Source organism: Anas platyrhynchos, chromosome 3, assembly GCF_047663525.1.
Source record: "Anas platyrhynchos isolate ZD024472 breed Pekin duck chromosome 3, IASCAAS_PekinDuck_T2T, whole genome shotgun sequence".
Classification (NCBI taxonomy): Eukaryota; Metazoa; Chordata; class Aves; order Anseriformes; family Anatidae; genus Anas; species Anas platyrhynchos.
In genome coordinates, this window is record NC_092589.1 from 83049526 (window position 1) to 83121354 (window position 71829).

Genomic DNA, 71829 nt, shown 5'->3' on the forward strand with positions numbered 1-71829 from the left:
ATCTGCCTGGCGTCGCCTCTCCTCGACAGCCCCAGCCCCTCCAACCCGGGGATGGCGAGTCTATTTTTGTGGGATATGTTGTTGATGTGGACTTGTAGCTGCTTCCCACAGGAGCACGCCTTGGAGTAGGAAGCGTTCCAAAAAACATACGAGCTGCTATGTACATCCACCGCAGAGCAGGGAGAGAGAATAAATGAAGCACAAAGCTCGGTGCCCAGCACTCACAGTGCTTAACCCTAAATCCGCCGGTGACACACTGCAGGAGCAGGGATGAGTTATTCAGCTAACGCCTCTCCCCACTGCCTCCGGGGCTTATTATCAGGATGAATTATTTAATGTGTGTGCACAGCTTTGATGCTGTACGCACCATTTCATATGTACATAAGTGCTAAAGATTACTGGGCGGCTCTGTTGTCGCTAGAACACCAAACACACATTTCTGGGTTTAATTAGGTGTGTAAAAGCGGCTGTACAAGGCCACACTCGAAAATGTGAGTCCTGATGTATTAGTAATTATGGGGCTGAGGCAAAATGGATGTCAGCAAGAGGATTCATCCCATCTGGGTATAGCCCTGGCCAAAGCCTGCTCAAGTGCTTCTAATGGCCTCCAGGCTCTTAAGTCACCCAGAGAAGTTCCCATCACGGTCTGCCCAGTGTGGGTTTGAGCAGAACAGCGTGAGCCTTTCATTGTAAAAATGAAATCAAACAGAAACCTGGCCAGAAGTCACAAAAGGTCTGCTACAAGCCCAATTCTTGGGCAGGGGCTTATCAGAGGCATTGCAGAAGCTCCTGGGCACTCTGGGAGGAGGCTGGTGGGATGCAAGCTGCCTGCCTCACATTTGTGTCAAGCTGTCCCTTGTTTTAGATGATGTTTGGACGATGTACCCTGGTTTTTTGACATCCAAACACCTGTCTAGCAGCCCTGGAGAGATGCTTCACTTGCAGACCCATCATAGTGACACGGGGGAAACCCTTCCTGCAGGACAGCAAGGTGCAGCAAGCTGCAATTTGCATTTGTGAAATTTACTGATTCTTGGGGGCCTGGTAATCTCCACCAGCACAAATAGCAGCTTTGCCTCTATGCGCCTGGGGACAATGCAGACAAAGCCCCGTCGGTGCTGTCACCAGTGGATATAATATGGCCAAATCCCCAAACCAAACAAGACCTTAATTTCTCATTGAGTTTTGGGTTTCCTGAAATCTAAACTTGAAAGAGGTTTCATCCCTTGCTCAAGGGGTAAAATCCTCTGGCGAGGAAGAGCAAATAAAGGTTCACAATGCACAGGCTTTCTGCAAATAAATGGCTGAGGATCTCACCAATGGGACCACCGTGATCTTACAGCTACAGCATCTCACCCTCATCTGTGGTGCAGGAGCTTGGGAAATGCAAGTTCAGCTTCTTCTGCTGATCCTGTGCTAACATGGGAATGTTTTCAGAGTATATTCTTCATACATTAATAGTTTTGCACGTTGTTAAACTGAATATAATTATATTGGGTTTGCTATGAGCAGCAAATCATATTCACAATTGTGTTTTCATTAAAGAAATTATTCTATATAAAGGTTTCATTAAAATGTTAATTGCTACCGGAATTATATGCACATAAATAATAAACAAGAATATCTACTCATTATTGGAAAATAATTTCCACATCTCCCAAACCATTTGCTGTAATTTGTTTTAGGTTTTAGTGGGAAGTAGTGTGCTTGGCTAGAATTAATAAAAGACCCTCTGTTATGAAATGTGGCCTTATTTCTTTCTGTGTGGAGAGCAACTTGCTAGGCCATTCTTGGCCATACAACTTGCTAGGCCTTGCAACTTGCTAGGCCATAGGAGACGTGGCATTATCATGGCTAAAAAGAATAGCTCGTGTGAAAATACCAGGGATGGGAAACATTGAGCAGGTTTAAATCACTGAACGTGTCGACACAAAGACCAAGCATGGGCTAGTTCACACCATGTGAGGCAGCAGGCACTTCTCTGTCTGCAGGCCCTCTGTTTTCATCAGTCAAGGGCAAACTCTCAGCCTTCAAAGAGCCCCACATGCGGCATCCACATCCCTTGCTGGAATCCTTAATTTACTGGTCCTCATGTGTGGAGGATTCATGCTGAGATGGGAAGGGAGCTCCCTAGCCCATGGGTGACCACCAGACCCACACAGGGCAGCAAGGACAACAACAGAGGACAAAATCCTGGCCGTGCTTCCTCCTCCGCTGATGTGGTAGCTGCTGGAAATGACACCCGTGAGCTCAGTCACATCACACTGCAGGAAAGCATCTGTGTTTCTGCCGGTTGTCTCAAGGCATAATGATGCTTATTTCTGGCCTCCAGAAAGAGTATTTCTCACTCTTGCAGAGCATCTTGGACAGTGAGATCAAATATGCTGTATGTAAGCTCTGCAGACATGCCCTGTTGGGCAGCAGCCATCTTCAGTGGCACGGAGAGGAGAACGAAAAGGAAAATACAAAAGGCCTGGCAGTATCAACAAATTCTCCTTTCTGTGCCTTCCCTCTAGCTGACTCTGTGTGGGGGAACAGAGAGCTTTCACTCATGAGGAAGGTGGAAAGGAACAAGAGGAATGTAAATGCAGCGTGAATCAGAAGGCACGCACAGAATTACAAGAAGTCTCCGCTTCGAGAGGAGCCGCAATAGAAGCCTGAAAGCCTGAGCAATAGGAACTAGGAAATAGCAAAAGGAAATTAAATTTTTAAGACCCTGTATGTTTAGTTGGTGTTATCTTCAAGACAACAAACAGCAAGGGACCAGGAAATTCAAAATTAAATCCAACACTCTCCTTATTTCCTGATTTTCTCTTGTTAAGCATAAAAAGCACAGCCAGGATCAAGTTAGCATTATATTTCCTGCCATGTGATTCTGTTGGCATCATTTTTGTTGCTGTGTATATGTAGACTGACCCACACTGAAATTAAAATAAAAATACATTACATGCATTGACTTACAGAGAGACGTGAGCCAAGAATCTCAGAGCTGTAGTTCACGAGAAATGTAACAAGGCCAAGCAGTGGTCGTACAATGCTTCCTGTACATCCAAGGTGCCTGTCTTGTGAATCGAGTTCATATCTAATGATAGAGGCTGTTGTTATGGGATGGCATTTGTTGATTAGTATGAGCTGTCTGTCAAGAGTTTATCACACCGAAGTTAAGTCACATAGCTCTCTGGTGCTGCTCCAATACAGATGCCACCTTCTGGGTGGGTCTTCGAGCAACCTGGTCTGGTGGGAGGTGTCCCTACCCATGGCAGGGAATCATTAAGGTCCCTTCCAACCCTGGCATTCTTTAATTCTGTGATTCTATGTTTGATTCCACAGAGCATTAACTGCTGGGCTTTGTTCATTTTGGCAGGAGAACTTCATCAGCTCAATCAGGAAATCCTGGTGTGAGGAGGCAATACCCACAATCCCAGATAGCGATGCAAGGAAACCCGTGCCTTCCCCAGGCTCTACCTCAGCCTTCCAATAGCTTCACAATTATGAGGAAAAAAATTGGACTCCAATCTCATTAACAACAACATTTTGCTTCCATGAGCTCTAAGGCTCAGTGGCCTCAAGCTCAAGGGCTTGCTTTCTTCTGTGGTTCCCCCTGCTTTGATGGTGACTTTGATGTAAGCCTAAAAACATAAAATGACTTTTACTTTCTCAAGTGAAGTCTGTCACCTGCCCTGATGGCAAACTGCAGCCAGGAGGTGTTGCAGACCCCATGAGAAGAGCAGCTGCTGCCTGGTCACCCCACCTGTGCCCCAATTCCCCCCAAAATGCAGCCCAGGAGCTTGGCTATGGGCTTCAAAGGAAAGCGTTGGACTTTGATTATTACTTTGAAATTATTGTTACTGAGCAGTTTTAGTCATCATGACCTGACTTTTCACTGATTTCTGTGAGAGTTGACCCAGACTCCTGAGCTAATTCTGTGCTTTCAAAAACTATTTTTGGACAATCCTGGAATCCTGAGAATGGGGGATGAGAAGTGGCAGTACATTGTACTTTTCCCTGTGCCAATTTTAATTTTAAAAACTGTCTCCTTTTACCCAGAGTTGATAGTTTTTGAAAGGAAGGAGAGGGAGAGGGAGCACACAGGAAGGAGGAAAGTAGGGAAGGGGAAAGAGGAAGGAGGGAAAATACAGAGGGAGAAGAAAGGAAGGGAAAGATGGAAAGAAAAGAAGAGAAAATATCGAAAGAATGAGAGAAGGGGAAGGAAGGAAGGAAGGAAGGAAGGAAGGAAGGAAGGAAGGAAGGAAGGAAGGAAGGAAGGAAGGAAGGAAGGAAGGAAGGAAGGAAGGAAGGAAGGAAGGAATCTGCTCTGTAGCAAGAAAGATAAGGTGAATTATACTTGCATTTACAAGTGACACTTGAAAAGGATTCTACACTGCATTCTGATCCTTCCATTTTGCTTCCTAATTTAATGTGTTTTCATTCACATTTGAAAAGTCTAGCAATAGAGTTCATATGTCAAACACCACTGTGAATCAGTCTGCCAGAGACAGGCATCTCTTGTGAGAGGCAGTGATAGATACAATTCTTTATCTCAGGTCTGACTTGTCACTGCCTGATGAACCAATCTTGCCCAACACCAGCTGAAATGTTAAGACATCACTGAAGGGTATGGCAGGTCCTTTCCAGGATTTTCAAGGAAGTTTTATTGAAGAGTTAAAAGTTAGACATAAAACCCATCAGAGCTGTTGTTCTGGAGATGATATAAGTGATGCCTGGATACAGCTTAGCCATGACATGATTTATAGAAACCATGAGCAAGAAAATTTGTGAAAATGCAAGACTAAATTTGCCATTTTATCTTCTGAAACTTTAACGGTTTACAGACTTTCTTTTTTTACCACTCTGTCTGCTCTCTGGTTAAAAGAGCTTGAGCAAAAATCCTACAATAATGGAATAGTTTGTGTCAGAATAGACCTTAAAGGTCATCTAATTCCAACCCCCCTGACATGGGCAGGAAAGAAAGAAAAGAAAAGATGAGACCACAGTCATGGACCATTATTCACTTTATTGGTCCTGATGGAAAAAAAAAAAATAGAGAGAGAGAGAGAGTCTGAGAAATGGAACTACAACTTTTTAGAAAATTCTGGATTTTTCATTATTAAAGATGCTGAAACATGTATTTCATACCCAGAATGAAAGACAATGTGAAGAATCTATCCAGTCTACCCAAGACTAGCCCCAGGCAGAGGCAAGGAGAGCTTCACCAGATGCATGCCTCATGTGGCAATTTGTACAAGTCAGGAGGCAATGGAGCAAGAAAGGTCTCCTACAAAGAACAGAGGCAATGCCTGCCTGACAAAGTACCCAAAAGCACTTCTGAGTGCAGTTTTGTGGACTGTTCTCTTTATTACCTAACCTGCTGTGCTGCTCACTGGCACAGCGACCACAGAACCATTCTCTCAGCTGAAGAAAAGGGTTGTGTCTTCCAGGAAAATACATCAGCTACCAGCCTGGGGACTAACATGCAGGGTTTCTCCCTGCATCCCATGTCCTACCTGTCTATTCAAGTTGCACCAGTGTGTAGAAACATGAGAAATTCCTGGGGTATGGCAGGAGGGGAATCAGGGACCTGCCCTTATTCAGCCTTTCTGCTAAGAGGCTACGTGTGGTGAAATGGTGACCTGTGCTTTTCCTGTAATTTTAGTGTACAGCCTTGTAATGCAAAATACAGACACAGGCATACTGTGAGAAGTTGGTCCAGGAACACAGAATGTAGGGTGTATCAATGTAATGAGGAACTGTGTTTTATGAATATATGACTCTGCAAAGAGTTTAGGATGTGGATACAGCAAGCTGTTGAACATGGCTATCTGTGTCATAGGGCATATATTGTTCTTGGCAGAAGAGAGGATGCTGAAAAAAACAGAAGCTGTAAAAAATGGAGTCAGAAGAAATGCCTAAGTACATGATAGAAAGGCTTCTGAGATGACTTTTAAGAAGCTTCGTCATAAAAGGAGACCAAGAATTGATTGATTAGAGTGTGTTAGTGAAGAAAAAATTTCCCATGAAAAAAAAATGAAGCGCTAAACGACTGCTGAATTTAGCAGAACCAAAAACCAGTGGCTGTGAGATGAGACCAGATGTATTCATATTTTGAAAGTAGAGCGGTTCTTGTTTAGGATAGAAGACAATAAACCTCTGGAACAAATTGCCAAGTGCTGGGCTTCCAGTCTTTCTGTGTTCCCCAAGCAAGGCTGGGTGCTTTTCTGGCAGATACCACTTAAACACAAACTTCAGTTGAGCTACCAGGCTCAGCATGGGAGTAATGAGAGATGGGGAAGAGCCTCTTGCAGACATAAGGTCAGAGCAGATGATCCAGTGGGTCCTTCCAGACATGTGCTCTGTGAACACACAAAATCAAGGTCTTTTAAGCTTTTTGAGAAGATTGCAAACATTTTCTCCCAAGAGCAGCAAGTGCAGCACGTGAGCAGCCTGGATAAAATCCGTGCTGCAACAATAAAAATAAGAGATTCAATTATACATGACCTGCCTCTATGCTGTTCAAAGGGAGCTGTCATTTTGACTTCCACTGGCTGAGAACCTGCTGTGAATATCACTCGGACCAGGAAGACTGATGACATTTTGAAAGAACCACATCATTCACCCGCTGAACATTTTATGAGACAAAGAATTTACCTTTATCTATTTATCTATAAAGATAAAAATTTGCAGGCTTTAAAAGGTTAAAAGGTTTTTGTCTTTTTTTTTTTTTTTTAGGACCATTTACAGTGAGGTAAATAGCGCAGACAAATCTACCAGATTATGAGGTTTGTCTCTCGGTGTTCTACCACATTAAATGCTCCAGTGTCCTTTCTTATCCATTCAGTCCTGGTCTTCCCCTCCAACCTTGCTTTGTCCATCCCAGTGTCATCCCTCCACTCCCCATCCCTCCTGTCCTAGCCCTCAGACACGGTCTCCCCAGTGTCAATGTCTTCACCCTTTCTTCTCTGCATATTCTTGTTCAATGTGCCCAGCTCTCTCTCTCAATCTCTCTCTGCCACCCAGGATCTCACAATCCCAGCCTCCCTCCCCATATTCCTCATGATTCCCATCTGGCTTTCTAGCCAGTTCTTTCACTCCGTGAAGGTCCTGCTCACAGGAATCTCCTGTTTCAAAGCATCTGTCCCTTCTCCCCACTTCCATCAGGTTTCTAGGCACAGCCTCTTTGTATCACCAATTTTATGATGCTGTTCCTCCTAGTTTATTTTTATCTCAGCCCTCCTTCCACAGCCACTTCTCCAGCACTCCCTGTCTCTGTCACCTTCCCAGTTTGGGAACTAGGAAGGAAGCAGAAATGAGGAATGCTAGAGAAATGGCCAGGATGGGATTAGCAGCCTATTTTTGCATAAAGTGAGTACGCAGAAAAGTAAAACATTTGGCTGCACTTTCTGTGTTCCAAGAAAGAAAGATAGTAGCCTGAGGACCACAGATTCAGCATGGAAAATTTCTGCCTAAAGACTAAAATTTGGCAGTTCTAAGCAACGGAAAATTAGATCATTGCAAATATCAAGGGATTTAATTAACAATTTGCCATTATTCTAGGTGTAATACAACATAATGTTAGATGAAAATAGTAACTGATTCATCTGCAAGACAACTTCATACCATTATTTAATTCTTATGTCGTTATAATGTGATACCCTCAAAAAGGATCAAGACACCATGTTATAAGACTTTGTAGGCACATGTAACCCAAAATCATCTCTTTGGGTAAGGGTTTGCAGTCCAAAATGAAAATTTAAAAGGGTAAAATCTTCTCATCTTGCCCAGTAACTTTCTCATTGTAAGAACATGAGGACAGAGTGCAAAACACATGCAGGTTAAATAATTTTAAACAACCAATTATCCACAACCAGCCATGCTGGATTTGGGGCTTAATTGCTTCAGACATGCAAGCTTTTTCTCCAGTTATCTTTTCACAGCCCACAAACACAATTTCCTGCTAAAGTAGCGTTGTCCTGAAAATTTGCCATAATGAATTTTCCAGTCTGAGCACTCTGACCTAGTTCTAAGTAAAAAAAAGTTTTCTATACAGCTAAGTAAAAACTTAGGAAATCAAAAGTGAACAATATTGGCTTAATATAACGAGTTTCTCATAATAAAGTAGAAGCTGAATGCCCAGCTCTCCTGAAAAAACCATCTCTAGACTTTACAGAAACAACTGGAAACTGCAGAGCTCTATTTCCAAAACCAAATAAAGTGCTGTACGTTTGACTTGACAGTTAGCTGTGGCTTTCTGATTCACAGATCAAATTATTTGCTTATATATTACCTGTAATATCTGCACAATGCTTGAATTTTACCACACCAACCATGGAGCACTATATCTGTTTTGAACTACCATTTCTTTATTTTATGCTATAGAGCATCAGGTTAAAAATGACCCATATTTCTGCGTTGATTTCTGTCCTGTATGCTTAGCAGCAAAGAAAGAAAAAAAAATTAGTACTTATTATTTTGTGTGTTTTATTAAATTAAATTATAGAGAAATAATGAAAATCTCTGCGATTCACCATAAAAAAATTCATTTCCAAAAAGAGACAATAAAGCTGTCAAAGGAAAAAAAAGATCATTTCTGTGGCATATACTATTAGACCATACATAAATGAAACTGCACATACATCAAGACCTAAATAACTATACAAATGCATCCTAAATTTCCTGAGACAGATGGTGGATCATATACGGACAAGCTATGCATTCCAAAAAGATTTTTTCTTTAAGAAAAAAAATAAAAGGAAGATGAGAGAACAGTGGGGAAATGTTTAAAACACTACTAAACTAAAGCAAAACCCACAAGCTTATGCAGAGATATTAAACTATGCAAGGCAAGTGAAAACAAGGGTTGGCAGTTCATTTTGGCCCTGATTTAGGAAATCACTTAAACACATGTGCAAGGACATCTGAATTCAGGAAAGGACATGAGTACCAGCTTGAATGTAAGCATGATGAGATTTTCACCTTCATTCTGGCCCATGCGTGCTGGATCCAGCAGCTGGAGCAGCGGGGGCGATGCTGCAAGCCCTGGGTGCAGCTGAGGCAGGCGAGAAGGTCCCCTGGAAGATGTGTTGTAGCTGACAGCCCTCCAAGGGGTGCTGTGGGAGGATGTTAGAAGGAGGGCAAAGCTACGAGCTCCCAGCGCACTGGGATTTCTGTACGGACCACACTTTACAGAGCAGACTAGAGAGGCTGCCTACACTGCATCGACCAAAAGCTCTTGCAGGCAGCACAAACTGCCGGGATCATGCTGATATTTTTATGTGACCTCTGCCCCTTCTCCTTCTGGTTCCTCAGTGCCTCTCCCTTACAAGTGCAGCAGATCTCACTTCAAGTGCTGAAGTGACACCCGGGGCTTTAGCAGGAGCCGGGCACATGCTTCAGGCCTGAGAATAAGAAAACTTCATCGCTTGGGGTGAGCAGCAGACGTAAGGTTCCCAGTGCAGTCAGCAAGCTGGAGGAGGTGGAAATACTGTGCTTAAACCTATGGCAAAGGAGAAACTCTGGTCGGTTCTCTTAATTAATCCACTACCAGAAAATAATGAAAACAATCTTTGCATTTCTTAGGCATTGCAGATAAAAGGAGTTGCATTAAGAACAGTTATATATTGTAGATGGTGAATACTTTTTGTCAGAAGTGCTTGAGCAGATTGTAGCGTGTTCTTCATCTCTTTAAAAATACTTAAAGCATTCATTTCTGGATGTCCTTCATCTGTCATAGCTGTTCGCTCTGTTGCCAAACTATTAAGTCTATTTTTCAGATTACGGGATCAAAAGTCAGAGAAGGTTGATAGGGGTTACATTAAGACAATTATTTTGCACTTTCTGTGTGCTTTATAGTGCATGCGGTACAAAGAGCGACCCATTCAGGTTCACATTTAGGGCGAGAGAATGATAACACGATGGTTGTGTGATGACTGCTTGGCCAGAGTAACCTTCAGGAATTTCCTCACTTCTTGGAGTTTCTGATTGCAGCTTCGGCAGCAGAACAAGCAGCGTGTTTACCCTATCTGTTGAACAGCAAGTCATTCTTCCACGTTTTATGCTACAGTTTCTGCATCAACTATTCTAGAGATTTTTTTTTCTATTTTGTAGAAAGCTCTAAGGAGTTATGAGGGAGTGAAAAAAGGCAGAAGGTAATCATATTTTATAAAATACGAGCCAATAAAGAGCAAAAGCTGCTTGATCTACCCTGAGGCCCCCCACGCTCCAGCATGGATTAGTTCAGCCTTTCCTGAATTTCATTTTCTGAATGCTCAGGCTATGTATCTATTACTTTTCGGTGGACTTGCCAGCAAACCATGGAAATCTAAAACCTTCAAAATATCAACCCAAGTAAGTCTGGAGGCTCACTGCTAATGCCATTAAAATACAAAAGTTTGTATCCTTTGCGTCTTTATGAAAAAGAATAGTCTAGTTCCCTCTCTTTCAGTTACACCCCACCTAAATTACAGCATGAAAACAAGAGTTCAGAAGTCACAGAGCTGCTGGTAGGGCTTCATATTTCCCATAACTTCAGTGGGAACAATTCCCTGAGTAACAACCACTGGTTTGGGTCTATTTTTGAGATCTGCATTTGATACCTAATCTCAGACTCACCACAGTGGTCTGTCTTTGAGTGCATGGGATCAAAAACTCACCTGGAATGCATAATCTAGTTTTGCAAACTGCAAAATGGTTATTGTCTGCTCTTTCCTTCTCTACGCATTTTCTTCTCAACATTGCAAGACTTTTAGGTTTGTCTACCAAATGATATAAAATGACATAGCTAATGATAGTGTTACCAAAAATATCATTTCCCTTTAAACAAGATATTTTTATAGAATTAAGTGCACGTCATTTTTGAATATGATGTTTTATTGCAAAAATGTAAATGATCTTTTCACTAAACAGAAAACAAAATGATGTATCTCTGAAAAATATGATAATGCTTTTTAAGGATGTGCAGATGGTGCAGTTAAACATCTGCAGCAATAGAAGAACTGAAGAGAACAGGAATTCTTTGAGAGGATGCGTTACTACCTCCAATCTATTTTTTTTTTCAATGTTCTTTACTGTGAAGTATTCTTTAACCTGGAGTTCTCAATATTTGGCCTCTTTTCAGAGTTTCTACCAAAGAAAAAAATCAATCATAAAATCTATTAAATATTTTAATCACTCTGCAGTCCATTTTTCAATGTTATCTGCTCTTTTTTTTTTTTTTTTACTTGCATCAAACAATGTTTTACACAAATAGAAAGCACCTTCATAAACACAACAATCACATAATTGAGGATGGTTAAAGAAGGTCAGCAAGGATGGTCAGAAGTATGGTACAGCTTCAGGATGAAGGATCACTTAGAAAACTTACACTATTCAGCTAGAACGAAAATAACCAGGGAATATGTTAGAGACCTAGAGGACAGTCCCCTTCAGGGAGAGGATAGTACCAGTTGACAGTTCACTGCCCTTTCAAGAAGTCAGGAGCAACAAATGAAGCTATCAGGAAGTGGGTTCAAAATGGACAGAAGACGTTTCTGTGCTCTGGATCTCCTCATCAGAGGATGTTCGATGTGACAGAAGCTTACGTAAGTACAGGGGACACTGAAAAAAGTCATGGAAAAGAAGTCCACTCAAGATTTCTACCTGCTTACAAATTGAGTCTGACTTAGAAAAAATGTAAGTGGCTGGAGGCTGAAAGAATACATGGAGAAAACATCACACAACCTTGTCTTGTTTTTGTACTCTTCCCTTCACATCCCTTTTTGTCCATTGATTTGATTGAGGTAGACGAACTCTTGGTCTGAACCCAGGGGACTACTCTTCTGTTCACACACTTTGGTGCCCTTGATGGCAGAAATGGTTACATGTGCAAATGTGAAGGTAAAAAATTAATGAACCTTATGAAACACCTTTCATTGATCTTCCCTAACAATACACACTATCCTATTATGTCTAGAAGACACTGGATTACAGTGACTACATACTTGAGGAACATCAGGAGCATTTTACAAAAAAATAGCCTTTGCCTAGACTATGTGCCCCACTTCATACAGTGTAGATTAACATCACCACCAATTTAAGAGGTGTTAAATAAATTGTTTTCAATATCTGCACAAAAATTTGGGTTTGGTTTTCCAGTTCAGAGGTGCTCAGACTATTATATTACCTGGAAGTGATGTCCACCTTAAAATAGGAGTATTTTTGCACATTTTGTTTAAAGTTCAGTAATCCAAAACAGTGAATGAACTGTAAAAAGTATTTTATTTATTTATTATACTGGTTTTAAACCAATATTCCAAGCATATATTAATCTTTCTTATATCCTGTTCCTGTGTAATCTGATTGTTCTTTTTTCTCTAATTCTGTTCCTTATGCAATTGCTGGAAGGACTTCTGTACTTCATTCTCTATGGGTGATGGCTTTGGCACTTCTTGTATTTTGGCTAATGCAGATGGTGAGAACACTGTAGCTGCAGGTGCAGACCCCAATTCCTCCAAAAAGCAATACTGACCCTGAGTGGGATGCTACTTACTACATGTCACTCTGTGAACTTTTGTTGGTCAGCTTTTCAAACGTGTCATCTTGCCCATTTTTTGATCCCAAAACAGCTTTTACAATTGCCCTGAAATGGAAAAAAAGAATTAAACAAAACCGCACATTTAAGTAGGTTTACAAAAATTGCTCGAATCATTTCCCTCCCATTAACAGTCCCTGTAACTGCTTTGTAAAGTACTTCTGCCTGATCTCCAGAAGCTTGTTCATGTTTTCTTTACTGACAACACAAATATTAAACTATAGAGAAACTTAAATAGTTCACTGCAGGTCATGTTTGTCATCGGTAATACCGTATGTTGATCAAGTAGCACATAAATCATATTGCATGCTGTCCACCTACCAGTGAAGAATTACAAAGATGATGGCAAAGATCACGCCGAGGGTGAAAATGATTCCAGTTACCAGGCAAAACACCAGAATGGCGTCTGCCCTTTTTTTCCTTGATTGTCCTGCTTCTATTCTCTCTGATTGTTTTGTTTGGTGCTCTGAAGAAAAAAAAAAAAAAAAAGGTCATTATTATGTTCAAATTTTCAGATGAATCAGGCTTTTAATGTCATGAACAGAAATGAGAAGGAACAGGATTTTATTCTTTACCTTTCTGACATCTTTTACAGCCTTTATGCCTTTACGAAATCAGAAGTCAGAATAGTAACACTTATATCTTCTTTGCATCTCACCAAAGAAGATGGAAAGAAATGGACATCAAGGCATGTTGGGCGGAACACATCTCACTTAAGATAGTTCACTATGTAGATGCTTGTGATAGCTGTCTTAGGTTTTCTCTACAGACTTTGGAGAGGAACTGGCACTTCCAAGCTACCTTTCATTGACTTGATTTAGGCATCCAGCACAAGACAAAATACTTTATGATTCATCAGTAACATTCTACTAACTGTAAAGGAGTCTGGATACAGAGCTCAGATGCAAACATCTATATCTAGCTGGAAGAATTCCTCTCTTTCCACTCTTAACATCCAAGAAGACCTACTGTTTTACGTGACAGACCGAAAGATCAGACCTTGGAAAGCCGTATTTTGGCAGGAAATAACTAGCCAAAATATTGACAGTACGCAAGGGCTTTCACTACACACACATACACAAGCTAATCTCAGTGTTAGTCACAGTGGGACAGCTCTCAGAATACTACCGATAGCTGTGTAACACAAGGGACTGCAGTTCCTAAAGACCAACAAGGAAAAAAAATCAAGGAAAGGAAAATGTATCTATTTAGTACTTGTTAAGAATGACTGATACAACAATGCTTTTGCTTTGGGAGATGCTTTAATGTAAGATTTCAAGACATGTTCAAGTAAGATAAATGAATGACAGAGAGACAAGAATTACCACAGACCGTCTGCGGCCCAAGGCAGGCTGACTTCTTTGTTCTGCGCCGGGTACCAGGTGCTCTGTCATCCACAACTGAGGCACCAAGGCACCACCGTGGTACAGGAGAATGCTAACAACATTAATTGCTGCAATACTAACAATAATAATGAAGCAGAAAGAGAGTATGCTAACAAAGAACTGGATTCAATAACTTAAGCGCTGCTTTTCAGCTCCCTGTCTCTATCTAGGTCTGCGCTGCCTTTATTTAAAGCAAATAGCCACTGAGCACGGAAAGGAGTTGTTCTGCATGGCCCAGAAACACATAGCGAGGAGCAGCTGCATGAGGATGAGAAGTGAAAAATGTAGCAAGGATTTCAAGTAGAAATGCATTCTGCGACGCTACAACCTGTTAGACCTTGGAATATTTTGAAGGAAACCAATGGCCCTATCATTAGTTTAGCTGTTTACCTAAGACCAAAGATACCAGTTAGGAGATGACTCCAACAAATCCAGGAAGAGTGGAAAACGCTGACGACAGTCAACCAATTTCCCCCATCTGTTTTCTGACCCTGGATAAAGAAATGCCTGGAAACCAAACCCAGTCACCTTGGTCTGAGATTTAATTGAACTTGTTCAACAACCTTCAGCCAAAACAATGAACTATAGCGCATCTTTCCAGATCCGTCCAGGTTTGACAACTCTACACAGGCCAACCTTAATTTTCTTTCATTTTCCCTGATAGGAGTTTCTAGAACTATAATGTGGCATCTCATTGCTCCCTGGTACACTAAATTCTTCTTACACTGGTCGGTATTCTCTGTAGCAGAATGACTGCAGGAAAACCATTTCTATTTCCATTGCATTGCTATTCCTATAGAAGCTCTTGTGCCACTGTCCCTGTAGTATCTAAGCAACTCTTCCATCACACCATTTGAGTTTCGTTTCTCCTGCATCACAGAATTTGTTGACATTCTTAAACCGCAGCTTGCCGATAGGATTCCCCTGATCTTTCTGCAAGATACAAGACATATAAGAATGGTGAACTAGCTGAGAATATCATACATGGTAAGTCTAAATACTGGGGCTTTCACACAGGGCAGAGCTCATTGCTCTTAGGCTAATTTATTTCAATGACTGGATGCTCTTTTTAGAATTACATGCAGTTGTGTGGAATGGACATTAATGAAAACTATCTTTGATTTTGCAATTTCATTAATGTAATGTATTCTTCCCCTTGACAAAATGTGAATTTAGACCTCTAAGAATACCTCTTTTTACAGGCTGTAACAAGAGCCCACTGAAGAGGAAAACAAACTTCCTCTTATCCACTGCTGATCTCCTCGTTTTCTTCCTAGGCAGGAAATTCTTCCAGTAGTCAAGATCTAGAACTGCCCAAGAGACAAACTGATAATACAGAGGGAGTTCCTTCCAAGTAAACACACATTTAAAATGCAAACAGGAAACAGACCAAAAAGCAGCTTCCCGATAAGCTGTTTTACAATGAGCAAAAACTGATTCGCATCAGGAGCACTTTTAAGCCCTTGACTGCACTCCTAAAGTCCAGGCAACATTCCCAATTGGGCAGTGAGAATTTTGCTGCAGCCAGAATATGCCTTAGAAACATCTTCAGCTAACAGAAAAGGTTACGAAGACATATTTACATCAGCTTTCTTAAAAGAAAAACTCCTCTTGCTTAATACAAGTAGGAAGAACAACTATTTTTTAAACATGTGAGGTTTAGTTCAGTGACATTCAACTTGAAGTCTACAGCTCGCTGCAGGTCTGCGGACTACTTTGCCCTTAAGAATGATGAAGAAAAACACTATTATAAATTCCACAATTGCATTGTAAAGAGATTCATAAAGTTGTATGTACCTCCACTGGAAATTTTCTAGGGTTTTACAGAACAAGAAGAGATTGATAGCATACCTACTTGTTTCAAGCAGATTGTCTCCTGCTACAACGTCTCCTGCACCATTCCTATCAGAAGGAAACACCACTACCTCTGCCAGCAGCACCATTCCTCTTCATCCTTTTCTTCCCCCAGGTTTTTCAGTGAGCTGGGGTTCCTCCCAGATCATGATGTCAACTGTATAGCAGTGTTCCATCTATAAGCAGCTGCTCAACAAATTGTGTATATGGTCCAGCAGCCAACACGAGTTCTTTCCACCAGTTTTCAGATCCAGAAAGCATGTATCAGTTTGGCAGAGGGCAGTGAGATTCTGCCTCTGCAGACTATTTTTTCCCCTTAATACAATGATGATGCATAGCTTTTTCTGTTTCCCTTCCAGATTATCTCTAAGACTTCTCCTACATATTAAAAATGCATGGATACATGAGCAGAACTGCACACAGAAACACACAGAGAGGATCCACGCTGTTACACTCGGGCACTGGGATTCCCCATGTCATTTCTGTGCAAACGCAAGGACAACACAGTAATGCTGGTCATGCGTTTGTGCAGTAACCCATCACAGCAATGTGGCTTCTGCCTCTAAAGGAAGCTATTGAAGAGATTATCGGGAAACAAACAAAAGAAAAGTGAGGCCTGGAATGGCCTCTGAAACAGTTAACACCATTGCCTGCATCTTCTCCACAGAAGCAGCACACACACACAGACCGACTCGCTCCTCCGCCCATGGGAAGCGTGGAGCTGGGGGCACAGCTGGGATCGCAGAAGGCTGACACCCTTCACGCAGCGTGGTGACGAGGATCGTTCTCTGCTCTCACATTCCTCCCTTGCAAAATCCTTCCTCCCTCCTCACAGCACTATTATTAGTAAATACGAACAAACCACCTTCCAGCTCCAAAGTCTTCGCAAAACACCCAACAACGTAATGGGTGGGAGTGTGAAACAAGACCCTCTACTGTACTCCAGGGTCGTGATTTAGTGAGAAGGACGTAAAGAAATGTCAGTTATTAAAGATAGGATTTTCCTTGCACAGATCTCAATAGTTTTTGAAGATAAAGCACATCTTTGTTACCTTTCTCTTGGTGTAAAAGACAAAAAGGCATCAGTCTGAACAGTTTTGCAAACAAAGGGAAAAGGCAAATTACTAAAGACCACTCACTCACAGAAAAAGGTCACTACTGTTGTTCAACAAAAGGTCACTGAGAAGAGCAGTGATCATTGGTAAAGGACACATGGAAGTTCTCCGTGCATGGTATGAAAATCAATTCATAAGAAGTTTTGCCACGTGGCAAATAGACACATTCATTTAAGGCTTTGCCTGTCTTTTTGCAACACATCCTCCCCACTTCACATGCATCAAAATCTGAAGCAGAGTGTCATGCTATGTATTTTCAAGTGTTGTCTTTGGGGTCAGGTTCTCAGATGTTTTTCTCAATCTGACCACTGCTGTTCACACAAGTAAAACAACAGAGCATTAGAGAGAGCACGAAGGATGAGACCAAAGGAAATATATTTACTCCTTATCAGCTGTCTTGATTATTTTTAGCTCTGTTGACCACCTCAAGTCTTTCTCTCTAGCAAAGTGTCAAGAAGAAAAAACAGCCACTAAGCAAGTATACTTCCACTTCCTTGGCCCCATTCTGCAGTTCTGGCACTATCACAAAGAAATGTATCTGTGGGACAGAATAGGGAGAGTTTGAGGTGATGAGAAAGACAAAATACAAACTTAAGCTTATTCATTTGAGTGACCTTGAGAAGTGATCAGAATCATCTCGGTGGCAAAAAATTTTAAATAAAAAATTAGGAGATAAAAATATACAGGACACCAAGCTCAGGGAAGAAGGAGGTGAGGAGGTGCTCCAGGCAACAGAGTAGATTACCCTGCAGCCCATGGAAGACCATACTGTAGCAGATATCTACACAGTAGCCTGTGTAGCATCCCATGTCAGAGCAGGTGGAGATTCCCTGAAGGAAATACAACCCTTGAAGAGCCCATGCTGGGCCAGGTTTATCCTGAAGGACTGTGGCCTGTGGTAGACCCAGAGGGGAAAAGTGGGAGGAGGAAAGAGTAGCACAGAGGAACTGTTATGGACTGACCACAACCTCCCATTCCCCATCCTCCTGTGGTGCTCAGGGGGTACAAGAGCCAGGAATGAGCACTGAAATTGAGCTTGGGAAAAAAGAGGCAGGAGGTAAAGTGTCCTAGTTTTTGTCTTTGTTTCTTACCATCCAGCTCTATTCTAATTGGCAATACATTTAATTAATTTAGGGAGTATTCTGAACTCACTAGATGTCTGACCATCTACAGACAACAAAACTAGACCTACATGATGAAAATCTGAAGTACATTCTCAATCAAAACTTCTGCTGATAACTCTTTCCATGTACCTGATTAAGAGCTAATAACATCAGAAGTCCAAACAGGGGCACTCTTGGGGAAGTAAAGCCCAGAAACTCTTGGATATCTAAATACCTCTACAAACCTAAAGGAAGCTAATCTGTTACTAATCATGACAATCCACTCCTAAATTACTAAACATGCCTAAATTACTCCTAATAAACCTTAGATTTTGTCTTCTCCATATTTCTGTCTAGTCATAAATAGTTTCTGAACCAACAGCCTCAAACCTTGTAAGAAGTTCTCAGTAGATCATCTGTTGGATGGGTTTCATCTGACCACTTTTCACCAAAAGGACTTAATCACAGTTTTAATTCAAGAGCGTGAGTCGTCCTATTGATGACTCACCAACTCAAGTCAATGGGACTATTTGCATGTTTAAAACTAAAACAGATTATGTGCTCTGCTAATTCAGGTCTCAAAAAGGAAACTTCCTCTTTGTACAAAAAGAAATGTAGAAACTGAATAGTGGGAGAAGAAAATAATAAAAAGAAAGCAAATGGATATAATCAAAGATTTGGGTGTTTTGTGACTTACAGATGGATTTAGAAAATAAATTCCTCATTACTGTACAATGGCAGAAAGAACCTCAGGAGACACGCAGGAAATAAATAACCCATCGTACTGAAGAGAAAGGAAAAAAGCTTTCCTGATGGAGTCAGCAAATATCCCATTAGCAGAGGAGGGGAGAAAGATGTTACTGGGGAACTGTTTCACCAGGTATTCTTCTCAATGTTAAGCTTCCCGAAATATATTGTGCATAAGCAAATTCCAGATGGCAGCTAAAAGTGAAAACACAAAAGGTTGTTTTCCAGCTTCAGTACTGAAGTGGAAAGGAGACTTAACTGCAGAACTGCCCAGCGTGCTGCTGGTTCTACGTAGCTCAGTGAGACAAGAATAAGTCTGTGTTAACCAACTCGGTTGCCACAACAAACGAGTAGGTAATAGTAGAACCTCCTTATTTTAGCTTGAGATTTCACCAAGGTAAAGAAAATACTCATTTTTACCACAAACAACCTCTTCACTCCCAATCTGTCATTTCCTTTTTTATGTCTCTTTTATTGGCCTGCATTTCATGACAGTCATTACCACAGCACACAAGCTCCTGCCTATATGCTATCGGTGACGTGCAATCCTATGATGATTGAATGCCACATAACAAACACAAGGCCATAACACTACAAGTCTGTAAGTGTCTCTACGAGCTTACCAGTTGTTGCGTGCACTGTGTATTTTACGGAGGCAATTACACTTTCATTTCCTTGAGTTTCACACTGGTAAGTAATTGGATGCGTATCTCTGTGCACTTCCATAACAGCTGAATCATTGGGAAGAATGTGTGCTGTCTATCCATATGCAAAAGAAAATTAAAAAAAAATGGTTTGTCTTTTTTCAAATATAGTCACAGAAAAGTGCTCATTCTAATCCATCAGTTTTCAGCCTGTCAGGACCTCTCAGACCTGGGAAAATTCCTCCCACCTCTACAGCACCTCCTTGAACAACTGGGAAGTGCAATGTGGTTGTGACTTGCTAACGTGTAATCACTCACCAGTCACTGGGCCCAATTTCTCTAAAATATGAGTAAAGAAACAGTGTTCTCTAAAATTATTGTCTCCCTTACATAAAGAGGAAATTGACGCTGCATAAAGGTGCAAAGCCAATTAAGCCCTTGTATTACCAACTCGCCAGTGAGAAATCAGGGCTTATTTGCATTGTGACAGCAAAGGAAGTAATCAGCACAGGCATCTGGCCATTTCATATGGTGTATGTAATAAACACATCCAGCATGCCATTTTTCTGCACAAAGTGGGGTGCAATTACTCACCTTGTTTGGAGCTATGATCTTCCAAACATATTTAAATCGATTTTCAGGAGGTATATAAATACAAGTCATCACCACGCTTTTCGAGTTCTCAGAAATTGGTCTTCCCACTAGAGGAGGAATTTTAATAGGTATATTCAACTATACGAAACATCTCGGTATAGACCATCAAGCTCGTAATTCTTCAAACCACAAAATGTTACTTCGAAATTATCTTCTCCCTTAAAATTACTTCAAATACTGTTTTTGCTTGGTGAAATATCTGGAACTAAGCTAACAGCAGAAAAATGGTATTTTACAGGGGCTGGAAACCAAATGCACATCGGTTCAGAAATGAGATCTTAAACATTACCAGACTGCTTAGCAGGGTTAATTGGAGGGTGGGATACAATCAATTCATTCCACTTCCTCCACACTCACAAAGAATAAGGATGTTTCCTTTGAATCAACTTATTTGCTTTTGATTGCTGTATCACAGTGTTCTACTTACATCCACAGTCTACCGGCCCGTGGCATTCCTCCACACCAACAATACATTTTGTTTCACCCCCAGGGCATCCATTCATTAACAGAATTTCTCGAATGCCAATCCCTTTGGGGAAAAAAAAAATAAAGATAAATAAAAATCTTATTCTCTGCACTTCTTCATCTTCTCCATACAGTTTTTCCTTTCTCTTTCTTCATCCTGGATGTTAGTATGATGTATCTACCAAACACCAGGAAAAACAGATCTTCTCAGAGTGCCTGCTACAGCCATCCCATGTGGGTATCTAAGATTTTGAGACAACATCTACGTCTGTCAGGCTCTGCACCACAGGGAGCCAGATCCTTAGCATCATCACGTCCCTATGTGTCAGAAAAAGACTTCAATATGAATTCAGAACTTTCCTTACAGAAAAAGAATTTGAAAGGAAGCTAATGTATGTTCTGCAAAACAGTTAATTCGCTTTAAATATCAAAGCTTTCGGGCTCCTGGCCTTTACATGCTCAAATCAGATGGCACAGAGAACACTGTACAGGCTGCCAACTCAGTCTGCCTCCAGTCTTGTGACTGTCTGAGTGTCTTCAGCTCCCACCAAGGTCAACAGAAACCAATGGCTCTAAAACCTCCTGGGATTGGGACTGGGACTGGGGAGCCTTAATGGTAAGGGCCAGCCCGTGATACTGGAGTTCCTTCAAGAGACTCTGGAATTAAGCCTCCAAGAGCCCAGTGGTCCGTAACACAGGGCTTCGTATGAGGAATGAGGTGACAACAAGGGTTGACCAGGACTCCACCTGCAACGTGGAGGTTCCTGATGAAGACAAAGATCAGGAGACAACCCGTCACAAATGTGTATAGGAAAATTCCGACACCGTGTTCAGGTAGGCAGAAAATGTTCGGTCTCGTTATCAGGATTTCAATGGGAACATCCTCATTTCAACAATTACGAACAAATTCAAAACAAGTGCTCCAATTGTTTTTGCCAAACTGTGTGTACACAGTTCACTGGAATGACATAGCTTGTGGGGGAGGCAGGAATAATATGTTTAGGCCCAGTAAACAGAAGAAGGCTTTGCCATTTTTTCCAGAAGTATTTTGTTTACTAACAGGCATGGAAAGAGGAGAGTTAACCCCCCTCCCTCCTTGCAATATAATAATAAACGGGAAATTGGTTTGAATATTGCATTTACGAAGCCTATGCCTTCCTTAAGTGTGTATTATATAAACCGATGGATTTCAGAGCGTTTCAGAGATGTCATGTTCCTCGTGAAACAGTACTTCAAGTGACAGAGGGAGACAACACCACTTACTGAAAATGACACAAAACGAGGATCGTTCTCCACTCCAGAGAATGTCTCATCTCATGGATGCGGAGACAGAGGTGTAAATGGCAATGAACTGACACTTTTATTAAAGGCATTCCTCTTTCTTCAGGGCCATGTAGGTTTTTTTTAGCTAACGAAAACGACAGGGAACCTATGAAAATCCAAAAGGATGGCTTGATAAAATCTGGGTGCCGGGCTAACTGTAATCACATTCATCAGGAAAAAACCTCCCCATGTCTTATCTACTGCAATATTAAAATCGGGGAAGTATATCACACTCAAAAGGTTGATGAAAAAAGCTCTTTTAATGAGATCTGGAAGTTCTCTTAGCACTCCTCTGCTTCTTCCTTTTGGACAGCTTCTTTTCTTTCACTCCCATGTTTCCTTTCTCTACCTCTTCTTTGTAGCTGCCAATGCTGATGAAATTAATCTACTGAGACGCTCTAACAAATGAAGTCTTAACTTCACCAAGTCATCCCAGTTAACCTAGCACAAAAGTGGCCTGGATGCAGGAAAAATATGTGATCTAAATGAAGTTCACCTTGGAAAAATGTAAATTAACAGACTGGGGGTGCAGGGAAAGTGACCCACAGAGAAGTGGAAAAACAACAGCTTAGAGAGATCTAGAGGCAACAGTGGCCAAAACAGCAAGACCACAGAGAGACTAATACAGAACCAAGGCAGATATGACAAGATATCATTAACGTGTTTTAATTATGCTTCAACATCTCTGTAAACCTGGACTACGAACAGAGAAGCAATGGATCTGAGCCTGGTACTGGGGAAAATTGACAGTGGTGCCAGTTCAGAAAGCAACAAATATAAAAGACTAGAAAGATGAACCGAAGGGGTAAGAAAGAAGTTGACGGAGACAAAGGGCTCACAGTTTTACTGGAAGAACTAATAAGGTACCTTTCAGCCTTTCAACATACCAACACTCAGTGCATTGAACAGCCCAGACTAGAATAAGGGCTACACACATGGGTTGAAGTCCAGATATGAGATGATGCCTTTTCTTATTTTCTTTTTGTCAGAGCTTTCATTTCCTGCTTTCTCAGTAAGAGTATATAATTTTCAACAGTAAAGGGGTTAAACGTTAACTCTGAGGGACCCAAGATCTGAGGCAAAACTCACTGAAATTCTCAAAGAACATCTGAGAGGTCTTCTAGAGGTGTAGGACATAAAGAGCAATTTCTCAGTATCCAAAAAATGTGTACCTCAAAGCATGGGGTATGGAGAGTATGGGGCTACGTATTCAGTATGGGCATACCAAACATATAACCAACTTTGAAATTATGAGGAAAGGGAAATATTAAAGGATATAGAAGCAATATATTTTTTTTTTTCTAAAACCATATTATCCTATGTGAAATAGGTTCCCTGAAGCACTCAAGGCAATTATCTCACTGGAAATATCAAAAGTGGCTGAAGAAAAAATATGAAGGCATACTCTAGAAAACTTCAGACTGATGGGGGCAAAATCTCTTCTTTCTCTTTCCCATGGCCTTACAAGAAGCAGAAATTGTTCAGAAAAAAAAAAAAAATATATCATTTCTGATTCAAGACTGCTTCCTAAGTGCTATAATTACTACCTCACAGCAGATTCTATCACCACCCTAAACAGAGATGTCTTCCTAAGGCTCAACTCATTTTTCCTCTCCCCTCCTACTCCAGAATGATACCTCTCCTCTCCCTTGCACGATTTATAAATTGTATAAATGTGGAATACAGAACAGGCTACTGCAGGCAAGCAATTTTTTGGCAATATTGTATGTGGGAAGACATCTGTGAGAAGCATCAGAAGATCTTTCATCTTCTGAACATCTCACAGATGTTCACAAATAGCGAAAATTGTTACTTTGGGGAAGGCAGCTCATGTGCCAATAAACGTAGGGAACTGGTTTAAAATAGGAGCTTGCAGGCTGTGAATTTAATAAAACAACAGATCTGACCTAAACTTCTAATGACAATCAGCCTGATTGTTTTTGTTAATTATAGTTATTGGCAATTGAAACCAATGAGAGGTGAACGAGGGCAAGCAAATTACAACTGCTAAATTGCTACAGTTAGCACTTTTTTTCCCCCAAAAAACAAAGGACAATATGTTTTATTCATCTGCTTTGCTACTTACCACATGTAACTGTGCATAATCCAAATTCTAGGTCCATGGACTCAAGGGCATTCAGACCTGAACACAAAGTCTAAAGTTACATCTTTAATACAATGACAGGGATAGAGATGCCTAATTAACAAGAAACTCATTCCTTGAAATCTTTACTACTTTTTAGCTGAAATGTGAAATTTGCCAACGTTTTTGCTTTCATGAACTAAACCAGAAAAACAAGACATTTATGAAAAATTTATCATAAAATCCAGTGTGAATAGCATTCATACTTAAACCTTAAGATGATTCTTTAGGAGGAAAAAATGTATTTTTCTTATAAATGAGCATATGATGTTAAATTGTCTTCCAAATGCTCAGGAAAATGCCATGTCTAGGTCCTATGCAAATTACAGGTCTTCTTTGAAAAGAGTTAAGAAAAAATTTCATTAAACAATATTCAGTCAACTCATTTCCTTGTGTGCTTTTTTTCTGACTAACATAAGCCTTGCCACATGATTTTTTCCCCATCACACTTCAAGGTCAGGTTTAGACAGCTAGCACGAAGATGAGTCAACCAGGTACAGTATTTTAATTAGGTGCTGGGCTTTTAATCACTGTGATTGGGTTCCTTCCATTTTTTTATGGTACTTTGAGGTTACAGAATGGATTTCACAGAATGTACAGAAGCAAAAGGTTCTCGTCTCCATCTGGGATTCAAATCTGGATTATATATTTTATTCCTAACAGCATGCAATTTGAATGTTTGTTTATAAGGCTACTGAGATGCAGTAATTGTTCCACAGAGGAACTTGGTGAAGCACCTTTGGAAATTATTCATTAAATAAGCAATAGGTCTTTTCAGTTCTTCCAAATGTGAGGAGAACAGACAAGTCACTATGACTGTTTTTACAAGTCTGCATTGCCAGTCCTGCCTACTCAGATTATTATTTTTTTCTGGTAACAAATACTTACTAATGTAAAGTTTGCTTTGCTGTCTCTCAGTTTTTTATATTCAGGATTTATGTTTACAAAACTTTATTTCCGTGCAGCAATGTAAGTTTATATATCACTTCTTGCCATTAAATCTTTGGGCAACATTTACATTTTTCACACACTACCCAAAACTTTAAATATCTCAGGTCGAACAGAATGGTTCCATTTCTCTTGCCGTTAGTGATGTGCAAACATAGAAGCTTTATTCCCCCATTGTAAAGGATTTACACTACAGCAGCACACTGAATTCTCCACAGTGATAAACTGATACTGAACTCTTTTTCCCCGACATTATAAATGAGCCATCAAAACCTTATTCTTCTGTTATCTCTAACTGTCTCTATGGTTCTGACATTTATTTCAGCATATAAGTCGTGCTCGTCAGAGCAGCCTTCTAGCGTATGAACAATCCTTAAGCAATAACTTAACTATCCAGTTGAATGCTAAAGTAAGACTCCAACCGTAGTCAAAGCATGAGGAAAAATGCTAAGATTTAGAATCCTATGAAAACAGAACCAACCTGTAAAACAGTTTGTGTGGCCTCAAACGCCATTATCTAAAGAGCCTTGCAAAATAATCATTTTAGAAGACAGTCCCCACCCATGATAGAAGTCCTATCACGTTTCCCTTTGCTTCTTTAAATTAATGAGACAGTCATTCAACAGTCCTGTCTCATATCAACAATCACAGCACCCCAGAGAAGGAGGGGAATGTAAGGATCCTGTCTACAGTCTAAATACAATACCATTTTAAAATGCCTGTTTTCAACTTGGTGCAACATTACATATGCTTGTTTGTGTGTGCACAGTAAATATAAGTGTGCAAAAATGCTGGAGGGAGGGCTAGGACAGCTTCAGATGGTGCAAATTCTCAGCTCAGCAGATTTCTGACAATTTGTATCCGGTTATGATAAACCCTAAACCTCCACCCTGAAAGTAGGTGTTAATTCAATTTGCATGTGGCAATTTAAGTGTAGCCATGGCAGGGTGTTGTATCTGAAAGGAGAAGCTGTCATTTCCCATCCAGACACAAACTAAAAAAATAATAATAAAAAAAAACTTTGTAAACAAGCAGAGACAGTAAACTTCAGATATTACTAATAGCAAGCTGAGGGACTTTGATGCCAGTGAAAGCAAACTTCTGCCAGTTATAGAGTAGGATACCAACCATGGTGCCCTTTAAAGATGCTTCTGGCTGCAGGAGCATCACAACACATAACATGACATTTTTGCCAGAGAATCAGAATGATGAACTGATGCACAAGAGCTCTAAATAAAATAGACACTGTACTGTCTAAGTAAAAATACTCTGATAAACTTTAGTAGAAGCTGATTAGTTCTAAATTAACAAGTCAGTCATGAATCAGTGGTCCTGATTTCTGATCAAATTTTTGATTTAGTGGAATTTTAAAAACAACATAAAGAAACTTCAAGGGAAACCGATTCACTGATAATTCTCTGGACAACACAGTGTTTTTTATATGAATGTTATGGCACTACACATGCCATGAATATTATGAACCATCCATCCACATTGCCATGCAAAGCTTGTATTCCCCCCTTTGCTTGTATTTCCTGCCCACATTTAAAACGAGGCAACATTTTAAGTAAGTTTCCCATAAGAAACTACAGATCTTCCCACTTATATAAGATGGCTGTTTCCAGTTGCATCAGGTTCAGATAAAAATACAGTGTCAGCCCTATGCAAAGAGAATTCTGTACGTGGCTGCCATTAGCATTAATAGGAGTTATGTATGTAAATCCCACACATGCTGAGATAAGAATGTGCTAAGGAACTGCATTTGCATTCCTGTCAGGGGGCTGCAATTAGTACCAGCGCAGCAAAGGCAGCCTGTGCTCCTCTCTACATTTGGGCGCCTTGTAAAACCCCGTGTCGAACAGAAGTCCTTCCCGTTCTATATGGCGTTTTAATTGCAAGCCACATCCCGCAAGACGTGCGGAATACCCCAATAAATGCTTAAAAATCTCACAGAAGCCCTCCTAAAGATGCCAGCAGCCAGCGTGCCATGCCCTGGCTATGAGCAGGGTCCTGTTGCTCTCGCCGGGTGCTGGTGGAGCCCCAAGGCTCCCAGCCTGGCTCGGGCAGCCCTGGCAGCTCCAGCCCCGCCGCCCCAAGCCCTCTCCCCGCCTCACCCGGCAGCACCCGCCCGCCCCGGGGCTCCGCCACCGCCTCCTCGTCCCAGTCGCCATCGTCCCCGGCCCACGGGGGCTCGGCGGCGGCCACGGGCAGGAGCAGGAGCAGGAGCAGGGGCAGGAGCAAGGCCGCGCCGCCCGCCATGGCCGCCCCCCACAGCACAGCCCCGGCCACCGCCCAGGCGTCACAAGGGGCTCGGAACGGCTCGGATCGGCCTTTAGGGCCGGGAGCCCACCCCAAAAGAAGTCCCCGGAGCTGTCAGATGCCTGGCCCGGTGCAGTTTTGGGGTGGTGTGTGGACGCTTGGCTTTGCTGTCACACCTGACAGAAATGCTGAACTCCTGAGCCCCAGCTGCAGCAGGGTTTTCTCATAAAATAAACAGTGGGTTTCGTAGTGCCCCGTTGTCTCCTTGTTGGAGGTGGTCCTGAGTAATAACATTTTCATTTGCTATAGAAGCATCTCCATTGAGGTTTAACTCTTTGTGGCTGGCTCCTTTTTCATAAAATACTGCCTTAGGTTCATCACGGTGCCTTTCAACCCCCCAATACACCAGATCCCAACACAAGGAGGGCTGTACAAGCCCAAGAAAACCCCCCACATTCAAGGGGCAAGTGGCAATTGAGCACATATCTGCCACATAGGACGGCATTTTGCACCCCTAGACCAGGCTGTGCAAGCGATGCTCCCATGTTGTACATAGACCCCGTGTTGTCACCTCCCCTCTGCCTGGACAGAGGTGTCCTGAGCTATTGGGGGAGAGTGTCCCCATCAGTGAGCACAGCTTCCATCAGCAGTCACATTTCCCTAGCATAAAGAAATGCAGACTTGTGAGTGCAGGGTTGGACCTGAGCAGTGTGAAACCCACTCCTGCAGGAGCCGAACATGAGCAGAGGCTTCACTGCATTTGGAATTGCCCGTGTGTCTTATCTCTTTCATTTATGGTCAAAAAACTTATTTTCCTTAATAACTTCTTCCCAGCACACCTGCTCGCAGGTGTGCAACAGCAAACACGGAAGAAAATTCCCGCAACTGATCAAGCTGCTTTTCTAAAGGGAAGAAGGGGAAGATTATTACTTTTATTGAATACTTGGTACATCCTCAGATATTGCACCATGGAAGGCAGAGAAAGTTGGAGAAGTGTGAAAATACTATCTGACGGGTAGTGAAACACTGCTTATTCAATAAAGTTCATGAAGCTGTCAAAGTCAGTGTTGTCAAAATAATAATGATATCCTTAATAACAGCCCCGGTTACTGTATTTTCAGAACCCAAAGTCATCTAGAACCAGAAAAAAAGTCAGTATTGAACAGAGGATCTATCTCTAGGGACAGGAAAATGAGTGAGGAAATAGGTTAAATCCAAGTGTGCATTGTAGTTTTCCTTTCGTCAAGACATTTTCAACGTGCTTTCTTATGTATGTGTATGTGTGTATAATATGTACCTATACATACACATTGATGCACGCATGTCCTGTGCCACTGTGGCTGCTACCATAAAGAAAAGAGGAATAATTTCCAGGACTAGCAGGGATACATACTTCTCTGGAAGAGATAGATCTTTATTATCCCTACAGAATAATCAGGAACTCAGCCTTTTAGGCAGGGACCTAGTAAACGGCTGGCTGACATTTTGTGTATTTTCTCTATTAGTACAAATGTCTTTTCCATTCCTCCTTTGTAGTTCACATACTTACTCTTAGTCTCGGTCTCTTTCTACAGTCTATCCTCTGCCCAGGTTCTCCCTCGTGTTTCCTAACCCTCCTTGTTTTTCTGTTCTGAAAAATAAAGAGATAACATTAGCAACAGCGATGGGCAAGATGCACTTGGCTCCTGCTGTGAAGTGGCTCTGGAGCAGCAGCAAGCTACCGAGTGGGCAGAGCTGTTACACCTACTTGTGTTGCTCTCACAGCTGGCTGTGCCACAGGCTGCCCAGGGAGAAGCCTGGCAGACAAACAGCTTGGAAAGAGCTTGCAGCTGCTTGTTCTTCTCCCCAGCCTCAGGACAGCCATAAAGTGTTTCTGCAGTGGGAGTGTGTATTTGGAAGCTTTCTTCCAGGCTGCTCCTTTTCTCTCCTCGCTTGGCACCATCTCCCACACAATCGCTTTCCTCAGCCATTTACAGGAAGAGCAGTCTGCCTGGACTTGTAGCCAGGATCACTCCCATCCTCAGGGTTAGGAACAGTGGGCAGAGTCACAGTCCTCCTTTAGAAGTACCCCTGTGTGAAGCAGGGAATGGGAGATGCAGCTAGGAGCCGCAGACGGCTTCTTAAGTGTTACAAACACCTGGAATACGATTAGCTTTTGATTCCGCCTTCAGGCTACATGGGATGAGGACCTTCAATTTAGCCATATAATGCAAAATGGTTTCTTGCTGACTCTATTATTCTAGTTGCTAATTAATAGACCAAATAATGGCAGCACCACAACACCAGCAGATTTGTACTTTAGCGTGAACTCATTCTCAGTAAGAACATGGCAAGATTAGATGCTCATTAGTTTCTTGAGTTAATAACTGTACTTGTGAAAGGTTCAAGTGGCATCGAACCACATGGCATAAACAACACTCACAGTGAGCCAGAGCACCCTTATCTCTTTTATTCACAACAAGAACCCAGCTTGTTAACGATGTAAGGAAGATGTTTGATACTCTTAGAAAACAGGAGTTCCATGCAGTGCTGTTTTCTGTGGCAGGCCTCTATTGCTCAATACAATTTCTTTATTCTCTGTGCCTGGGCCAATAAATAATTCTGCAGGTCATAGCTCACTGAAAGCTCCTGCAGCAGGAGCTCATGCCTGAAGGTCAGCACATCTGTAGTGGTCGAGGGGAGGTGGGCAACAGCTCTGAAAAAAAAACGCCTCCTCTCGTTTTATTCCTATGCACAGATAATGGCATGCTTCTTCCACTGGGTAAGAATTGTTGCCATAGTAATGTTTCCAGCACTCCTTTGGATCAATAGCAGAACAGAGGGTTTTTCAGGTACTCCTGTTGTTTGCAAGCCTGCAGTCTTACCCCACATACATTTCTATTCCTTTCTTTAAAGTAAGTTTGTTCAAAGGTCTTTCAGTGCTGTACAATTATGCAAAGAAAGCAACAAAAACATGTTGTACACAGATCTTAGGTCAGAATCCGACTTTGAACGGGCAAATGCAGTTCTGACTAGTGAGAAGAGTTGTTTTTGCTTAATCAAAGCCTTGGACTTAGCCCTTGTATTCCTATCACACCTCACCAAACGCAGAAATGACACAAAGCTGCAGAACTGATTGCATTTTTACTGATGGTCCAGACCTACTTCTATTCACAGATCAGGGGCGTTATTTTAGCCAATTTAAAGTTCATCACTCATTTCATGAACACTTTCTGTAGGAACGTGACACTGTCACAACATACACAGAAGCTGGTTAAGTGCTACTAAGTCTAGGATGGGAATGAAATGGGAGTTTTCCTTAAGTTAAGGGCTGAATCTACAAAAGCATGGATTTAGACACTGCACTGGCACTTTCAGCAACTACCTTCAACACATAGATCATCAGAAGGCCTACCCATCTGCTCTCTGGCTATACACATGCCAAATGATGGTGTACATGGTGAATAGAGGCCCCTGAATTTCCCCTATGTAACCTAGCAGCTCGGGCACATCTCAACACAGGCAGTTTAGATGTTTACTGGGAATGGTCCCATTGTCAGTAAACGGGTTGCTACAGCTGTGCTGTTTGGGCTTTTTTAAGAGTCAATGTGGTGTGTTTGAGCCAGTCAACCTCAGTGTTGGAGAATGGCTTCAAGTGTGGGTGTTGTACAAAGTCAGGCATTGGCTGAAGGTGAAGTGTTGCCACATCTAAATATTTTGCAATGAAGAGTTGGGGACAAACTCTTCTTAGGTGGAAAAGACAAACTTTTTTCAGGTTCTGCTTGCCTTCCTGATATACAAGGAATTAAGGAGAGCACAATTTGCTAGCAATGTATTTTGCATCTCTTTAGAAAAAAACATCTCAAGCCCTGCTTAGATTTCTGCGTGGAATAGTGATTCTCTTACTTCAATAGTTTGCATCTAAACCTTACCATTCACAAACCTATTATGCATTTTTCTATTCGTAGATTCCTTTACAAAGAGCAGTATTTACCTACAGATGCTGCACAAGGCTTCTTCAGGTATTACAGCTATTCACTTCTAATTGGAACAGGAACATGCTATCTTCTGCAATTATGCAGTACATTTTTAAATAGCGACTAATATTTCATTGCCTGCTGAAAACATCTCCAAATCACAAATACAAGTGGCTTCTGCAGGAACAGTGGTAATCAGCACCATAGACACAACTCAGAGAGATTCATTAGAGTTCCCTGACAGTTCCTAGGCTGGTGTCTGCATATATCACAACTGTGCAGAAAAACTAGGCACTACTTCTCTTATTCTTCTTATCTGACATTTCTCAGGAGATCTGGTGCTGCATTTCTACTTATTCTCCCCTGTTCTTTCCTCCAACCAAAGCTGGAGTTTTCCTTTGTCTTCTACAACAACTTATTCCTCAGTGGCAGCAAGGCCATCTTGCCTACGTCTAAACATCTGGCCTTCTAGAAATGAAGACATGAAGAAAAAGTAGAGGAGGAGGAGGAGACACATATCTGGGTGGTGTCGTGAGATGGAGTCAGGATGCATCCAGGCTGCTGGACACTGGCAAACACCCTTGAGTTCTGTAGTTCATATGTAAATCTTTGTCTCAATGGTGTTGTGAAGAGAAAGATGGGGGGATTCAGCTGAGAGTCCTGCTCAGGCACAACATGCTGAATCCTGTTCATCACAAAGAATAGCTGCAGAATGAAATGTAAACTTTTCTGATGATATGATTCTCTTCATGTTATTTAAGAGGCACGCATGCCTTCCTGACACTCAGCCTTTTCTACAACAATAGCTGCTAAAGATTTTATGCCAGAAATATCAGAGAACTCGCATGTATTCTTAGACTTTCTCACATAGTCTCATCCATCTTTCTATAACTCTGAACAGACTTTTGTGAGGAAGGTTAGAGGCATGGGAACTCCCTCTGAAGGGAAGGGAGTTTGAAAACAGAGAATGACTCCTAAAATGTCCTAGTACATCTGTACAGACCAGGGGCCACATTTTGCTCCCAGAGTAACACCCCTTTTGGTCAGAGTGGTTGTTCAAATGTAAGTGGGGACTAAGTACAAGTACAATTAGTGATAAGCCTACCCATGTGAAGGATCGTAGGTGTTTTCTTCGTAGCATGGAAGGAATTCATGCAATGAATCCAAGCTCTGAGCATCACAGTGTTGAGAAGGTGCTTTGTTTGTTTCTGACTTGTACTCAGCACCAGTGAAAATAAAGTCTGCAAAGTAAAAGAGATTCTGTTTCTTACAAGTAAATGGATAAATGTCATTTCAGGACCAAAATTATAGCCTTAAAATAAAGCAGCTGCAGGCACGCACATAACCTGGTTAGCCAGGCCTTTCTGTTCCAAGTCTTGCTGATATCTTAGACCAGGTCAGGAAGCTAATTGCTGTGGTGAGGCCTTACTTTCCAGCTCTCACCAATAATCAGCTGCTGTTTGTTCCTTAAGGGAATGCCCCCGAGGCTACCCCTGGCACTTGAGCCTTTCTGTTTACCCACTCTCTCATCCAGAATCCACCCGCCTCCACATGGTGTTCCTTGGCATCTTTGCTAGCACAGAGCTTGCAGTAGCTCTAGCTTTGCTCGTCTCTGCACACAAGCGAGAAAAATGCCTGTTTATAAGCCAACACACGAATGCTCTGCCACCTGGCCAGAGGCAGATAGCAAGGCACTGCTAAATAGATGCCAGAGCTCCCACACTGTCCTGCTACCTCTGCTCTTCAGGCAGCTCATCACAGTCAGGAATCATGCTGTTTTCATGTGCTGTCCCCTGCAGTTTGGCAGAAGCATCCTCTGAAGAGACCTAGCAAGAGCTAATGCTTATTAACTCCTCCTCAGATATCCATGGGTCTGGATGCACCAAGATACCATGGTAATGAGAGCAGTAACAGTGTCTAGACAGACAGACAGACAGACAGACAGAAGTCCCGCAGCTAGGGGAGGAATTTTGCCAGCAGATATTTCATTAAATTAACTGTTATGTATTCTGAACAGAGAAACATGCAACTACATGACCCATGTATACAGTGAACCTGGTGTTTGTTTTCTGTGACAGTTTTTTATAGGACATTACAGAGCCTCTGGCCAATATGCAATTAATAAAATACTTAAAAAATTAAAATGACATCTAACATTTGACAAGCTGTGTTATTAAAAGGGCCTCTTCAATAGTACAGGGCTTTCCTGGTAGTAATGGGGAGCCAAACCAATCTCCCAGTTCTTAAAAGGAGGGAATTAAATCACTTTAAAAGACTGCCTCTTCGATAACCTACACTTAAAAGTCACCACATCACATTCTGATAAGGAATTCAAAGTGCAAGATCCATTCCTGTCTTCGATGTTGATCTGCTGTGCGCCATTCTCTTCTGTGCATTTGCCTTGATAAAAATAAACCTTGAACGACTCAGGTGCAGAAATTAGGAACTGCCTTGAATATGTTTGTTTGTTTGCTCTCAAGCATAAATTCCGTTTGAACAATAAGGGCATGGCTCCCTGAAAGGCTGAGCACCTGCAGCTCCCATTCCACTCAGCTGGAGTTATAAATGCCACGCAGCTCCAAAAACCCAGGGTTGTAGCTGCTCAGTTGGATGAGATTTATCCAAGCGGTATTGATCCACAACTAAATCTCGGTATAGGGCTGCCTTTCTCAATCCAACTCACCATGTTTACTTAGAGGCCCAGATTCTGTGTAGAACATTCAGAATAATTTTGTTTAATTAAAAGACTGCAGTGAAAGGAAAGAAAGGCAAAGATGTGCCTTGTTCTGCAGTACAATAAAAATAAGTAAATACAATTCCAGTTAATTATCCATCACTCAATACAGAGACTTCTACTTAATCTAATCACTGGTTAATTAGATTGTCTGTTTTATTTGATCAAATCTACTGTAACCAAATCATCTGCATTTGCATTGTGCTTTGTTTATTTTTGATGATTTTCTATTATTAAAAAAGGTCACTGTCAGGTCAATTTAGGTCCATATTTGTTGTTTCATACAACAAGATTTCACGTTACATAAATATCTTCCTGCAGAACCCAGTTGGAGGCTTACACATTTAGAGCTATGCGTGTATTGAGGAATCTAAAACCTAAGATTTTCAAGGGAATTAGATGCCTAACCCCAGTTACAAAGCAGTATCTCTGACTGTCTGGGCTACATCCAGTGGGGTATTTTCCAGTCAACGAGGTGTTTCCATAAGGGCTTAAGGACCTAAATGGAAAATAGGTGCAAGAAAGGGTTTGGGCTCACTGTTTCTAACTTAGAGTCCACTCAGTTTTTCCTAATGATCCCTTGTCAGGCCAAGGCAGCATGAAGCTGCTGCACCTGCATTTGAGCTGCTCACCTGAAGTGTGGCAACTTGTTAAGCACTGTGATCTGTTTGTGTGGCTGATTCTCTGCAAAGTCCTCTTTTGGCTTTCAGTGCGACTTGGAGCTGTTTCAGAGGTGCTTTACCTTCCCGTGCACTAACAGGTATGCTTGCCAGGTGCAGCTCTCTCCTCCAGCTGCTGAAAGTGGTGCACAGGCTAAAGCCAGACTACGAAGCTGGTTATTCGTGTGTGTTTTAAAGGATCAGAAGGAAAATACTTTTCCTTTTTAACAAATGACGAAGATTATGGGTTACAGTCGAGGGGATTATGGTGCCATGGTCCCATATTGACATTAGCCTAGTGCAGAGGACACCCTCAAGCTACTCAAGCTGGGGTAACTGATAAGCAACCAGGCCAGAGCTGGGACACTGAAGGGTTTGGAGGACCTGAAAACAAGAATAGCAACAACTCCCTAAATTTCCCCATGTAAATGTGAACACAGTGGCGTTCCCTGTTTCTCTCTAAAGCGCTGTTCAAGACCATGGCGAGTACATGAGGGAAATTTCCTTATCTTGAATTCGTGAGAGCTGGGGATGGTGATAAGAGCAGGGATAGTATAATAAAGAGTGCTAATCTCATCACAGCAATCCCGCTGTGCGTATTGCTCGGGGCCCGGCTCTAGGTATAGGCAAAATAGGCAGTTGCCTATGGCAACAGACTGCTGGTGAAACCAGAGAGAGTTCAGCTCCGGCAGCCGCCTTTGTCAGTGCCAGAGGCCTGGGGCTGCTGGTGGAGGAGTCAGGGCCCTGCCTGTGGCCTTTGGTGGCAGAATTGGAGACCTGAGGGCTTCTGCCATCGACCCCATACCCACACTGATCCCCCGAGCCCTCTGCCATGGCAGAGGTGGGAGGCCTGCCTCTCCAGGACCCTCCCCTGGCTCTGCTGCTGCTCTTCTGCAGCAAAATTCAATTTTGCCAGCACTTCTTGGACGTCTGGAGCTGACCAGCACTCACGAGAGTGTTGCAGGCTTACAGTTGCTGGGGGTGGCTTGAGGTTACCCAGCCTTATAACTTCATCAGCTCCTCCGAGCAGTGACAGCACCAGCCCTGACAGAGAGCAGTCAGGGAGGTGTCACGCTGCGGCAGGAGAAACAAGCCAGGCCTTGCAGAAATGTGCGGGCGAAGATCAAACAATTTTTCATGAAATCATGCCAGAGAACTAGGGATGTTTCTGTGCCAAAGTAAAGCAGAGCATGGGAAGTGAAGAAGAACTGTTGCTGGGTCGTTCTGAGCTGAGTCAAAGCCAAGGCCCACCGCATTTCTAGCCTTCCCTACTGCCGCTCGGAGCCCGAGCATCACTTGTTTTGGGAAGTTGTGAGCATGACTTTCAGTGTTTTTGCATCATAAAGCATTTTCTGAAGAGTCCTGATTTGTCATTGGCAGGTCCTCCGTCACTGGGAAGCATCTGAAGACCTGCTTTTTTTGAAGTATTTTATCCTGAGGCTCATGTATTGGTTTGAGTGCATTCGTGTTTACAGAGCACTGAACTGTATTTGCCTTGTTGCTTCATTACTAGAAATATTATCTGCTTGCAAAACAATACATGTTTGGGAAGGGATTTGGTGGGAGGGTGAGGTTGCTCAAAGTTTATTTTTTGCTCGCATTGCCAATTACTGCTGATGCCTGCTGTTTAAGCAAGTAGGCTGGTTGTGAAAGGCAGCTCCTTTTTCCATGGCCATAAATGATCCACTGGCATTTGGCAGTGGTGCGTGAAGGTGTAACAAGGGCATAAAGTTAACAGCAGCGTGCATACTGACTGCCAGCTCCCTGTCTGGGCTCAAACAAGGTGGTGAGGCCCTGGCACAGGCTGCCCAGAGAAGCTGTGGATGCCCCATCCCTGGAGGTGCTCAAGGCCAGGCTGGATGGGGCCTTGGGCAAGCTGGGCTGGTGGGAGGTGTCCCTGTCCATGGCAGGGGGGTGGAACTGGGTGGTCTATAAGGTCCCTTCCAACCCAAACCATTCTGTGATTGTATGTTTTTACAATAAGGTGAAGTACAGCTCTGTGTCAAAGACCTGCTGCTGAGCTTTTGGGGGAATTACATAGTCTCTGCCTCACTCAGCCAGCTTTGAACAGGTGGGCTGTCTGGGACTCCTAGTCCTTGTCTTGCCTGGACTACACTTGCAAATAATTTCCAGATTTTTTTTTTCTTTTAGTTGCAGCTTATTTTCAGTGGCAGTGTGAACGCGGGGCCAGCAAAGGTGAGAATCTCCAAAACTGGTGGGAATTTGACGGAGGGACAGTAGCCAGTCAGTGATTCAAAATTCAACAATGCTGGTCACCGTTCCTGGTTGCTCACTCCTACATATTACCTCTGGAGAATTTAATTAATGCATTTGTAGCAAGCCTTTGGAATCAGCAATAGAGTCTTCATACCTCCAGCTTAGCTATGCCATTATTCTGGAAACATCGCTCCCGCTTCTTTCCCTCCCCCAAACAGGCAGATATTTTGTTCCCCCGGCGTGATACCTGTGCACTGAAAGCTGAGTTGTTCCATGGTCTCATTCCTGAAAAAGTCTTCCAGCAATACTCTCCGTGTCCCTGCAGCAGTGGCTGAGGAAACCTTTTCACAGAGCTGCTTTTTAATTGCTGTTATCTATATTCATAGATTCATGGATCGAAGGCTGGAAGGGACCATTGGATCATCTCTTTTGACCTCCATGAGCCCTTAAATGTCATCACTTACCCCTGTATTGAACTCATGTTTAGCTATAACGCGCGTTCCAGTGGGGATGCAGAGCTACCAAGGGACAGTGAACTCAGCACTTCTCCTGGTGCTTCGTCTCCTCTGCTGTTAGAAATATGTGCTGTACTGTGGCAGTGCCTGAGGGAGCCATCCTAGGGCCTGAGGCCCCATTATGCTGGCCTGGCTATACATAATTTTAAAAGACAGCTATTGCCCCAGAGAACTCACAGCCTGTAAAGTATATGTGAGGCTTAATGTCAAATAGAATATTATGCGGCTGGTTTCAGGCTGCTTAGTCAAGTGAGGAAAAAATTAAACAATACGGTGGCCTGAAGTAGTTTGGGGCTGAGGGCTCAAGCAGGAGCAGAAGGCAGACACGAGGCTGCCACAAATGTCACAGGCACAAGAGGAATGATTCAGAGAGGACAGTTGCCCTTAGCACGGTGGAATAATGTAGGAATCAAAATGGATAAATAGAATGTGGAAAATAAATATAAAATAATAATAAACAGAGAAAAATTCAATCGGGTCCCTGAGGATTAAAGAGAAAAAATAGCCTTGAGGAAAGCTGGACTCTCTGATCTTTTTCTGAGCTCTGGGTGCCTGTCTTCCTTCTGCAAAAATGATAAATAATCAAAATAAACAGCAGGCTTAAGGATTTTTGAAATGTTGAATAGAATCAGCTCCCACATATGCAAAATAATAACAGTTCCTGGTGTATGTGTTTATTAATCTGATTAGAAAAAAAAAAAAAAGACTGGACTGAGCAAAATGAAGTGATTGTGTCCTTGAATGCATTGTTGAAAGTAATTTAGAGGTTTAACTCATTCTTATATGCTCTGGGATATCATCTCAGTTTGGGGGCAATGCTTTTTCCCTTTGGAGGGCATTCAGTACTGGTTGGGGTGTTTACATAATTTTCCCTGGCCTCCTCTGGAATATGTGTTGGTATTTTCAAGGGGGTATTTTACCTTCAAACTAAGGAAAGAGTTAAAGCCATAAAAATCTGTTGGCCTCATTCTTCACCTGCGTTACACTTGAGCCTCCTAGGCGAACTGAGTTTGGTAGACTATCTCCTGCTTGCTCCCAGTCTGAGAGGGTATTACAGGCTGTTATTTTTCTGACTAGCACACAGATACAGGCTGATAGCCACTGGGTCTTTGGAAGAGTCAGTCATTACTGCTTGGGTTGAAGAGCATTCAGCCTCTTGTGTTTCCACTGTGAAGAAACATTTCACTGAATTTTAAGTTGATGGTGGCTTAGTTGATTGGAGTATCAGGCTCTTTTAGTAAGGCTTGAGCCGTTTCTAATGCACTCAGGTCTTCTAGGGGCTGAATTAAAGAAAATTGCTGGTGAAGATGAGTGTTTGCATTGCACTTTTTGTATCTGGTGCACAGTGCTCCCACCGTCACAGCCAAGTCAGCAGCAGCTATCTGCCCCTACCCTCCTGCATCCTCCATCACTACAAGTCGTAACACAAAGATCCAAACTGAGAAGCTCAATTAGCTCCTGAAAAGAATCACCAGAAAGCTAAATTCAGTGAAATTAGCTACACATTACTTCACGTGGTAGTAACACAATCATATACAAAGGGTTTCAGCTTCTTAGGCTGTTTCTGCTTGGATCCAGCCTTCCAGACCAGGATGCGCATTGCCTGACAAAGCTCTGCATGCTCAGATTGCTTCCTCTAAGTTTTTGGTGTCTTGGCAAGAGGTTTACATGGTCCTGTAGCAGCCCTGATCAGGTTGATACACACTCTAGTTGCCTTTGAGGCTGGCAGCAGCAGTACTGTTGAAGGGTCATGTCATGAACCCAGGCAGATAGAGGGAAATGGGGAACATCAGTGCTAAGGGTAGTAGTGTAGGCTGAGCTTCACAGGAGCTTCAGCAGAAATCCTCTGGCCAAGTGCTGTGCAGGAGGAGAAGTTGTTGTGTAATATTTCTTGCTCAGACATGATGGATGTTCGAATGCCTCTAAATGCATTTATCTTTGAAGACAGAAACAATATTTAAGATAATCCATAAGCTGCCAGACACAAAAGGCTCTGCGAGCAGCTGAAGGAAGCAACCGATGGACCTGCATTACCCAGCACAGCACAGTTCAGAAGGCTTGTTGTGGATATACATGAACAGTGCCTCTGATTCAATGCCACCAGCTGCCTGTTAACCAAGGATTGAGGTTATCAGGTTGGCAGAGACATCCCAGCGAGGTCTGGAAGGAGTCCATCTGGCTCTGGCAGACCAGGCTCAGCTTTCCCCAGCTGTATGCACCCCACCCAACCCTACATACCCTCCCCGGACATATGCACCCTACCCAGCCCTGTGCATCTTACCCCACCCTGTGCAACTTTTCCAAGGCTGTGGGTGTGGAAGAGCAGGATATCTTAGCTTGGTAAAGAGCCAGCTTGGCTCTGAAAGTGATAGCTGTTTGCAGTTGTGGCCTTGTCACTCCTTCATGCTTTTTTCTTAGTGTCTCATATGTACAGTTCTGCTCACAGGAAACCTCCCTGAATTTACTACTGCATGGGAAGACAAGGGGATGCTTAGGAAGTAAGACCAAGATCATTCTGGTTGCTTTACATGACATAGAAATGACCTGAACAATATGCTCAGAGCCCCCTCCTCCTTCCAGTCTTACACCCTGGTGTAACTCATTGGACCTCGGTGGAGTGACACCTTTATCAATGAGAGGAGGCAATCTGGGTCACTTGAGCAACTTAATGTGGCAACAAAAAAAGAGACAGAATTATTGGCTCAAAGAGTAAAACAGGTCAGTAGCGGCTACTGACAGTAATAAGAGTAGGAGGCTCTGATAGGAGTTCCTCTCAGCCCTTCCTCATCAGAAGGACAGGAGCTGTATTGTGGAGCCTTCAAATACACAGAGGAATTAGAGTGAAATTGCAGGCTCTCAGGGACCTGTCACATTTTAAGAGGAACTCTTGGGAAAAAAAAAATAAATATATATATCTATATATCTATATATCTTTTTTTTTCCTATAAAATTGAAATAAAGCAAGTAATGGTATATGTCAGTCCCTCCAGAAGTCTTCACATTTCCTTCACTCTCAGAATTCAACTTAATAGGCTCCAAACATAGACTGCTATAACAGCCAGTATTCTGACATCTCTTGGTGTTATCTAGAAAATGTCAGCAGCTCAAATGCAGAATAGAAATGTGGCTTCGGTTTTGTTTCAAGCAATTCATTTTTTTTTTTTTTGTCCTTCGACATCCAGTAGCTGCAGGGGTGATGCCTCAATTCCAGAAGCAGCTGCAATTAAGTGAAATGTGATAAAAAGAGACATCCACATTCCAACCAGGTTTCAGAATAAGTTTTTGAATATGTAAATTTAGAAACATAAATTTAAATTTAAACTAGAGGGGAAAAAAATAAAAAAGAACATTCTGTCTGCTTAGAAAAAAATTAATACAAGATGTCTTCCTCTTTTCAAGGGTTCACAAGTCTAAAGTGCCAGGCAGAGGGAAACATTATGAATCTTACATAGGTAGGTCATGGTCAATTTAATATAGAATACAGTAAAAGTTCTTGAAATACAGGGTCTCCATAAATATGATGCAAGCAAAAGCTCTTTTATGAGCTAGATATGGACTGATACAGTGCCCCAGCATGCATACTACATCTGCCCTCTGGCTTTTCAAATTTCTCTACCACTTTGCTCTTGAAGCCCTGTTCACTTTGGGGTTTTGTGACATAGTTCTTCACCAATTCTCTGCTTCCCTTCACTTTGTCGCCCTCCCCTCTTATTACTGCAATCTGAAATTCAGGATGGCTAAACTGATGCTTGTCACAAAGCTCTGCCTTCTTCCCGTTCTTCTCTGATGTCATGGACGATTTGCCTTTGACTTAGTCCTCTCACATCACCTTTAAATTATGGCCTTTCCATCCCAGAAGCAATTGTCCAGAAACACTGTTTCTTTGTCATCAACACTTCCTTTCTTGTTGCCTTTCACTACTGCAATTTTAGCTCTCCGGAGTTTGTTTAAAATGTTTACTCTTCTGGTTGTGTTTCAGGACTTAACCATGACCACAACCCACTGATCTTCAAGTGCATCCCATGGTTCAGTCAAATTTAATCACCTCTTAGTGTAGGGCCTTTTCTTATCCTCACTATCTCTATTTAGGCTAATAAATCATGACCCTGGCTGCGCCATTCATTGCAGAATGTTTTCAGCCTATTCTGCCCATCCATCTACATTTCCAGCTAAGAGATGCGTCTTTTTTCCATGATGCATTTTAGATCTGGGGAAAATCTCCAAGTTCACGGAGGTATTAATATTCACTTCTGCTTAATATCTTTAATAATAATAATAATAATAAATCTCCTGTCTTTATTTGGCTCAACAATTTTTCTTCCCTATGTTTTCTGTTCCAACTTACTTTCCCATTCATGCCATTTCTCTTCATTACCTCTTTGCCACAAGTCAATAACAGTAACATCAGCAGCAAAACCTGCCATCAAAGAAACCTCCAAACCCTGCAGCAGCTATAGCCTCATCAAACAGCAGGTTATCCTCCAAATCATATCACAGATGCTCCTGCATCTGTGTTTCTACCATACAGCCCCAAATCATATGACTGCCTCTGCATCTGTGTTTCTACCATACAGTACCAAATCTGAAAGAAACTGCCATCACAGAGTGGTATCACCGGCTGCTACCATAACATAGACCCACTGGGGACAAGTATCATTATTCTGCTTACATCTGACCTTAACCAAAGAGAGCTGGTGTTAGAATTTTAATTTCATTTAGATTCATTAGAGAAAAGGGAACCCGAACATCCAGAATATTTAGCTCCAGATTTGTACATCCACAAAATCTGAGTATTAGGCATAATGTTAAGAAGCTTCCCTACCAAGAAATATGCAAGACTTCCTAAAAAATCCTTCCAGTGAAGGCTTAAGCCTGTGGGGTTTATTTTCTTTTATTTCTTTCTTCCTTTTTTTTTTTCTTTTTTTTTTTTTTTTTCCTTCTGATTCTAACAAGGTTTAAGGTCATTCAGTCTTCCTCTTCTTGTTATATATTGTGTGGATTACCAAAATGTAATTGGTGCTTAAATAGCACGCTGCTATTGCCTTGAGTCAAACAGATATGCAAACGGGGCAGCATGGATGTGTGATAAAGTACATTTTGGAATGGAAACTAATGCTTTCTTTAGCACTAGATTAACTCAGAGGGCATCTTGGGTTCAAATTAATGGACTGTAGGCAGCTGCTTATAAAATTAGGCTCCAAAAGGGTGGTGCAAAGCTAAAACTTTTAATTCCTTGCAAGCAGCTGCTAGAAATTTCTTACAACTGCAGTGCTGCATGGAAATGAGAGGTCTGGTTTCTGCTCAGAAAATGTTTACTTGTTCTAACAGTTTTGCCTATAGATTGTATTTTACATTAAAAGACTGTAATAGCCGAAAGTAATTGCCAAAGAATAATAACCTGGCATTCATATATATTCATCAGAGCCATGGATTGGCTCAGTGATATATAAAATTGGCCAGAGGACAGAAACTTAGCCACAAACATCATAATTGGAGATCCAGAAGAGATTTTATTATTTGTCTCCTTGTTCGCAACGATTGTCTCGGGCTGCGTGTGTGCTTGTGTGTGTAGAAGGCTTGGCAACGATATAATCTTGGAAGGCTTTTAATCAGCTCAAGGAGCTTAACTTAATGCGAGAAAATGTATCAGAGCAAATGTGAAAGGAGACGGCCCGCCAGTCGGCCAGCAGCTGAGAAGCCGGGGGACGGCACGCGGCCCCCGTTAGGCAGCAAGCACCGGGGCTCGCACACACCAGGGCAGGGGCTGCAAAAAAAATAGGAGCTCCTAGGGGGAGGAAGGCGAGGAGCAGCTGAGGATCTCTCTACGTCGTGTGTCCTGCCCACCACGCTGATGCGCTCAGGGAGCGACGGAGCCAGCAACTGAACTGCGTTCACACACGGCTGAAGGGAACCTTAGTGGTGGGGATGTGACATGTGTAGCTTGAATTTGTGACGGTTCATCTGCTGTGTGAGTGGTATCTTGAACGGAGTCCAGCAGCTCTTCCGTCAGCTGCATCCATATGCTATGCATGTGTTCCCTGCTAAGCACATCTTTTAAATTTAGTCCTTGTGGGTGCGTGTTCCACACTTTCTCCGTGTTTGTGGCTCTCTCGTGTGCGTTCTTGGGAAAAATACTCCTGTTCAGTGCACAGACGGCTGTGAGCTCTTCAGATGCTCTCCAGCCTTTCAGCCGTCACCTTGGTGACTACTCCTTGGGCTCTACTCCTGGGTTTCTACTCCTTGGGCTGCACCACAAGGTGTGGGCTCCCCGGGGCACCATTAGTGCTTCCCCACTCCTTTGTTTGGAGGTGGTGGACACCCTGCTGGTGCTTGTAAAGAGGTTTGCCCCTGCTTAAAATTTATAGGCTCCTGGGCAGAATAACCTGGGTATGGTGACAGCCCTCCCCACACAACATCTTTCCTGGTGGATTTTAAACCTCATCCATCTATTATTTTTTTTTTAAACCAACGTTTATGACTAACAAGAAATCCCCTGTAACACATCTGCCATATGGGATAAGGGGTGAGTGTTTGCATCCTTGAAAGCGATAGTTGCCTTCAGTAGTTCCCTCCCAAGCCTCCAAAGTGAAAGAACTTTTGCCATAAGGAGCGGCGAGCCAAGCAGAAATAGGTGAGAAACTACCCACTAGCACAATGGTCCACACACACAATAGATTATAAAAGCCTTTTCTCTGGCAGGCATTTGTTCCCAAGGCTTCTTCTGGAACAGAACATACTGCCCTACACATCAGCAAAGAATTTAAGAATCAACGAAACTAAGAAAATTAGAAGGGAGAGAAAATGAGAGATGCTTTTCTTGCAGCTAGCAAATGTGGAGGAGTGCGGCTCTGATACTGGAGACTAGGATCATCCTTCGGGTTTGAGAGTTCAGATTTATGAAAGAAATGCACAGCAAATCCCAGTGGAGGGGGAAAAATAAAGCCAAAACACTCAAAACATAAGGAATCTGGACACAAAATTACGTGTTCATATAAGAATATGAGGAGAAAACAGGGTGGCACAGTTCTCAAAATCATTGTACATTCAGGAGTTGAAATGTAAGCTAACACTTGAAAATCAAATAATGGTAAAACTTAAAATGCAGAGGGACTAAGAAAGCTGCTGTAGCTCTCATGGTAATCAGTGCTAGAAAAAAAAAAGTATGAAATTTAGATGTCTTCTAGTTTTATTGACACACTGTGTTTCCTCTTCCCACAGATAGCCCTACTGATGCGGTCGTCTTGCAAAGAGGGGGTGAATTAAAAAATAGCATATATTCAAATATTTAGCACATGCCCACAGTGGAACTCATGTTACCTAACTTCAGCAGTCGGAAAGTTGGAAACGGGATTCATCTGCCCAAATTTAGATTTCTACAGTGCACACGTCAACAGCTGAGCTAGTCATACCGGCTCCTTTATAGGCAGTGAAGAGAAATAAGCACTTCTGATGCGTAAGCACATCTCATCCTGAAAAATATGTCTAAAAGAGATCCCGCGAGTCACATGTCGAGGTAGCTCATTCTCCGTCGGCTATAAAGAGAGTCTAGAGTGCTAGTACCACAGTGCAGGCTTTTAGACTTAGGTGAGGGGCATTTCTCTCTGGGTATCTTATCTAAAGTGGTCATTTGGTTGGGATGGCAGAGGAACAGCCACATCCGGGGGTCTCATCCACTCCCTCGGCTACCAACTGGTAGCTGGTGTGAGCTGCCCTCCGGAGGTATTTGCTGCTGGAGGGTGAGAGCCTCAGGGGATTGCTGAGGAGTGTGAGCTGATAGGAATTAAAGTTATTTGAGCCGTGCCTCATTCCCACACGGCTATTTCTGTGCTCGTAACGTGCTGCCTCTGGAGACGTGCGGGATGCTCAGACGGGCAGTGCCAGGAGAGGAGGAAAGGGCTCTAAGCACGAGCAAAATCCAAACGTGATATTTTTTGTGGGTGTATCATTTAAGCCATTGCTTTCCCTGAAGCTTTTCCCGTCCTCTGTCAGCAGCTACCACTGCTGGCATCGGCAAGGAGGGGAAAGGGAAAGGAAGGGAGGCACCACAGTGTGGGGGTATTGCAATAGGGTGGGCTGTGGGTTTTGGGGGTGACACCCAGCACCATCCTGGGGAGGTGCAGTAGCAGAGGGTGCTGAGGGGTTCATTTTTCACCCCTTCTGGGCACTTCTGCCTGATGGAAACACTTGGCCAAATCCACATTTGGCTTTATTTTGCTCCATCCCTCCAGAGAGCGGTGCTGAGAATCTCGCACCTCTTTTCCTGCTTAAACATTCTTTAATTACCTGGTGCATGCAAAACGGATCCTCATTAAATAGAATTTATCCTCAAACAGTCCTGATTAAGCAGTAGTAATTATTGCTCGCTGCCATTAGGCTCAGTCAGTCCCCGGGGAAGCTTCAGGAGAGCCCAAAGAAGATGGGCATCCCTGCTCTCCCACCTCGGGACTCCGTTCTGGCTCTGTGTGGGTACAGCCCCAAGCCTGGCGATGGGGCACTGCAGTATTGGGGGCTGCAAATGGGCAGGGTGGTGTTTTGCTTTATTCTGTGCTCCTACAGCATTTCTCTAGGGCTCCCCCTGAGCCAGGCTCGGCTGTATGAACTGGGTGCTAGGGGCAGGGAGAGCTTCCCCTCCCTCTCCCCGGCTCCCCCAGACCTTGCTGCTTGCTGTCAGGCAGCAGCTGAGGAGGCGGCAGCAGCTGGAAGGCTCTCTGGGGGCAGGGCATCACTTCTGTAATTTCTCTGGGTCCTTTTTGGGCTCTCCCCATCTGCAGCTCACCCGCCGGGCTGTGCACCTCCAGGGCCAAGCTTTGTCAGCTTCCACAGTGGATCACGCTGGATCGTAACGTTAGGCACCGCAGGATCTAATGTTTCTCAGTGTGTCTGATCCGGTTTCAAGCCTGTTAACACACTTGTTCTCCACCGGTCCCCGTGGCAAGGAGATCCCCTGTTTGCAATGCTTTGTGTGCGAACATGCGTGCAGCTGGCGGTGTATGCAGCACCTGCTTTCAGGGGAAACCCTAACCCTGCGTTACAAGAAACAGCAAATAATTACTCCCTGTGCATCACTGCAGCCCTTTCACCATTTCTGCTTTCCTAGGTACAGCTCTTTCCCCAGGTGGAGGAGCATTGTGGCATCCTGCAGCATTTCTCTTGCTGCAAGGCTACTCACTGCATATCCAAAATTCAGACCTCTTAAGCTGAAGCTCAAATCTCGCCTCTGCCCTGCGTCTCTGCCCACTCTATATGCGCATCTTTGTTAGGGCAGCTTCTGTGCCCACATGAAGAGCATCTCCTTCTCCCAGTCCCTCTCCTTTCCCGTGGAGTCTGCCTTTCTGTCCTCTCCGGCTTTTCAAATTCAGTACCCGCAGGTTACAAAGCTGGATGCTTGCTTGTTCTGCTCCTCTGCTTGCAGGACACCTAATAATAGCACTTACCTGGAACATTTAGTTCTCCAGGAGCTGCACAAACCCTGATCACTGCACTGGGCTCGTGAAGAAGTTGCATATTCAGTGAGGATTTGTCAGAAGGACTGGGAAGGCTGACAGCTCCCCCTTCTGCTCTGCACCCCCAGTCTCTGCCCCTGCATTCCCACCCGTCCCCAGCTCCTTCAGCTCATGCCCCTGGGGCTGTGGCACTGTCCCTGTTACCCCGGAGCAGGGACTTCCCTGGCTGTGGTCCTGAGTCCAACCCGAACTGCCACACACTGACCCACAGCACACTCAGGAGCTGTTTTTGTTGTGTGACCACAGGCTGTATTCCCGGTATCATCGAGCATGACACAGCCGTGGTGGTCACAATGCTGATAGGAGTAATTTTATGGAAAAGTAAAAGGAAAGCGAGGTGAGTGGGCAATGGCCATGCGGGGCCAAGATGCAGGGCTAGGACTGACCTCAGGACCTCCAGAGCATTCCCAAATGCTGCATGCCGTTCTGGGGCAGGATGCAGACATATCACATGAAGCATCAGATGCTAGTCCTGCCTGGCATGGGGACTCACACAAGACATCACAGTGAGGCACATCTTGCGCAGAATATCTGCATGCAGGCAGATTACTTCCCCTCGCTCCCTAGATCATCCTGTCTTCCATCTCAGCCTTAACAACTGGGATTCATGTAATTTGGAAACAGATTGAGTAGTGAAAAATAAATAAAACTGTGCTGTGTGTCAGCAATGTTTCCCACTATTCCCGTAAGGTAGGTACCAAGCACTACACAATACAGCTGGCATTAATAATTCCTGCATTCTCCTCTATTCCGTCAGTGCCATGAGTCTTGCTAAGTCTCACATGAAAAGATCTGAATGTGATGGACTGTGCTGAGTTTGCCCAGAATTCTCAATATTCAGCTGAAAATAAACCAGAGCCCTGATGCCAAGTCTTCAGTGCTGATGACTTTGCTTCCATCTCAAGCAGAGAAAAAAAAAAAAAAAAAAAGACAGATTTCTCTTTTTCTGCTGGAAGTTAGTCACATAATCCTGTAATCAGTCGAGTGCTGGCCTATCATTTGCAAATCAGAATAGATGTCAGGAGAAAAAAATATAAAGACTGAACATTCGTTGCTCATCCACCGTAATCACCATAAATATATCCTTGCATCTGAGAGCAGAAGTGTCAGGTTAGTTTTATTTGCAGAAATTTCTTCACATTATTTTCTTAAACCTCATTAATGCTCACAGGCATTTCATCTGCTAACAGAATATTAGCCTGTGAGCAGATCTGACTCGTCCCTCCCCCATCACACATGTAACATATTTATTTTTCTGTAATAGGTCAGATTTTGAATCTTTCTGTCCAAAGTTGGCTGGGAGACACCTCCAGCCACCTCTGGCTCCATGGCACTTCAGAGTAGCCATCCCAGGCTCCACACCACTGTCTCTTATATTCTCCACCCTCTCTGCTGTGTAAGTCACCATCCCACTGACAACATGCATTTCCTAGACCTTCACCTCAGTCTATGCCCTTCTCTTATCCTCTTTGTACTGTATTCTCTCAATATGTTTAAAAAGTCTTCCAGACATTTCTCAAGCACAAAATCTTTCCAAACATAGCAGTAATCACATCTCCTTTTCCAACTTTCCTTCAGTTCCTACAGACACCTACAAGTGCTTCTTTCCCAATTAATGTCTTTTCCCTAGACCTCTGTTGGGGCAGCCTGTGGTGCAGGAAAGCTCATCCATCACCAGAGAGATCCCCAAGATTTCGTCTCCGTCATTTCTACTTGCCACGGGTGAAAGCTGAATAAATGAAAGAAATGTCAACATGCCAGACCTTGAGTCTGAGCCACCAGGTGCCCTTTCAGAAGGGTCTCTGGGCCCTGTCTGCAGATATTCCACAAATACCTGCCTCCATCCTCACCATGGAGTGAGCTCTGAATCTCCTCCAGAGAGGATATATGGATCTCCTCCAGTGACCAGAGAGGAGAGCCCTCCAGATGGAGAGCCCCCAGAAATGCCAGGAGAGAGAAAAGGTGGCAGCATGGTGCCTCCCCCTGCTCTTTCCCCTCCATCTTTACTCTCTTTGCACTCCCTTCCCCATGACATCTCCTCACACCTTCCTTGTCCTCCGGCTCCTACTCAACACACACCTCTCCTGACACAAAATTGCAGTGCTGGCAGGCCTGGGGCTGTTGATGAGGCCCCATGTTAATGCTGCCATTGTGCTCGCACAGGCCCCAGGTTTCGCACATCTCAGAGCCATCGTTTCAGGCTGCCAGGAGCAGCAGGAGCCTGCACAGCATCAGCTATGCTCTGTTCACATTTGGGGGTTAATTTGTAATCAGGAAGGCTGGAAACTCTCTTTTTTTCTTTTTTTAAATGGAAGTTTAGATTCTGCAGAAGCAGAGGGTTTGCCAGGGAGGGAGAGGTGCGCTGTTCGCTGACATCAGCCAATATGTGCAGTACTGCTGAGGTAAAGCCCTGCTGAAGCCAACACAATCTGTAGCTTTCATGGCTGTTTGCGTGTCAAAATTAACAGAACGGGGAAGGAAAGAAATTACATCTTGCCCTAGTGGCTTGTTTTAATTCTGCAAACTGTCTTGGTGTCCTCAGTCACAGCTGGCACATAGCAGGAGCATGGTCTTTCTCCTTGATGAAGATAGGGCCTGTTTATATAGACACATAAACTGTCCCGACACAGTGAGCCAACAGGCCAGGTGCTTGGCATTTCTGTCCTAGAGAGACGGGAGGTTTTAGGGAATGAGGCTCTCTCAGTTTCATTTATTCGGGGGCCCTCCGGCTGTCCTGTCTCTTGGCACTGTGGACAGAGCTCCTCAGGAGCGCTACCTGAAGGCCTGCAGCTGAAATGGCTGCTGCAGGTCCTGGCTCCAGGTCCAGATTGAAAGCACAAAAAAATGAAGTACTCCCATCTGATGTTGGACTGGTACTTCTCTGCGGGGACAGCTGGAGGATTAGGGCCACACGGGCCTCAGCAAGCTAACGGGAGTATGGCCTGGCCAAATGGCTGGGGCCTAAGGCTGCAGGGGTGAAGGACAATGTGATTTAGGGAGGCCCTGCTGGATCCCCGCTGCTATGGGTGACCACAGCTCCTTCCAGGAGAGCTGCAGGCTCCCAGGGATCCAGTGTTGGCAGTCACAGGCACTAGATAGACATGGCTGGGATCAACAACTGAGGTGTTATTCCAGACCAAGGAGTCTAAATGGAGCCTAAATGGATTTTAAAATAGACATTGCCTAAAGGTCACATTTTAACTTTGGGCATGGGTTCATCTTTGCAAGACTTTCTCAGACAAACAGCCTCTAGAAGGACCTATGGGGTGAACAGTGTCTGGAAACATGGCATGGGCTGATTTTTATCAAACCTGACTTAACAGTAAAAGAAAGAAGAAAAAAAAGAAAATGTCAGAGCAGTTCAGAGTCCAGGTATTTTGCACCACAGAAAGGCAAAGAGCAATGCTGGTGTAGAAGGCACCAGCAAGACCTCAGTCCATCTGTGCCAACCTGATATCCCACACCATGGAAGATAAAATCAGCTGGAACAAGCCAAGGGACGTGCCAGAGGGAACAGGCAGCCTCACGCAGAAGGAGGAGGAGCTCGCCTTGTTAAAGCTAGCAAAACAAAGGATCTGATTGCTGCCTATAAACATATTGGGGGTAGACACCAGGGAAGGAAAACAGCTGTTATGCTGAAGGACAGCACTTGCACGAGAACAAAAGGGTATGAGCAGGCCATGAATACATTTGTGAATCTGATTACAGGACACGGTGCCTACAATAGCAAAGGACTTGCCTCGGTGACCAGGACGCCCCATTGGTTTTAAGTTCTGCAGCGAATCCCCTGTCTGTTGCTCCTGATTAGTTTTTCTGCTATTAGCTTTATACTCATTGCCAGCTAGTCATTTTTAATTCCTCAGGGTGTAACATCCTTGTGCGTTTGTCATAGGAAGGACATATTTAGAGCAAGAGCACCTAACCCCTCACCACCCACATCCCAAGTCTTGCAGGAAATGGGAAAAGCTGTTCCTGATGTTGGTGGGAGAAAGCCAGGGAGATAAAAGAAGGGACAGCATAAATTGCAACTCATGGTAAGAGCTACATGAACTTTAAAAACTGGGGCTGCTGCTGAAACTTGCTTACATGCAGGGGCAGCAGTATGGATGAAAGAAATCCCTACAGATGAAACACCGAAACTGTCGGGTGAGGATACATGGAAAGCTTTTGTGTTTGAGAAGACTGTGATGAAGGCTTATATTTTTAATATTGTGCTAGGAAGGTGGGGGGATGTTTGTGTCCCTCTTGGACCAGGAGGCATCCTTCTGACTTGCTGCATCCTGGAGGCTGGGGTGGTGGAGGCAGGGCCAGCCTCTTGGCCACTTCATTAGAGCCCGTGCTGTGATTCCCCCCACTGCTGTGTGTGTGAGTCGATTTGCATGCTGCCAGGGCTCTGGGGAGGCAACGCGCTACTTACTGTGGTTCTGGACTCATTTTCTGGGCAGAGACTCCTCCATCAGTGACAAATCATTTTTAGTTATTTTGAGAAGAAAAGAATGTGCTTTTCTATGTGGGTTTCTTTGGGCTCCAGAAACTATAAATGTCTTCATTTTTAAGTGTCAGCCTTGACACGCACAGCTGATTTAGACCTCAGTGATAAATATATCTGCTCTGCTATGTATCATTTTTTGGAAGTTCTAATTGAATTAAAATTGTGTACTACGTGGGCAGGCTGTGATAGGTAATTAAGTTTATTGATTATGCCGCAGCTCGTTTTGTCAGATGTACAGCGCACCCTGCACTATAATTGCTAATATATATACTGGACAGAGCTAGTCTCAGATGGTACAAACTGGCATAAGGCCATTCCTTCAGCAACAGCTTTCTCCAGTTCGGGACTTTGTGTTACTGACGAAGCTGTGTAAGAGGTTCATAGGCAAAACAGACGAACCTCGTCTTGCTTGGGAACGTTGTAAAATTAGACATTTATCTATCTCAGCAGCCAGGTGGATTGAATGGTCCATAAAACTCCTCTGTAAGCTTGTGGTGATTTATAGGTTCACGTGGAGGTTATACTGAATTTCCACTTTCCAGCCAGAAGCAGAAATTGCATTTGACTGAGGACCACACTATGCACTGTCAGATTTTTATTTGAAGCCCTAAATTCAATACAGAATTTGTTGGGTTGCAAATCCAGAAATATATATATATATATATATGTATATATATATATATATATATATATATATATTTGCAGAGCATTTCTTTTCCAGCAGCACAAATACCAGACTTTATCTAAAACAGCCATAGTTTTTCATAGAATAAGAAAAATACAATTTGATGCCACTGATAAAATGAAACAGGGAAGACTTGGAACACTGGGAAGGGGAACCCAGGAGAGAGCTTGTGGGCTGAGTGCTGATGCCATAAAGGTTGTTCAGTAGTTAAAAAGTTAGGATCAGTATCTGGGCAGATGATTCCACATCTCTCTACATGAAAAGAGAGGGGTTCCTAATTGTGGGGAGCGTGCAGAGGCGTTGACATCTGCATCACAGTAAAGGCATGAAGATCTTAATCCAGCAGACTTCAGAAGCCACTGAGGAAGCCTATGGGAGTTCTGCTGAAGTCAAGGGGGCCGCTCACAGTTTTAAAGCCACTCTTTTTAATCTTGAGCTCAACCTTCAAGGGACTGAGAAACTTTTGAAAATCAGGTACTGGGCATCCAGTTTAATTTGGAGTAATGCTTTCTCTCTCTCATATAATACACCTAAACTTCAGAAACCAGACAACACAAGAAATTAACTTGTATCTCCCGTAGTGTGGGATATATATTGCCTCCAAGACTTTACCTTGAAGGTGGGACAGATTTCCTAGCCAGAAGACTGAAAAATACCATGAGAAATAGGTCTGAAAGTGTTATTTCTGAAATGTGATAATCCTGTTTCAAGGCGAAGAAAGCAGTAAGCCCATTTTCAAGTATACTAAAGGATTTTTTTTTTTCCTTTTGGCCTCTGCCTCCCTATCCAAATCCTTGAGTCTGTTTATTGCCTTCTCCTTATGACTGAGATGCTCCATTGCTGAATGGCTGCTTATCTGCTGGGTCTGGCTGCTTCTAAGCACTTCAGCTTTTAAATGTGCACACAGAGAATGTGCCATTAGGGAGGGAGGTGCTGCTGGAAGGGAAGTCAAGGTTGAGGTTATCTCCTCTGAATGTGAGACATGATGCTTAAGATATATCTTTATTTTCACATATAATAAAATGCTTTTTAAACCTCTACTAAACTCCCAAGTTGTTTTCATGGTCTATGTTCAAAATGCACTGGGAAAGCAAATGGCAATGCGCAATTTCATGCTACCCCATATTCTGGACAGAGTCATTAAATTAAATCTTCTTTTAAAAAAATAATAAAAAAGCAGCATTCCTAACCTCTTGCCACTTTGTATGCTACTGCTGCTATCTGACAGCCTGAGCCAGCCGGTGTCTTACATGCTCTGAAGGGCTGAAGTGTCCTGAGCTGATCCGCTGCACTTTCAGGCTATCAGGGTTGACAAGACATTCCCCGCCAGCTGTGCCCTTAATGGGACCTAAGTGATGCTCCTTGTAGTCAGTCCTTTTCCTCTAAAGCTGAGCAGCTGAGACAAGAACAGTGGGAGATGCATTTACCAGGTGCTTGATTGGCAGGTTTTGGGCTGCTCTGCCCCATAGCGAGCTCCTGATGATTTTGTAAATCTTAGAGGTGGGAATGGGGAATCCATCCCCAGGCCCTATAGGAAGGCTCATTGGTGGTGACCATGGAGGCAGCACATTCCTGTGGTGGTCCTATTGGGTCACTTTTCCACATTCTTCCTTCCAGAGGCAGAACTTGCTCACCTCCATGCAGAGACAGAGAGTTGGTGAACCCCCTTTTCAGCCCTAGGAGCACGATTTTCCTCATCACATCCAAGTGCCATATCCAGAAAGCTGAGGAGGGGCAGGTCTTCAGGGAAGACTGCTGCCAGGGGACAAAAATGGGGTCCCTGGTGTTTTCTTTTCCCCTCTCCCAGGGCACCAGAGGTACCAGGCATAGGTATCCTGCATTTTGGGGCCCGGGGACTCCCTGCTTTTTTCATTTAACAGTCCTCTGTAGATGTTTTTCTTCATTGAATTTCTTCAGTCGTGCTTCGACTCCGTCAAAGCCACACGACTGTGCAGCAGCCCTGCAGCAGCGGCTGGCACAGCTGCAGAAGAATTTGCATTTTCTTCCTCAGAGAAGCCTTCAAAGTTGCTCCACTGACTGAAACTCAAGCACTGGCTCCCAGGAGGGTGACAGGTAAGTCCAGCTGGGGCCAGAGCACCACGGGCAGACGTGGGCAATGAGAACGGGCGAAGTAAGTCTACTGTTAAAAACGGTGAGTTTACACTTTAATAAATAAATAAATACATAAATTTAGGGGCCAGAAGCTTCCCTGCAGTCAACAAAGCTCTGTTAAGCTGCCGTTGAGGATCTCTTCCACTGCATCTGCTTTTCACTTCAGAGAACAAGTTATTTAGGTCTGCTTTGTTGTAGGGGTCTGGGAGGCTTTGGTATACCCTAACCTTGTGGGACTGAGGTGTTTTTTTTGCCACCGTTTTCTGCCCATAGGCAGTTAGCTCCTGCTTTCCACGCTGAGACCCCTCGGAGGGATCACCAGAGAAATCTCTCCTTTAATAAGCTCCAAGAAATCTGCACTTTCTATTTCTCTGGCAAATGCCTACGTTAAGAAGAAGCTGCTAAGCTGACACAGCTGAGCTTATGGGCTGGATCTGCCTGTAATGATAAGAGGTTGGGAAAGTGATCTTAGGAGAGAAAGGGTGAATTTCTCATCAGTCTGTTTTAGCAATGAAAGAGAGGGTGTTCGTGGAGTGCTTAGGGAGATGATGAGATTTTCAAAATGAATAAATGGAGGTGTACCAGGGAGGGAGAGCCAGGGCACGGATGGGAAGCAGTCCACTCACGGGGAGCAGGACAACGGCCCTCGCCTCCAGCATGACACAGATGGGCTGCCAGGTCTCCTGGGAACAGAGGTACCTGCTCCTCCATCCTCTTTCTCAGCCACACAAACCCCCTGCCTCAAACCAGCCATCGCAGCTTGAGATCAGATGGGCACAGGGAAAGGGGAGCCTGATGAATATTCACCTCAGCAAAGTCAGTACAGGATGTATCTGTGTGGATGGCATTGAAGGATATATTAGTTGTCAGGAGGAGGGAAATTCTCCTATGGAAATGCAGTCTTCAACCTGCTGATAAAGCTACGGCTGAGCGCTCGGGGCAGTTGTGTTTTTCTCCTGCAATGCCAAGGAGAGATTTACAAGTTCTTGAAAGTCATCTGACTGCAAATGGCCTCTGAGATCTGGGCAGGACTCTCTGCGGGTTGCGAAAATGACTGCGCTTTCAACTGTTCTCCAGACTGGTGGGTACATCACCGGCAAATCAATCGTATTTAAAAATTGGCCTCTTACTGCAGAAACAGGAGTTTTCAATTATTTTTGTAATAGACCATGTTTCCAGAACACAACTGCCACAAACTGATTTTTTTTCTAGGAGAAGCATAGGCTGAGTTCCCCAATTCTTTCTGCAGGTTTTTATGCAGTTCATTTAAATGAATTTCTTGGAGAAAAATAACATCTGCTGCCATTTCATGCAATTCGATCTATTTCTCTCTCTTAAAGGAAGAATTCGTGCCCTTTATATTTACAGATAATAGAGTTAATATGGAAATGAAATTAAACTGTGATATAAAGCATACATCAAATCTGGGAAGATAAGAGGGTCAGTAAATGAATTTTAAATGTTTGTGGGGTTGGTAATCCCATCCAGCACACTTACGATAAAAAGATACAGGTTCTTTAATGTAAGTTCCTATTTTTTAATAGCACCTTTAATAAAGGTCTGCAAGAAAAACATGTAAACAGAGCACCGAGACACGACTGCTTTTTAATATTTTTTTTTTTTCATAAAGAACAGGGAGCCTCATGCTGAACTACAGAAAATGTAAGCCTTAAACTAAAACAAACACCACAGCTTGTTAACATAACAAACATTACAGCTTTAATATCTTGTTATTGGAACATCAAAGCAAGTTTGAGTCAAACCTCTAGGTATACCAGCTCCTGCAAATCAAGAGGAAATCTTGTTCCCACACACTGGCTAGCTGGCTGCACAGAAAACACCGCTGAAAGCACCCATCAGAGGGAAATAATCACTCCCCGGGTGAGATGCTTGGCAGGGAGGTAGAAGCAGCCAGCTTAGCTCAGGAACCTGAAGACCTGAAGACGAGGACATCCTCCAGCTCTAATGGTCTTCTCCTGAGGCCTGATTAATCCCCGACTGCAGGTAACAGCCCTCACATCAGCCTGTGCTTGCCTCCCTCCTAACCTCCACGGGAAAGCCTGTGCTGTGCTGTTTTTTAAAGCCTTTCCTACCTAGAGTCTCGTAAAGGATGAAAACAAAGAAAGCATCATTTGAATTTGCAAGCTGCCATCTTCCACAAGTGGAAAGGCATCCTTGGGGCACCTTCCTCTCTTCCCTCCTCCAGGCGGGAAGGAAGAAACAAGTAATTGCCTATTCATAAGCTAGCATCAGTTTTCCAGGGAACGCAATACTCTGAAAGAGGGTACACAGAGAATAGTGGTGATTAGGAAAATACTAGCTCTGATAATTCAAGCTCCTGGAATGAACACATGCATAAAATGTTAAATCTCCATTTTCCCAACCTACTGGTGACGTTCTCCCTTGCCGTGACCATACCAGGCTCACAGATAAATTCAATCGGCTGAAATGTGCTCAGAAAATAAGACTCTCCTAACTTTCATCTCCTGAAGATGGAAGGTGTTCCTCATAACATTCATTAGTGACCCTGGAGACCCTACAGCAGAGCAGGAGCATGGGCATGGGCTTGGCCATGCCTGAAGGCTTCTCCTGCTCCTCAGCCTCCAGGGCTTCGAGTCCTTTTCTGCACCCCTTTCTCTGCTCACAGAGCTTTGCTGTCCCCATTGTCACCCTGGAGGATGGAAAACAGCTCTCCTGAGCCTGGATGCAATTTTTAGTCATTACGTTGGTAATCTTTGCCCAGAATACATTTGTCTTGGGGCAGAAGCATGTGAGATGTTCTAGGCTCCCTTCCCAGTTATACTTTCTCCAGCAATATGCATAGATTTTAATGTCTTCCTGCCAGTTTACAATGCCTGAAAATGAACTGTTTGTGGATGGATGGTCTTAAATCCTGCCTGTGCGTTGCTGTTTATGGTTGTTTATCCATTAAGAGCCTAAACTGTCTTTACAGCATATATTAGGCCACAGGGATATTTTAAGAACCAGACAATAAAGGCTATTGCACAGGTAGTAAAGTGGTTTATTTCTTTCTGATTCCTTCCCCGGTCAGTGTCTGCTCTGGTGTTTCCACCAAGTGGATGGGGAGGGCGCTTGGAGGCTGGATCTGGCCACAGCATTGCCAACAGCTGGTTTTTAAATGTAACTGGAAAGGGCTGGGAGATGGAGGAATTGTGCCTTCTGCTGCTTTATGGTGTACCCTGAGGACCTAAAAGCTTTACTTGTCTTATTAGTTGCACCCTCAGGTGTGGGGACTTCACAAAAAAAAATAAAATAAAATAAATAAAATAATAATAATAATAATTTAAAAAAATAAAGCACTTGAGGGACTGTCTGGATTTCTTGGTTGCAAAGAAGAGGTATTCTGGCCCTGCACTCTGTCAGTTTGGGGGACACATGGTGAAATGATGGTGCTGAGAAGTAGCAAGGGCCAAAATAAATCCCTAATATTCTAGCATTTCTCTGCTAGCAGCTGTAATGTGAAATGAGAAAGAAATACAACTAAACTATAGCAATGTAACCTTATGTCCCAGGCAATCTCTGATGGAAAGCTTAAACTACAAATTAGGTCATAAAATAAGTTGCACTGTGCCGTTACGGCTCTGGTTCGGCTGAGGACCTCGGTGCTAATAATCTGCTCTGTTGTTTCCACCCATTTATTTTTATGGGTCTCTCAAAAACACAGTTGCAGATCAGATCTACTGTTATGTTCAGACACCAAAACAAACCCTTTCATACCTCCTCGCCCGCAATCCCACAGCTCGGATAAGCAGCGAGGCAGCCCCTGACATTAGGAAGTTGGTGCTTGCAAATGCACCAGAGCAGCTCTTCCAGAGCCAGGCTCTTGTCGCCAAAAGCTGTGTGGGCATTTTCATGCCAGAAGACGAGCCGCTACCCCAAGAGTTATTCCAGAATAACTATTTTGGTAAATTTCCAATTGCAGGCAAGCCCTGAGCTCTTCAGTCACGACTGGAATGAATCATTCATTGCGTTAGGAGAATGCAACAACCCTGCATATAGAGCGCCTGGATCTTTTTGGCTCAGAAAGCTACGCAGTCCTGAGTCGAAATGTGAGCAACTGCTGCAAATTGCAGGTAAACTCTTCTCCACTTCAGTAGTTCTCACTTCTGCAAATGGTTTCACTGAAGTCAAGGCAACTGCTCAAAGGCTTAAGTGATACCCAGCATCTGAGACCTGTGAAATGGAGACGAGTGAATTAATTGCATCAGGGAGCCGAATATCTGTGAGGGAGGAGGCAGGCAGGGAGGTGAGTTATCTGCTCCTCGAGAGGGAGGCAGACAGAAAAACTGTAGTCGGGAAACTACACGGTGGCAGATCTGCTCAGGAGCGGGTGGCAGAGTTTTTGTCCTCCCCCTTCCTGCCACAGCAACGCCCTGACCCGCTATGGCACGTGCTCATGCCAGGGGTGATGCCTGACCACTGCACGGTGCCCCACAGCACAGCAGCTCTCTCTGGCCTCAGTCCTCACTCAGGTGCTGTGTTTCTGTGCCTGACATCTCACTGCATGTCCCCTCATAGCACCCTGTGCAGTGGTACAGCTTTGCCAGCTCCAGTGTCACCTCCCTGTTGCAGGTGAGACCCCAGCAGGCCGAGGGAGGTGATCCTGCCCCTCTGCTCAGGCCTGCTGAGGCCACACCTGGAGCACTGTGTCCAGTGCTGGGCTCCCCAGTACCAGAGGGACATGGAGCTACTGGAGCGAGTCCAGAGGAGGGCTATGAAGACAATTAGGGGACTGAGCACCTGTCATACGAGGACAGGCTGAGGGAGCTGGGCCTGTTTAGCATGCAAAGGAGAAGACTGAGGGGAGACCTCACCAATATGTATACATATCTGAGGGGAGGGTATCGAGGGGATGAAGTCAGTCTCTTTTCAGTTGTGCCCAGGGACAGGACAAGAGGAAATGGGCACAAACTGAAGCCCAGGAGGTTCCGGCTGAATGTGAGGGGGCACTTCTGTGCTGTGAGGGTGACAGAGCACTGGGACAGGCTGCCCATTTAGACTTTATATTTTCTTTTTACTTTTTAAATAAAAATCTCTTTGCTAATATGTGTGCATGGCATGAAATGCAGGTTGAGAAAAAGAGGCACCAAACTCTTTAGGGTGCTAGGAAGAAACACCCAGTGCTGGAAGAAACGCCAGTGCTGGGTGGCTCCACCTTGTCCCAGCCCTGCAGCCGCGCTGCTCTCAGGAGGTCTGAGCCTGGCTGGTCCCTGCTGGCAGATCGTGCCCAGGGCTCGTGCAGCTCGTCAGAAAACAAGCTACAGCTATTACAGTCCCTGTGACAATGCTGGCAATCACCGGAGGGGCAGGCAGCTTGCAGCATGCAGGCAGTGAGAAGCCTTGTTGGCTGCTGTGCGATGAGGCAGCAGCGGTGTCCCCTGCACCTGGGCCACCCCGCAGGCTTTGGGGTTTCAGCATTACCCAGCAACACTCCCTACCCACAGCTTAGCACCTCTCCAACTTCTTTTTGGACCACCGCTGCCCAGCCACTTTGATTTTGCGTCCCTTGATGACAGTGATGTATTCTTCCCTCGGAGTGACTGCAGTCAATTATTGCTTCTGTTCTCCCGTGCCTCCTGGAGTTTTCACACTCCATTTCGTTTGCCATAATGTTGCCCAGCTTTCTCGCTGTCTAAAGATCCTTCTGATGTTCCTTGCAATTCTCTCTATTTTTGACATGCTACTGTAATTGCATTTCAAAATATGTCATTTTCCCTATTCTCTTACACTCCCTATTCACCATAGCAGAACATGATCAGGCCTGGATGCTACAGAAAGCCTAAGAAAGAGAAGAAACACCTGCCACACAGAGCCATGAGTCCCTTTAATATAAGCTCCCACATTTTTATTTTGGAAAAAAAAAACCCTAGGAAGTGGTATTTCATGTGGTAGTGCTTCATGCTATCTGTGCTGAGTTCCTTTCTCCTCGGTGGGTGTCCTTTCACATGACTTCAGATATAATCGTCCGAGTTTTTTGTCTGAGAGCCATTTCTGCTTTTATCTCTTGGCTATAATTAAATTGCTTTTCTTTTACAGGGGCTGCTGGGTTAGTGCATCTTGTTTTAGGAAAAAACATACACCGCACTAAAGGATCCTGAGCAGGCACTTACTCAGAGTAGCTCGTGGGCATCTTTTCATCTGCAGAGCTTTGGTCTGTCCCAGTAATCCAGGGCAAACACAGAGGAAACAGCGAGTAAGTCTGGTGAGACTCATTTTCACACTCCTCTCAGTCATCCTCTGGAAAGAAGCAGCCTGGTCTTAGAGGATTAGAAAAAAAAAAAAAATCTGGAGAGGGATGAAAGAAATTTGGAGGAGAGACTAGGTAAAGGAAAAAGCAAAATTACAGACAAAACAGCAGAGAGGATGGGGAAGTGATGTTCGACAAGCAACTGAGGAAAAAATACAATCCCAACTCAACGTTATTAGGATGGGGCTATCTTTTGACACACTTTTCACTGAAAGGAACAAAAACACATTTAGATGGATACCTAAATAAATAAAATCTTTCCATTCTTCCTTAATCTCACATTGTCTTATTAAGAGCTCAGATTCACAAAGAAAATCCTATTAAGCTACATGTACACCCCAGCAGTAATGTTTGCCTCTAAAGATCTCTCTCTCCTACGCACTCCCAAATCACTTAAGAGGCTTTTATTAAATTTCAGAGTTAGATAGCTTTCCTTTGCAGACAGCCCAGGAGTAGGAAATGCTGGCTAGTAAAGAGCAAGGGAAGGCAGGCAGTATTGAATCAGGAAATAAAAGGAAGAAAATAAATAAATAAATAAATAAACATGGTAGAGTTCTCCTTCCTGACCCAGCTGACAGTGATACGAGGTCTCTGTTTCGTATGGCCGCCCTGCTACGTGACAAGCCAAGCCCAATCAGCACGGTGAGAAAGGAGCAGGGTTTTAACACCCAGCTATTTCACCACCCGGCTCTTTACTGTGCCACAGCCGAGGACCGAGCCATGAGAGCGGCCCCAGTGCTCTGGTGCATGCATGCATGGAGCAGGGACGGGCAGGTTTTGCTGCTGTTGTGCTGAGGCTAGACAGGCTAATACTTGATAATCAGATTTATTATTATTATTTTTTTTTTCTGGAGGACAAACAGGGAAAGATCTTGCTTTGCTTCACCGAGTTAAATGCTGATAAATCTCTATTTATCATAGCACAAACATTAGATGAGCACGGGGAAAGGCTGAACTCTCCCACGTCTCTGCGCTGGACACTGCCCCGTGCCCCAGCAAGGCTCCCAGCCCCATCCTGCCCTCTCTTTAGAGAGCTCTCTCTGTAATTCACGTATGGGCTCAGCTAATTTGCGCTGTTATTTCCCTCATCAATGGCTTATTAACACAGGCTCCGAGAGCAAACGGCAGCGTATGGATTTCTCCCAGGCATCACCTCGGAGAGAGAGAGGTGAAAGCCTGGGCGCTGTGCATCGCATCCTCATCTCCTCGCCGGTTCAGATGGAGCAGGGCTGGCAAAGAAGGTCCCAGAGGAACCTGCTCGGACGTATCTCATCGTGCACGAGGCGTTGCGGGGAGGCAGATGCTGTAGTATCGATCGTCGCTTGGTGAGAGAGGAGGGGAACGTCAGCCAAAGAAATTACGCTTGTGAATAGCAGATGAGGAGGAAATAATGAGAGAATTGGTGGAGTAAATGAAGACATAAAAGCATGTAATACAAAGAAAGAAGCATTTGCTCTGACCCCCGTGACCTGCTGTGGTATTAGTGTATAGTTTTAGTAGTGTAATGATCATTAAGGCACTGATCTCCATTACTAGGCGCATGGAGATTTCTCTCCCTCGCACGGGGCTATGCGTTTCAGTCTGGTATTAATGAGAACTGGTCTCACATATCATTACAGTTCCCCGGCTTAATCATCTTCGAGCGTATTGTGTGTTCAAATGTTGCCATTTCGGTCCGAGTAGTGAGCCAGTCATCTTTAACAGGTTGTTTTTTTCCAGCATCTCGGCGCAATCTCTTTCGGTGTCCATAAGCGCTGCCGTCGTGGCCAAGGAGTGAGTCTTGGTGCTTCCACGCAGACGTGTGATGGATCCCTGCGATAAATAATATAATTTCTTTAAAGGTGCAATTTCCCAGCAAAACCAACCTTGGTCCAAAATCTGAGTGGGAAATAAAACTGACATGAGGCTGCAGGAGCAAGTTGGGCTCAGCAGGGCCCCACATCAAGGTGATGCTGGGGCGAGGACGGCATCCCTGGCCTCAGCTGGGGCTCAGCTCTGCTGAGGGAGCCCAAAGCCACAGGGGCTCACTGGGACTGGAGGCTGCTCGGCGCCTGGCTGGGGCATCCTCAGGAGACAGGGGCAGCTGTTCCTCTGTTCTGCACCAGGGAAAATAAAGAATGGGAATGGTTTGATTTTTGCACGCCGCTCTTTTTCCCTTTCCCTCCCTCCCCACAGATTTTCCTTTTGGTTTTGACTTTTTTTTTAAAGTGGGGTCAGGGAGAATGACTCGTTCTTCTGCCAAGCCAAACTTTTTAAAACGTCAGGCTCTCTTGTGGAATAGCAGCCCTGTGCCTCAACCAGCTCCCGGCAGAGGCATTTCAAACCAAGGTATCTGCAGCACTCTCAGTTTCCTTAGTTACATGCCATATGCATCCAGGTAGTAAGGGCAAGGGCCTGACACAGCCGATACAGATTTTTAGAGCATCTGAGTCCGGCCTTCATTTTTAGGGAAGTACAAAGCGTGTGTCCATAGCCAGGAAGTCAGCAACAAGGGTACTTCTGACCTTGCCTCTCCTCCACCCCCCTTATCATATCAGCACTTTGGCGGTTTCTGGTTCCCATTGTTTGGAGGAAACAATGTTTTTGCATTGTTTGGAGCGTGGCAAGGGAAGGAGTGATTTAGAGTGTGCTTGCTTCACTACCTCAGCTGGACATGCAAGGCTAAGAGCACATATCCTGAACAGTCAGCCTGACCTTTTCAGAGGGACTTTTGGAAAGTCCCCCTCTTCCAGGTCAGCAAAGCGCCGGACAATAATCCAGATGTAATGTAGGGTCTCCTTCCTGGGGTATCGCCCTTTCTTTCTTCTTTGCCTGGAAATGTTTAGGTCTAGCTCACTGAAGACTGAGTTTCCTTCTCTGGGGAGCAGATGTGTGCCCCTCACAGCGGTGGGAGATGTAATTCATAAACCACATCTGCTCCAGCTGGGTTTGGACAGAACCAGGCAGCACCAGTGACCCTCAACATCTCCAAAACATCCCCAAATATTACCTGCTCCTAGAGGCCAGTTTCTCTTGGATGCCTCCCACCTACACGGGTGAAGGTAAAGCTGTGAAGCACAAACCTGACAACACAAAGGTGCTTGCCATTATCTGCAGAATCTGAAAGTTTCTGGTGACCTGACCCATTTCTGTGGCATGTGGGCAAAGTTGCATTTTGGTGCTGCAGGTGGAGAGACAGCAGCTGCCACGGGTGGTGGAGCTGCCACGCTGCATCTCCTTGCTCTGGGCTCATAAACCGTGCTGAAAGGGGCGGCTGGGTGCCAGAGCAGAAAGCGGCTGGGTTTGGTGTTCTGGTGGTTGTATTTGGGGTCAGGAGGGGGAGAAAAAGGGGGGTTTCTGAGAGCAGCTCAGCTGGGGAAACTCCTGGAGGGAGCAGAGAGGCAGGGCCCTGGCAGCAGGGCTGGTGCTGAAGCCAGGCTGAGTCACGGGCAGGCTCTGGGGAGGCTGCAGGCAGGCACAGAGTTTACCTGCAGAGAAGAAAAGCATCCCACCAGCCCAGGGGGCTCCTAAACATTGGGAGCCTGGGCACAGGGGGTTGTTTTTTTGCAGGTCCCTGTTTGCACATCACCACTCACAGCCTGGCCCTTCGTTGTCCCTGCGGGCTGCAGCCTCTTTCTGCAGGGGGTCCCCTCTCCTTCCTCTGCCAAACCCTGCAAACCCATCTCTGTTTTTGGAAAGAGAAACAGCCAGAGGAGTGCTGGAGGTGGGAGATGGACGGTGTCCTTAAAGGACTAGCACACTTCATGCCCGCAGGTACAGGTGATCTGTCATTGGAAAGAGGGGGACACCGGGTGAGAGCAGTCACAGGGAAAAACAAAGAGGAATAATTACGTGCACGGTAAGGTTGTGGAGCGCATCTTTAAAAGAGTTATTTGGGACAGGCTGTACTGGTGCAGGATTATAAAAAGGACTGGATAATTTTATAAGCAATATAATGCCTCTGTAGCGTGCGGATATATCTCAGGCTTCAGAAAGTAAGGTACTCAGCTTACAAAAATAAAATCTCCCACTTCTATCATATGATTATACAACTTGCTGGATCAATTGCTGTCCATATATATATTTTTTTTTAATTCTGCATTTCCTCAGGCCTCGGGTACCACCTAGCACTGGCGGCTGAATCTGAACTATTAATGGAGCAGCGGCTGGCATCCTAATGGAGAAGATCACATTTCAAAGAGGTAAAAAAAAAAGAAAAAGGAACAAAACCCAACCAAATAGCATTGATTTGTTGTATGTTCATCGATTGCTCCCCTTCCCCAACAGAAACGGGATGTGCTGTGATCCCACCGCCTGTCCTTCACCCGTCCATCAGCCCACCGGGGCCACCTTCTCCATGAGGAGCTGTGCCCGGGCTGGGGGACAGGCCACCAGCTGGCCACAGCCACCTCTGCTGCTCTTCTGGGGGCCACCGGTGGCACTGGGAGGGCTGCAGAGGAGTGGAGTCCTGGAAAAGACAGGGAAGGGCTGTGAGGGGTTTGGGAGACATGAGCAGAAGGGGACCTTTGGTTGGGAGGCTTGGAAGAAGCTAAATTTGGGATAAACTGCAGGAAAAGGGAAAGAAGGGAAGGATGAAGCTCTCAGGTGTCCAAGCATCTGGAAAACAGATGTGTCCTTGTATGAATTTCTCTCTTTTTGCTTGGCTGTGATGATTTTTGGGGTGCTGGAGCAAACATTTCTTCCCGTGGACATTGTTGCTGCCCATCGCTGGGGGTACAGGAGAGGGGGGTAGAACTGCAGTTAGCTTCACTTCAAACCCCGAAAAGGGGCAAGGTAGGGAGAAAACCCTTTAGTGAGGAAGAAAACCCAGGGAGGACATGACAAAGAGCACAGAGCCAGCGTGACAGCTTTTATCAAGTCCCTAGCAAATAGGACTGCCTCGGGTCATGGCCACGGAGAAGCAAATGGAACCAAAGCATCACTGCCCCCGGCTCCTTCACCAGATCCCTGGCATTTGGGCAACCCCAAGGCTTCACCCGACTGCGCCAGGAGTGTTTCCATCTGTGGGAGACCCCTCTGCACCTACAGCTGCTGCTGGACAAGCTCTGACTGGGCTCACAGCACCACTCTCCTTGCTTGTATTAAATTCGGGGATGTCTGGCTGGTAGATCAGAGCAGCAGCCAGCCCCCGGTGGCTGGCCAGTTTTGTTTTCCAAGGTAGGTGGCGTCGAGGGCAGATGCCAAAACAAACAGAGAAAGAAACAGTGCCTGCACAAAAGGTTTTTAATCAGGCAAAGCGAAGGGCACTGCACAGAAACGTGGTCAGTTGACATCCAGTCTGAAGCACGCATCAGGAGTCTGGGCTGGAGCCGCGGGAAGCAAGAGAGTTTTTCTACCCAGTGCAGGATTTTTTGGATCAGGTGCCAAGTGCAATTTGTCTGCTGTTTTCCTTGGGTTGTTGTTTGCTTGTTTTTTTCTTCTTATTTTTTTTTTCCCCCTTTAAATAATGAGTAAAACCACACCGACTGTAATGGATTGCTTCTCCTCTCTCGGCTTTCAGGAGCCAGGAAGGGAATCATTGAGCCCTGTTCTCCTGCTCGTCTGCAGAAAGCAAATGGCTATCCTTGGATATCAATCACTGGGGTAAAAGCTAAGAAATGTTACCAAGGAAACGTTGTCGGGCCTATTGGCAGCCTCCTTTGTTTAGTAAGTTTACACATGAGCAGCCTTTTATTGTTTTGAAATCGAGAAATGCTAAAATGAAACAAACACAACATCTTCGGTGGGCTCACCTGCCGGGCACCCCGCTGGCTTACGGCTCTGCTGTGACCCAGCACGTGCCTAATTCAGCGATCAGCTTTGGATTCAGAATCCAGGCTGCCCTCCCGAATAAACCGAGCACACTTCCCACAAGGCAAAGGCATTATTTACCCAAGCAGGTGAACACTAAAACCACCTGTAAGCCGAAAGCAGGAGGGGGAAGGCTGGAGCTCGCAGTGAGGCTGGTGGCACCGTGCCCTCCTAAAAACCCTCCGAGGTGCCAAGAGCCCGGAGCTGGCACTGAGCAGGAACATCACCTCCCAGTGCTTTGGGGCCGCGAGCAACGCTGTGCAAAAGCATCACATGGAAACGCATCGATAAAAGCCATTTTTCTCACACAGGTGCTCCCAAGCATTATAAACTTTCTCTCAGACAGAAAGGGCGCAGTCGATGCTGTAATTATTGCAAAATAAAAAGATTAAAATTGACTGATGTATTCAGGCACCAGCATCAAGTCCCATATCTAGCCTGCTTTATCGGCACTTTCTTGGACAGTGCAGGGGGAGGCAAAGCAGGCAGTCCTACTCATTAAGTGTAATATCCTCTGACTTACATCATTATTCCTGCTCATTTTTCCATTTTGTCTTTAAGGACAGAATGTCCTGGACTACATGATCTCATGTGAGTAACAGAATTGGGGAGGGGAGGAATCTATTATCCTGGAAGGAATAGAGAAAGAAAAAAAAATAAAAAAAAAAAAAAGCAGGAGTAAGGACTAAGGACCGCAGAGCACGATCAGCCCTGCAGCCCACCGGAGGGGATGCTCGGCTAGCCAGTGGCTCCATGACGCTGGGGCTGCCCTACAAAACCTGTCTCCATCCTGCTTGGGATGGGAGCGACTGCCACTTTGGGGATGCTGTGCCTGGGATCTCGCTAGGTTTTGCTGCTGTGCCTCCTACAGCCTGCCGGAGCCAGCTGCCATGCGCGGTGCTGTTCAGAGGAGAGGTAGGTCCTGGTCTTGATCCGGATGAAGCATCTTCCTCCCCGGGGATCTTTATGAGAACCTGCAAGAAGGGCAGATTACCTGAGAACTTGAGACACAAGGTTGGGTCTCTGTCCCACCACAGAGCTCCTGGCAAAGGGTGAGAGCTGCTTCGGTTTTGTTCTCTGCCTCGGTTTCCCGGCAGCAGCATGGGGCAGAGGGCACCTTTGTGCCACCGAAGGAGAGGTGCCGGGGAGAGGGCCAACTTGGTGGCCAGTAGCTGAGAGCAGACATGCCTCCTGGTCGTGCCTCACACAAAGGAGAGAAGGTGGAGGACTGGAGATAGCCCACACACGAGCAAACACAGCCCCAGCCTGGCTGATAACTCCACCTCCCTGCCCCTCGCCGCTTGTGAGGTTCTCCTGCTGATGCCTCCACGCCACGAAGGCAGGTCGGTGGCTTGTAGGGACAAGGGAGCTCTCAGAGATGCTAAGGAGCGTCCGTAGGGATGCCGCTGCATTCAGAACAAGTGCTTATCTGAATTAGCTGGAAGCAGCATCATTTATCTTGGCGCTGCTCTCCCCTTTCCTGTCCCAGCCCCGGTGTCATATAAATGAAACGTCCTCGGAGCGAGCTGCTTGTTCATCGGTATTGACAGTTGATAAAAAGAGATAAAACACATCTCAGGACACTAGTCACATCGAGGTACTTTCTCTTCTGGTCTCCCTGCTCCAGGCCCTTGCCCTGCCAGGGGACGAGGAACTCCTCCAAGTGGCTCTCCGCTGCAGTGCTGGCGGGCCCAGCTGCAGGAGGTTTTGGAGCCTGCTTTCCTTCAGGGAGAGCTGCAGGCAGCGAGCAGAGCTGAGAGGGAGGCACTGCAAATATTTTCCTAACCATGTTAAACAATCAGAGGGAAGCGAGCCCGTGAAATGCAACAGGGCTTATGGATCAGGCAGGGACAAAGCAGAGCCAGGAGGAAAATGTGGCAGGTCCAGAGGGTGCCGAGATAAAGTCCTTCTGGCTCCTGACTTCTGCTGGCATCTCCCTCCTGGCTTTCTCCAGCTTGGGGCCAGCTGTCCTCAGCCCAGCAGTGAAGGTGACAGCCCAGGAGATGCCATCCCTCTACCAAAGGACAGCTTGGAAACACAGAGCCCATAACTGGGGACCCGCTGCCCCCACAGCCCCCAGTCCAAACCACTGCACCCATGGCCCGACTGGCGCCCAGCAGAATTAGGCACGAAGAGGAGAGAGTCCCCTTGGCTGACAGGGCAGCATTTAAGCACCAGGACTGATTTTGGGGCAGCTGCCTGCCCAGGGGACCTGCATCCATCCCCTCGCCGTGCCCTGTGCAGCGGAGGCAAGGCAGAGCTGTGGTTTGTCATTAGCCGATTGCTTTTACAGCCCCTGAACTTCACTCCCGCACACTTGATCATTGGGACTTTTATTTGTTAAAGGAGGCATGACATACAACCCATACAACCACTTCCCTCGTGTACCTCAGCTGCTTTCACCTGTTCTCGCTCCGCTCCGAAGGGAGGCCACGTAAATTATCCCCATCTATTTCTGCCTTGTTTTTTTTTTTCTTTTTTTCTTTTTTTCTTTTTTCTTTTTTTTTCTTTTTTTTTTTTTTCCCCACCGACCCGGCTCTTCCACGTCTGGAAGTGTCGACACGCCACCCAGTGGCTCCCGAGGCTCTGGGTACGGCTCTCACCGGCGAGACAGCCCCCAGCAGGAGCCCAAACCTTCCCGTGGAGCATCTCCACGCAGCAGGGGAGAAGGAGGTCCTCTGCTCCTCGCAGACCTTGGCCCAGCTCCCGTGCTCAGGTCTCCGTGTCGGTGCTGAGCCTCGCCCTCCAGTTTTGGGGTGTTCATCGGTATTGACAGTTCCCAGGCACTTGTGGATGTAATGCGCACGCTGATGCTTTCCGCTGGCTCTCCTGGGTGCGTGCTCGAATTCTAGTTCTTCGCCCAGCCTTTAATCAAATGAACAAAAATAAAATAAAAACATTGGGCGAAACACTGGGGCTTCCTTCCCCACTCACTTCTGCCCCTTTGTCCTTCAGTCAAGCATAAAAATCCTCTTTGCTGTGGTCCCATTCCCTCGTGCCCCCTCAGCTCCTGGGCTGAGAGACAGGAGAAAGCAGAAGGGAAAAAGAGAAACTCCAGCCCCTTTCCCAGACCCCCTCCCTGCTTTCTCCATCAGCCCCCTTTCTCCTCTCCAGCCCTCGGAGCTGAGGACCAGAGCACCAAGGGACTTGGCTGGGACCTCAGGTTTGCCCGAGCTGTTCCTGCCCTTCTGTTGATTTTGCTCCTTCGTGACTTTCCTGTAAAACAAAGTCTTTCACTAATTACCTCCCCTTTCAAAAGCCTGCAGCAGCCACAAAGAGCTCTCCAGCGAGATTTCCGTACCGTGCAGTCCTGCACAACAATAAATTTCCCGGCTGGCTCTCTGCTCCTTGCCCTCACCAGGCACTGCTAACTTCATGCTGTAAGAGTGTCCTCTTTGATTCGACATGTACTTATTGGACATTACACATTCATCCCATTCATTTCTCCTTTCCCCGAGGGCACATTCTTCACCATTTGTTGCCATAATGCTGGAGGGCGAGAAGTCATTTTTCTTATTTAGCCTCTGCTCGCTTATTTTGCCCTGCCACTTGCTGTCGGATGCCAGAGATTAGATGCCCCTTTGGGCACACCAGGCTGCATTTGCAAAGCAAAATGTTGTCTTAATCACCCCAAGTGAGGTGGCAGCAATGCCTGAATTCACAGAGTGGCTCAAATACAGAAGGGCCACCCAGAGCAGGCTGCCCAGGACCACGTCCAGGTGGCTTCTGAAGGTCTCCAAGGAGGACACTCCACCACCTCTCTGGGCAACACGTGCCAGTGCTCCACCACCTGCAAAGTAAAGAAATGCTTCCTGATGCTCAGAGGGAACCTCCTGTGCTCCAGTTTGCATCCACCGCCTCCCGTCCTGGTGCTGTGCATCATTGGAAGGAGCCTGGCTCCATAATACTTGCCCAGTGGTGACCCCAGGCAGATTAGACACAGATGAGCACCTCATGCTCCAGCAGGGATTACACTGGCTGCAAACACTTCCACACTTCCCAGTGCTGGCCTCATCACAGGACCAAGGCACTGGTTCATGGATTTTAGCCTTGCAGTGCTGGCTCTGTCACCCTGTGTGCCCCAGCTGAAGCGCAAGGTGGACTAAATGATGGCTCACGCCTACAGAGGAGCACATGGCAGGGCTTCACGTGAAACCCCTGCTGATTTCAGCTGAGGTCCACCCTGTTTCATAGGTACCACCTTCCCTTCCCAAGCGTTTCTGCATCACTGTGTCCATCTGCAAATGCTAAACATAATAAAGGCCACTGCAGGCTCCATGCAACCCTGGCTGTAATTACAGATATTGACTGATAAAATGAGTGTAGTTATACCTCTCCATCTGGTCTTAGCAGAGGACCACTGACATTTTGTTCATATACCCTCATTTTTTTTCATCTCTTTCAGAACGAGATTTGCATCATAGCTTTTTAATGAGCTAATAGTTAAAATAGCCCCCTATAATTACGCTAGAATAATCCAGCATTATTTCAGCCTAATTATAGGGGGATATCTTAACTATACATCATTTGCAGTTCTCAGTCACTCCAATGCACAGATGTCTGAAGAAATGACATAAAACATTAGCAAGTTATAAAATATCTAGAGTGCTACTCTTTGCGTCTGTGGAAAATGATCACATCTATTTTCCGTACCTCTGCTATGCAGCCTCCCTTCTCGGATTATTTCCTGACAACTGAGAGACAATAATGAATGCAATGGAAATAAAATACTTGACTATCTCGTGTCATGCTCTGATATTGTTGACTCTTTCATTTTCATATCTCCTTGATCCTCCCATAAATCTTCACATCAACATATTACGGTTAATTTCTCCAAACCTTTCGCAGCTCCGGAAGGAAACAGATTCATAAACCTACTGTCCGGGTAGCTGTGACTAGATGGAGGGGCTGCCTTTAGCTTTGCTGTGGGTTTTGTTTATCTGCATTCAGTGACCTGGAAGAATTGCCCTGGGAGCACACCGCAGTGCTGTTCACGGCTAATCTCCTCATCCCCCTGGAGACTGCCCCGTCTCAACAAGAAGGCATTGTTGGAAGCATCAGCTGGCTGCTCCAGGATGCCTCATCTCCGCTGCACCACCACACGGCTCCGCACTCTGGGGTGCCTCCTGCTGTGGGATCCAGGCACCCTCTGAGAAGACAGGCGAGGACTTCTTGGGAAGTAGCTGCTGTTAACCTCAGCTCTCCAGCGTGCACCCCACCGCGTGTTGTCACCCACCACCTGATGCTGCTGTCAGAGAGGGTTGCTAGCTCCAAGGGGGAGTGGGCAGAGCTGTGTTTCTGTACAGGCTGTGAACCAAGGACTATTTTTAGCTTCGCTTCTCTCTTCTGACACCTGTGGATCAGCCTCATGGGCAGAGAGGCAGTGCGTAATAAATGTCATAACCTCCTTGGAAAAGATCTCGTTGCTTTTAAACTAATCCTTTGATGCTTTGAGAGGACCGCTGCGTGACATTGATTAAACCTTGGGGGTAACACTTAGTGCTTGTAGGATGTTGTTCCCTTGCCAGGCTGGTCCCTGCCTCTGCTCCTCTGTGCAGTGGGGGCTCCAAAGCCCTTCAAAAAAAAAAAGTGACCCTGATGTTTTGGGAGGAGCTTCTCTGAGCCCAGGTGAGCTAGTGCTGATACACTGCAGGCAGTCAGGATCCATGCCCCCCTCACCAAGCCCCTCAGCTTGG

At 44.7% G+C, this 71829-nt stretch overlaps 1 protein-coding gene across 3 annotated transcripts; it reads right to left on the reverse strand.

The window, feature by feature from the left end:
• Window positions 1-5745: 5745 nt before the first annotated feature.
• Window positions 5746-27257, reverse strand: SPACA1 (sperm acrosome associated 1). Of its 3 annotated transcripts, none has more exons than XM_038177746.2 (8): window positions 27058-27257; window positions 23939-23995; window positions 20492-20593; window positions 20005-20111; window positions 19390-19525; window positions 12884-13028; window positions 12521-12610; window positions 5746-6350 (listed from the first exon to the last, which is right to left on the reverse strand). In XM_038177746.2, coding segments are annotated over exons 1-8 (783 nt in total). In that variant the 5' UTR covers window positions 27203-27257; the 3' UTR covers window positions 5746-6349. The 3 variants fall into 3 exon arrangements, with proteins under 3 accessions (XP_038033674.2, XP_071892297.1, XP_027310717.3); XM_072036196.1 differs by lacking the exon at window positions 5746-6350 and adding an exon at window positions 8580-9490; XM_027454916.3 differs by lacking the exon at window positions 5746-6350 and having other exon boundaries at window positions 12231-12610; window positions 27058-27255.
• Between the last annotated feature and the right edge of the window lie 44572 nt (window positions 27258-71829).

Excerpts from the sequence above, each read along its gene's own strand:
- SPACA1 (XM_038177746.2), bottom strand. The coding sequence starts at position 27,202 with ATGGCGGGCGGCGCGGCCTTGCTCCTGCCCCTGCTCCTGCTCCTGCTC. Across the intron at positions 23,996-27,057 it reads GGGCGGGCGGGTGCTGCCGG|GTCTGAATGCCCTTGAGTCC; the intron begins GTGAGGCGGGGA and ends CTTTGTGTTCAG. Across the intron at positions 20,112-20,491 it reads CGGGCCGGTAGACTGTGGAT|TGGGAAGACCAATTTCTGAG; the intron begins GTAAGTAGAACA and ends TTCCTCCTCTAG.